The sequence below is a fragment of the Nyctibius grandis genome, chromosome 6, assembly GCF_013368605.1.
Source record: "Nyctibius grandis isolate bNycGra1 chromosome 6, bNycGra1.pri, whole genome shotgun sequence".
In the NCBI taxonomy this organism is placed as follows: Eukaryota; Metazoa; Chordata; class Aves; order Nyctibiiformes; family Nyctibiidae; genus Nyctibius; species Nyctibius grandis.
In genome coordinates, this window is record NC_090663.1 from 8,440,024 (window position 1) to 8,510,756 (window position 70,733).

The window sequence follows — 70,733 nt, forward strand, 5'->3', positions numbered from 1 at the left end:
TCTTTTTTTTGGAGAATTGAACACAATGGCCTACAGGAACATCCCAGCTGAAGTCTGATAAATAACCAGGCAGACCTTCTTACTCCTTTTTCAGTTTGCAGATATAAAAAGGGGCTCTCTTCAAGGCTGTGCAAAACCATACAGCTATCTACAGCTGCTTTTATCTCTGGGCACACGAGCACGGGTAAGACAGTAGATGTCAGATAAGGGTCCCAGATCAGCAGAGTAAAAACTGCTGAATTTTCTTCTCCCAGAGATCACTGCAGTATTACATATGTGGTCTTGAAGGCCAAGAGGAAGCACCTGCTCAGTGAAGCTCAGGATTGCTCAGATGTGTTGAAGATCCTCTTCATGGTGAGTTCACAGAGCTCATTGCACATTGTCTTGTTAAAAGTGGGAGAAATTCACACTGTTTTTCCCCAAAAGGCACAAATACTATTCAACCACTTGGCTGATTTTTTTTTGTTGTTGATTTTGCAGAGCTGTACCAGACAACGGATGGATGAACACACACAGACACTCACACTAACTTCCCAGCAAATCTAACAGCTTCAGAAGTAGAAAGAAGACTGCTCCCTGCCAGCCTGCTTTGGCAACCACACCAGGCCAGATCAAGAGTCTACAGCCAATAATTTGCAATGGCTTTTAGAAATCAAACAGTTTGAAATCTCAGCAGCTAGCTTGCTACTAATGTTTTGTGGTTTTTTTTTTCATTATTTTGCTCGACTTTTCAATGGTTCTACACTGTTTTTCAACTTGTGAATGCACCAAATTAAATTGTTTCACTTCTACAAATTGCATCTGCATTCTCATTCTATGTATGTATCTCAAAGACTCCTGCTAAATTATGTATTTGGAAATGGTGTTTTAGCTGTTTAATAATGCTTTTTGAGTGGAATGTCTACATACCTAGTGCTCCCGACTGAAATCAGTAGTATTTTGAGAAGTAGTAAGGGAACTGTGTTCACTTCCATCAACTCATGGGTTTTTCCTCAAAGGTTGTATGTAGTTCCCATAGTTTTCTCCTCTGTGAGATCCCTGTTGTAGGATGTCTCCAAAACGCCTGTCTTTGTGCCATAACAGTTGGGCTGGCTCTATGCTCAGTGAAACACAACCATCTGAAAATAGTACAGTGTAAGGGATTTACCTTGGAAGTTCCTTTCCCTTTGCCTGGCCTTACGGTAATTGTACAAGCTCACACATCTTCTGTGTGGCACCTGCATAAGCATCCATGCTCCTGCAGGGAAGTTTGCTGTGCTAGCACCTCTGCTTTCCCACACACTGCTACGGAAAACAGCTGTGCTCCTGAACCAAGGACATGCTTGAAGTACAGCATAGGTTCAAAACACGTACAAACTCCATTTCCTCGAGCCTTGCTCTGAGATAAGATGACTTGCAACAGCATGTTTACGTGAACGCATCCAAGCTAGCCAGAGGACAGCTCCAGCCTGGGAGCCTTGCGATACTTTTAGCATAACACTATGTACAAGTTAAATTCAGTTTATCAAGGAGAACTATCTGCTGTAACGCAGCTGCCTTGCATCTTTCTATCCTTGTCAGCAAGGAAAATCCTTCAGAAAAGCACTTTCATGCCACAGTGGGAATTTTAAGGGGAGGAGAAGATAGCCTAATCGCTGTGACCTAAAAGGAGCAGTTTTAAAAACAAACCACAGTACACATAACCAATGGCACTTCGGAACTGCTACTGAAGGACTGTTTCTACAAGCACAGATAATGTGTCATCTGTAAGGAGATTCTCCCAGTGGAAGCAGGCCAACAGAAGCAACTTCTTGGAAGAAATTTAAATCTGGCCAGTGAAGTTCAGAGCTTATTTAGCTTAATTACAACCTGAGCATACATTTATGCAAAGTGGTTTTAATTAAAATAGGTAAAATTAACGGAAAGCTGTATCAAATACAAGCTGGGGGTGGAGTGCCAGACTTCAGCTTTGCTTACCTCAGTTCTAAGCTCTTATGCCAAATAGCCTTGGATAGATAAACAAGAGAAAGGACAGACTGCATTCCAGTTTTAACTGCTCTCTTTAGACTGATGAGGGTGCTGTTACTAATTAGAAGACATTACAATGGTTCTACATCCAGTGGCAGCACCGCATGAAATTACTTTAGCAGACCTCAAACCTCATCTGCTTAGTTTCATTGCTTTCCTTGTGCTAGCAGCTTGTCCAAGCATTACAGAACCTGGATTAGGGAATAAATCTGCCCAAAATTTAACTGCTTCAGGCAGATTGGTTATTCTATTTCTAGTCTAAGTACCTTCAACAGAGAAATACAAGATCTTTTAAGGACTGCTGAATTACAAATATTATGGATTTGTGTTCGTAAATCCACTGCAGGCCCCGTCCACCATAGGCAAAAGCTTAAGGGCTCTGACAGCTGAGCTTAAGTATTTCACGACAGCCTCTCTCATCTAACAGTTCCATCCTCTCCAGGACACCTTCCTCATGGCAGAATAGGTGCTGGGGCTTCCGCTGCTCCCTTCCACTAGGTTACAATGTACTAAATACAAGTTCATGACAAGATGTCAAAATACAAACTGAGGGGTTGGACACAACCCAAGTTGTAAACTCCCTTCAAGAGTTTGATTTAATCTCTGAAGCGTCCCTCCTTCCCCCTTTTAGCACGGGCTAAAAAAAAACCCCAAAACAAAATACCCTAAAACAAACAAAAAAAAGGACTACTGAACCACGTATTCCTGTTATAATGGAAGTCTGACAACATAACAGCAAAAGTAGACTTAACAGGGATTTTTAAAGTCTTTAATTCTTCTGCATAAAGACAAAATGCCAAAAATGTAACACATTCCCTTATTTACAATCATCATCAGTCACATGAAAGCATGCACACTGAACAACAGGGTTCTAAATATTACTTCTTAAAAAAAAGCACTGTACAGATGTGCTCTTTATATACACACACACTCTGTGCTCTGTGGTGTGTGACTGAGCCACCCTTGTGCTGGGACACTACTGAACCCCGTGCCTGAGCACGCCTGGAAAAAACCTTTTGGAAGGGACTGGAAGCAGTTTCTGGGGAAGCAGCTTACTTCCACATCAGCAGCAAAATAGGCTTTTGGCCCTTGGGTACGCTGCCATCCCCGCAGCAAGGCTGCTGTGTGTCATCCCTAGCACTCACAGTTCTGCAGTGGCCTTGCAAAAAGCCAAACCAAACTCCTGCAAAGAGACAAGTCCCAGCTCTAACAGACATTTGTATCCCAGTACATGCTACCTAAAATGCCACAAGGACTGCAAAAAATTCTTGTAACTGCCACATGAATCTGGTCTAAACTCCACTGTAGCCACAGCCTTCACTTTGACCTTCTGAGCACAGTGCTAGAGAGTAAAATAAAGATCTTAACACTGTCACAACCCTCAGCCTGGACACCCCATGCTCAAGAGCAGCTCCAAACATGCAAATAACTGCTGCTCACCTCCAATTCCTGTAGGAACCGCAGGCACTGAACTAATCCTCTTATATTCTCAGCAGTAGATTGGCTCTTTCGGTCAGACCGCAACATACATAAAAGTAAAATCCAGGTATTTAGGCTGAGTTGCTGTTCAAACAGTCACTCATCCCCTTAAAGAGAGTGAGCCAATTTTGACAAATCATCTACCTTTCCTTTCTCTTCTCTCACTAGGCTTAGGCACATGCTAGCTTAATATATCTTATCTCTGAGAATGGTACAGAAGCCAAATGGATGATCACCCAATTCAAAAGCTAAGAACAGTTTGTCTTTAACAACTGGAGAAAGGTTGGAATTATCTACATTCTTTTGAAGCAGTTCTTCAGGCAGGATGTACAATTCTGGTCCAGTAGAGGAAACGGGGTTTAACTCCTTGGTTTTAGGGGTGGCATTCTTCAGTCTGACTCAATATTGGACCAATTCACCAGCGTAACATTAGCGTACTCTAAGCAGCACGATCCCCAAATGGCAACAGCAGGATCCATCAGCTGAAGTAGCCTTTACAATATGATGCACGTGTCATCAGCCAATGCAGGTAAAGCAGAAACATTTTCACAAAAGCTTTAAGGAAATCCATCATTGTAGCACAGGCTTAATGAAATCTGAAGTTTTACACTTGAGGCAGAGCTTGCAGAAAACAATCTATTCTTAAAGATCTGGAGAAACCTGAACAAAAAAGGTAGATAACAGCGTTTTATAAATATGATATATCTAGTCATTAACAGCAAAATCACAGAATCACAGAATGTTAGGGATTGGAAGGGACCTCGAAAGATCACCTAGTCCAATCCCCCTGCCAGAGCAGGATTGCCTAGACCATATCACACAGGAACGCGTCCAGGCGGGTTTTGAATGTCTCCAGAGAAGGAGACTCCACAACCTCTCTGGGCAGCCTGTTCCAGTGTTCTGTCACCCTCACTGTAAAGAAGCTTTTCCTCATATTTATGTGGAACCTCCTGTGTTCCAGCTTGCACCCGTTGCCCCTTGTCCTGTCAATGGATGTCACTGAGAAGAGCCTGGCTCCATCCTCATGACACTTGTCCTTTACATATTTATAAACATTAATGAGGTCACCCCTCTGCCTCCTCTTCTCCAAGCTAAACAGACCCAGCTCCCTCAGCCTCTCCTCATAAGGGAGATGTTCCACCCCCTTAATCATCTTCGTGGCTCTGCGCTGGACTCTCTCTAGCAGTTCCCTGTCCTTCTTGAACTGAGGGGCCCAGAACTGGACACAATATTCCAGGTGTGGCCTCACCAGGGCAGAGTAGAGGGGGAGGAGAACCTCTCTTGACCTACTAAGTACACCCCTTCTAATACACCCCAGGATGCCATTGGCCTTCTCGGCCACAAGGGCACATTGCTGGCTCATGGTCATCCTGCTGTCCGCTAGGGCTGTAGTGTTACAGTAGCAGTAAATGGAACAGAGCACGGCAAATGGTAAGCTTAAAGCAGTATAAAAGACAGCCATGTTGTCCATACTAAAGAAAGCAGAACAGGTAGTATGAACACTTCGAGAACATAAGTTGTTGGAAAAACCAAGAGAGTACTCCATACCCTATATTCCTAAAGTATTTGTCAAAAAGAAAATCAAGCAGTTGAGCCTATCTTTCCCAACACCTCACATAATTTTCACCTAAATGTCATTATTAATTATGAAATACATTTGTCTCTCAATTCTAATTACCACATTCCTGCCATATCTTAAGTGTCCTACTGACTAAGGTTTTTTCCTTTAAAAAGCAACCAGATACATTCAAACTTATGGATATTTAACTGTGCTCCGATTTTCTTTTAGCAAAAAAGGCAGGTGGTGTGGAGTTCTACCATGTAACCCACTATCTGGGTTTTCAAGCAACGTTCACCTTTCACAGATAAAGTTCCTGCCATTTGGGAGTTAGAGCTCATCACACCGAAAAACCATGGTTAAAGACAGTGTCTCTCTAAATATTGATCTTTGCATCCCAGGAAACCAATGTGTTGCTTCACAGAGAAGCTATTTAATTCACTTTCTCCATTTTACAAGTCAAAGATATTTTTTCAATTAGAATAAATGATGATGAACCCACTGAATATATACACTCCTTAACAGAGTCTTATTTACAATAAAGACAACTGCAAAGCAGCTAAATAACATCTATCTAGAAGATGAGAAAGGCTCTCTTAACTGTGATGTACAGAGGCATGCTTCTGTTACCTGCACATTTCACCTCATGTTGATTGCACACATACTGACTGTAAATCTCTTCCTTTTTCACTGAAGATCTTATGCAACTGCACCAGTTTTCCAACACTTGATCTGCTGGCTGATCTCAGACTACATCCCTATTCTTCAAGTCCTTTTCTGTAACAGGAGAAAGTCCTTCTTCGATACTTCTATATACAAAGAGAGACTAGATATTTTCAAATATTGAATTAGCACTTTAGAAAAGTGAATCCATATTAAATCTTATTCATGCTTAAAGAATTTAAATTAAGAATGAATGAAGTCAACAGAAAAATTCTACTAGCACAATTTTTTAAAAGCTCTACCTGCCTTTTCCTCATATTGCTAAATTCAAAATCTAAGTAACGTAAAACTAATTGTGTGCCATATTCTTAATGCGCTTTATTATGCAAAATATTCCAAGATCACTGTTAAACAGACATTTATATCCTAGTCCATAATATTTCAGAGACTGCATTAAATGTAGATCAAAGACAATCAAATTACACAAAAGACTATCTGCTAATAAAAGCTGTTTCACTCAAGATGACTACCCATCCTATTAATGCACCACAGGAATCTACAGTCCAAGAGAAAGCTTTCATTGAAATCTACAGCTGCAAATGCAAAGTTGTGACCTCACCACAAAAATATTAAGAGGCAGAAAAGCTGCTACTGAAATAATTAAAAAAACTGGCACTTTTCATTTGGGTGATGTGTTTTCTGGCTGAACAGGTAAACATTTCAATTTACTAAGTCTGAAGTATGAGATCTTTTAAGGTGCTGCATTAAATAAAAGAGGATGGGATAAAATACTACTACTAATAAAGGAATAAAAAGAGGAACTGATCTGCTTGAACTGAACAGTTGGATTCTGTAGAACGATACTGCATATGGGCTACTGAAACAATAGGTAAAATAAGTAGTCAGCATGAACTCACCTTGGTATTTAAATTTTTTTCCTCATTATTCTATCTTCTGCACTTGCACTTCCCCATCCCCTTTCAGGGTATTCCGACTGATGTCCTTCCAAGAAACTGCTACAAAGTTTAAGTCTACAAATAAAAAAACCCCAAAAGACCAAGTGGCTTTATTAAGGTAACCTTTTTATACTAAATACAGCTAGAACCTGCTATTTACTCTAATACGGACTACAACATGAGAACATAAGGACAGAATTTTACTACTCAACATATAAATATTGGCCAACACATTCCTACGAAAAATAGTCAAAAAAAAAATATCTACGTTTATATTAAAGGCTTGGATTGAAATACAGCAATAAGGCAACTATGCTTCTAACTTAATACACAAAAAATGCCCCTGACTGATAAGCTGCATTTTATACCTCTCCAGCGTGCAGTCTGTATCTCTGCAAGTTTTGCTGTCAGGCAGAAAGAAGTTGTTTTTTTTCTGTTTCTGATTGTTCCATCCTGAAGAACAACTGGCTGGAACTGGGTCACTGCATAAAAACAAAAAACTGTGGCTGTTGTCAGCTACAAAACAAACTAATCTCTGAGGAGACAGAGAAGCTTTCAGCTCCTCGGCTGAGAAAGTGAGAGGCTGGTAACAACCACAGGGACCAAATCTGTAAAATGCCATTGCTTTCCATAAGACAAAGAAGGTAAAAGGGGCTCAGCATCTTCGAGGATTACTTAATGGCAGAATCAGCAGAAAGCAACAGACGGACAGTCAGACTGGGAAAAGCCAAGTACACTCAAAGAACGAAAATGACAACCGAACATACCACATGTGGAAGAAGTGTTAAGGGTTAAAAAAAAGTAGTATTACACAGTGAAGGAAACGGAAGATTAAAAAAAAGCCAAGGACACCTTCACAGCACAAGCAATAAGCAGAACGAACATCACAATCGTTATGGCATTTACCTTGTTATTTCTATACCGTGTTGTACTGTCATCACTTCGTCATTTCCACCAAAGGCTTCCCACTCTGAACACTTTGAAAAAGCCTCCTGATGTCCTGACTCAGTAAGACTAGAAAGAAAGTGAAAAGGTCTGAAACCATGAACCTTTGTATCACAGTTACTCTTTGTATCACACAGTTACTTTGTATCACAGTTAAATATTATTAAAACCAATTGCTAGAGTAGTTTAATTCCTGAACAACTTCAAATAAAGAATGTGTTAGCCTGAAAAACTCCACCCTTCTGTTATCCATTTTTGAACACTGACCACAGTCTGTCCCAGTCCCAGACTGGGTGACTAATTCCTTGTTGTTCCAACAAGCATTTTCTTCCATACCATCTTTCATAAGGCAGAAAAAAGCTTAATCAAAACACACAAAGCTTCTTTCACATCCCTTCATGAATACATATTCTCTGTAATACCTGCAGCAAAGGTAACACAGTAACAATTAAACAGGCAGCAAGCTTCAGTATTCACTGCCAGACTTTTGAGTGCACATCGGGCTCCATTCCTTTACCGTAACATTCATCAACTTGTATGCACTCTGCATGCCAACAAGCAGAGTGCAATGCCTGTCAGAGGGACAGGAAATAACTATGGCAAACACCTAACAATTTCAGAATTACCACCTCCGAAGCAGAAACCAGGTTCCATGAGAAACCAAAACCAATGCATTAGTGTTGCCTAATTCTACACACAAAAAATAACCTATGTTGTGTCTTCTGACACTAAAGTTTCTTCACCTTCAAAATGTACCACTGTAAATATTTGCTATCATGCAACACAATTACTCTGGCATGATTTCCCTTCCTCATTAAATTGCACACACATTTAGACAAAATTAAGGCTATTAACAAATGGAGGGATAAATACCAGTCATATTTCAAAAATCAGTTTATAATATGAATGAATTTCGATATGAAGAATCATTTCATACCTTTCCAGTGTGTCATACATATGCACATAATGGTTTTTGCTCTTTGAAACCACAGAGGAGTCAGAATTGTTTCTTCTTCTGCGTTTCCATACTGGAGAAGAATCGGGAGAACAGGGACTACAAAAATGAGACACAGATTTTACACACACACACCATTTCTCGTATGTGTTTAAACGCTTATCAGAGTTCTGCAAAATAATGGCACATGCTACTTTTTGAGGTATGATTTTCCAGTCACAACAGAGGAACACAGAAAATGGCTCAAATTTTGATAATCACTCCATTGCATTCTGGAAAGCGAACCCAGTCACAATCACAGAAGAAATTTGGAAGCAGAACCACTTTCAGCTCCACAGGCATGCCCCCAGATCAAGATAACTCAGTAAACAGGGAAGTGCATGAGGTGATTCATTGTTAGCCCCCCTGCTGTTCTGCAGGCATAATACTGTTAATTTAGGATGGTCACTCTTGCTTCTGAAAAAGGTATCCTACTTTCAGCACTTGCCAACAGTGGTTAAAGAAACCTCAGTACTCCACTGTATAAACAGAGAAGCTGAAAAAACACTGCTGCCTTCTGCTGTTAACCACGCAATTCTGTAATGCTGGTAACTCTTCCACATTCAATGCTCTGCACCAGTAATGGATTACATTCAAGAGCAGAAGAGCCAAACTCTGAAGCTGAGCATTAACTGCCCTCCCTCGTTAAACATGTCCTATAATAAACTGACAGCATCAACATATATTGAATTATTTCAGTAAGTCAGCCACAGAAGTTTTATCTTATACCTCTCTGGTGTGTAGTCAGTCTGTCTGCATTCATCTTCACACTCATCTCTCTTCTGCTTTTCGTCAAATACAAAGGAGCCAGAAACATCCTGATCTTTGCAGAACCATTCCTGGGAACTGCCTGAGGGTTCTGTACCACTGAAAACAGGAGAATTAAAAAAAAAAAAAAAGAAGGATTTAAAATACTACCCGTCTGGCTTACCGCTTCAAGCGGAAGACAGTTGAGCTGCAGTAATAATTAACAGTTCATCTCATATGACATTAAAATGGTGCAAACAACTACAACTTCCACCATAGATCAATTACATCACAACTAAAACTATTTATACAGTGCAGTTACAGAGTCAACAGAATTCCATTCACTCTTTTCCTCCCAATATACTAGTCCAAATCTTGCAAAGTATTAGGTGGTGTCAATTAGCAGAGCTACCCTTGTTACGGAAATTCAAAGCTGGGATTTTTTATCTTTTCCATCTCAAACACAGTTGCCACTCTCTTGCACAGAACACAGAAGTCTCTCTCTAATCTTCTTACACTTTTCAAATCATCTGACTTAGTTATTGCAGGAGAAAGGTGGTTCCATGGGCATCAGAAAAAGGAAAGATAGAAAGGTTATCAAGGCCAAGGAACAGTAATCACCACATTTCTGCTTATGCCTATCCCTTTCTAGAAAAATAATTTTACCTTGTGCTCATCAGCATAAACACACAGGGGAAGGGAGTGTACTACTGTACACAGACCAAATACCTTCCTCCCCAGAGCGCCTTACTGGAGATGAATTTAGACTAAATAATGGGAATATCTTGAAGACTAACAGAATTCAAAAGGAAAACATGGCACTCAAGGAGACTCCCATTCCTGAGCGTGACCTCCTCTCTTGCTCCCAGTTAGGAATGCTCTAAAGGAAATAGAAAGTCCTCCTGTGAAGCAAGAGACATGTGCTGACTTAATTCACCCATACACACACTGGCTGCAGATCCCAGGTTTCTTCAGCAGGAGGATCCCAGGCATGCAGTGCTATCTTCCACAGCCTGATCTGCTGGTCCCAGGATCTACGGCTGTACTTCTTAAATTTGTTGGGAGTTCTAGGATGAACTCCTGGTATTCGCTGATTCCTGTAAATACAAAGTAACATTTATTATTTCAGAACATGATTTTCATTCTTAAAAAAATCCTCAGTCCATCAGGGGCCTAACAAATGAATTTTTCATCTTTTTAAACACTTAACTGCAATGCGTATATTCTAAAACATTGTCAAAAAGAGACCACACAAGCAACAACTAACAATAACATGCTGAGTCAGACCAGAGGTTCATCCAGTCCAGCACTCTGACAGCTGCCAAAAGCAGATCCCTACTGCCCATAGACAAGTATGAAACACAAGAAGCATAACTCATACCCCTTCAATAGCCTCTTAGCCTCCAGCTACTTCTATCTCAGTTCTCCTGAGTCAAATGCAGTTTCTTTGTATTTAATATTGTATTAGTCTGTCTGGGATGGAGTTAACTTCCTTCACAGCAGTCCCTGTAGTGCTGTGTTTTGGATTTACGGCTACAACAGTGCTGATAACACACTAATTTTTGGCTATTGCTGAACAGTGCTTGCACAGCTTCAAGGCCTCCTCTTTTTTCCTACTTTGCCGCACCCCCTCCTGCAGCCACTAAGTTGAGGGTGAACAAGAAGTTGAGAGGGGAAATCGCGGGGATAGCTGACTCAAATTACCCAAAGAGATATTCTGCACCATACAATGTCAGGCTCAGCAATAAAAACCGGGGCAGAGGAAGAAGGGGAAGTGTCTTCCAAAGTAGCCACTGCTCAGGGCACCAGTCTGCCTGTGGAGGTAGTGAGTGATTGCATTTGCATCACTTGCCTTTTCCCCCCTCTTTCTTTCCTTCACTTACTAAACTGCCCTTACCCCAAACCATCAGTTTCCTTGCTTTTGCTCTTCCTATTCTTTCTCCATCCCAGCAGGGAGAGGGAGGGTACAAGTAGCTGTGTGGGTACTTGGCTGCTGGCAGGGGTCAACCCACAAGCATCTTCAGTGAACTTCTCTTCCACCATTGTCCATGCATTATTACAATGGGGACTGCTATAATTCTAAACAGCATTTGTCTTTTGGGAGTATAGAAAACAAAGTAACCCCACTCTCTGTGTAAAATGTAAATGATACGCCTTTCCACTAAATCTACACCGGGCAGACACTGTAACAATGCTGCCTGAGGACACCCCATGGCTGGAAATGCTGCTTCTCAGATGGTACCCCAAACCCAGATCCTGCCCACCAAACATCACCGGAGGGCTCAAACTGTTGTCTTCAGTACAAAAGAATCCTGTTTATAGCTCTACCATGCTGGAGCTGGCTTTAAGCCTGGGGGTACAAGAATATTACAATAATGTTCTAAATCATACCAAGTACCTTGGCCTCAAGTGGTTCCCCCTACCAGCTTCACAGATCAATGTACTTCACCATTAACACTTTTTGCAAGATACAACAGATCCCCGCTAAGGAACAGTATTATAAACTACCCCGTTGAAATGCCACCCAGAACACCTTTTTTTTTAAAAAAAAAGTTTATCCCATGTTTTTTTTCTGAATGTTGTTTTCACCCTTTCCTATTCTTCACCTGTGATTTAAATGATCACAGCACAGCTATGCAAGTGCCATGCATCACTGTAAGACTGGCTGCAGTCCTACCACTGATGACAAAGCGACAAGGAAAGTTACAATTCATAAGGCAATCCAAGACTCTCTGATGAAAAAAAGTGTTATTGAAGACGTGACCATGACCTTGTGGGATATCTGTGATCATTTACAGTATCTGTTGCTGATTTTTAGTCATCTAGTCTAACCTTTCAAGTTTTGCTCAACAAGAAGCTTGTAGTGTTCACTGCACTTGGCTGGCAATTTTCACAAGACTCTTACAAGTAGAACCATAGAAGCTGGCAACTATAAGCAGCAAGCCATATTTTAAAACACACCTCTAAAAAAATAACCCTCAAAACCAACAAACAAGAACACAAATGCACATCCACACATTACTACAGACTAGCTTCTAAATCTCGATACTCTGCAGTAAGCAGAGGAGGCTGGCTAAGAAGTCTTGATTAAGTGCCACAACTCACAGACTCTGAAGCTCAAAGTGGAACGACAGAGAAAACAAGAAATCCAGGTTTTGATTTGTTAGTTACTGATGAATCATTGAAGACTAGTTTCCCTTACCAATACTCAAATGCAAGGCTCTATTCAGTCCTTGTTCAAAGCTGTGATTTCCTGGTATCAATTACCTTCACACTGGCCTAGCAACAGTCACCAGAAGCACCACAGGTAGCTGATTAACACAGGATTTATTTAAAGTATGTTTGCTACTAGCAACAGGAATGCACAAAGGGAACATTTAGCTTTAAATTTTCCCTAACTAAATTTGCTCGTATGCAGAAAATACCTGGCTTCTCTTTGATAAAAATCAATTGATTCAAGTTTCCTTCACTTACTCTTCGTACAATTTTAAGAGAACTAAATCTATGTGCTGATGAACACACACATCAGGAACAAATAACAGTGCAACTTACTTTGGAACTTCTTTAATGTATCTGTCATATGCAAGGGTATTCTTTCCAAAATTGATCTGTTTTTGTCTTCTCCTCAGAACCACTTCATCTGTTTCCCTTTCAGCTGGATTAGCAGAATCACTTGAAACAGAACTTAAAAACAAAAATTAGAATTCAGTTGAAAAGAACCTTAATGGCTTTACCACAAGTTATATAAACACATACCCTAGAACTGCATGTATTCTTACTCTGATAGACAGTAAGCACAACTCTTACTTCACCAGTTTACAGAAGTGAAAGTTGTGCTAACCAAATGAATCACTACAAGGGTAGCTTTTGCAAGTTCGTGCAATCGCTCAGGTTTGTAACAAGTAAACACACGCCTGAGGGTACTGGTGGTTGAGCTGCCTTACTAGAAGCTTACAGCTAGTCCTACAACAAGCAAATCACAGGATACATCATTATTGCATATATGCGTAACAACCTCCTAACATACATACGAAAAAGCTCAAACTAAATGAAACAAAGATGGATAATATAAAGGAGGCTAGCTTGAATGATCTAAAAGCCATTTCTCTCTCCAAGCCTCGAAGGCTGGTTTTCATTTTTCCTTTCACTATTCCAGAATTCTTTCTTATGGAAAGTTGTAATGAATATGCAATTTAAGCTGAAAAAGAAGAGAATCCAAAATGATCATACAAGTAGCTTTTGAGAAAAGACTTCTCAGTGCTACTCTCTCCTTAAGGCTTCCTTCAGGCTTGATATGAAACAGCCTGGCTGTGATTCAAATCTTCATTAATGCATGTAAAGTAATCGGAGATCATCAGATGGCTATTGCTAAAACCAACGCAACAATAGTTAATAATGGTTCAATACTTACTTTGTCATTTTTTTATTTGATGTCCTCATTGTTTTGCCTTCTTCAATTCTACCTTCCCAGTCAGGGCAACTTGAAAGAGGTCTAGAATGTTCTGGTGTTATAGAGCTGGAAAATAACGAGAACTCAATATGAACATTTGTTACTCATAACACTTTTAACGAACAGAAACTTCAATAGCGGACAAAACCAGCTCCACAACTGTAACATCACGCGCATGCCCCTACTCTATTTCAGTTCGAAGTCAAACAAGTTAAAACATTTCAGCTCAAGTCACCTTCAGCAGTGATGGAAGATTATCAGTTTCACTTTGCAAGGAAAGAAAATGGTCATGAAGTGAATTTCAGGTCAGAACACAGACCTGACGACCTCTTAAAACACTCCCAGCTCAGCCAATGCGAACCCTTCTCTCTACTACTTGAGGACCTTCTCAATACTGCAATTGCATCAAAGAGCACAATTCACTAAATTACTTGAACTCAGTCTAGTCACTGCTCTCTGTCATCAGCTAAGGACTTTGTAAAACATCAGGGAGATGCTTAAAAAATAGAAAAATGCCCATCACACGAGCAGAACCAACATTTTGTCAGACACCATCATATTCCAACATAATAATTTCAAGAATATAAACTCTGCTATGTAAAGCCAAAAATGGAATCAGGAAGCTCTTACTTAAATAATCAGTTGGATCACTGGTGTTCTCTGAGTGGAGATACACTTATCAGGTTCCTCATTAACTTAAAAAATGTAATAAATGAAAACTGTATAATGCTGTAATATTCTGAAGCACTGAAAACTTCTCCTTTCAGTCTGTCCCCTTCTTTCAATGTTAATGCCTCAATGTTTAACATAATACAGCAGTAGATTTAGCTTATAGTCTTACTTTCCCTAAATGGTTTCACTTCAACAGATGAAATTACCATCCATGCTGCCGATGTCATTTTAACACATGACAAAGATTCCACACTAAGAAGGAATCTACTCAGCAAAAGAGAAACAAAATGCTGCTAGCACATCCAGTTTGACTCACAATCATAACACACTGTTAATATTTTTATGATAGCATCAAAGCCATAAAAAACACTCCTGAATACAAGGGCTTTCCTAAGCTCTTCAAAAGATTCATTTATTAACTGAAGCAATATTAAACACGCCATCAGAAATTACAATTGCCTTCACACAATGTAATACTCAGAAATGTATAAATTACATTAAAAAAGTTTTTATGTGCCCTCAGTATAACATTTCGTCTCTTCTAACTTATGATCTACTCAGTTTTCTGCACATAGCCAAGCACTCTCACCACTTTTCATACTTCCTGTCAGACATTACGATACCAATCTCAACCACTTCCTCCACCTGCGGTCTTTAGTCTTGAATATCCAAAAACAAAGCAAAATACTCCTAGTACTACCCATCTATAAAATTTGATCTCATGTCAAATTGTCCTCGGTGCTGGACTACAAAAAAAAAAAAAAAAAGGTATTTACTAAAAACTGCAGTACAGCTGAATATACTGAGTGCACTGTCAAGTGAAGAGACAAACATCTTGGTTTGCCCACACTTACACATAAAGATGCAGAAGCAAAGCATAAAAAGTAAGAGCATATTGCTTCAATGGGAGTTTTATACTAATATTGAAGATTTCAGCAATAAAGGGTTTAAACTACTGCTTCAGTATATACAATTTCTCTCTTTTATATGGAATACTTGCTAATATTAGGGCATGTATTTCAATTAGCCAAACTGAACGGTCTACTCTTGCATAATGCAGAGATCATTTGCTAAGTCTGTGCTACTGTATTATAAAACATTTAATATAATCACATCCAAGGTTTTGTTGGATTCCCAAAGAAAAAGAGTGCAGCAAAGTGAAGATTTAAACAAACTTCACATTTATTCCTTACCTCTCCAGCCATTGGTCTAAATGTCTACATTGATATTCATCAAACACCAAAGAATCTGAATCATTCCACCTTCTACATTCCTGTTCTTGATGCCAGCAGTGTGGATGTTGCACAGAACTAGAAAACAAGAATTTTTGTCAGAAGACAAGTCACTGGTAGTCACTGAACACTGCCTATACAAAACAAATATGGACAGTCTGAGTATCATCGTTTATAGTTACAAAATGCTGATTTGGCATACAAATATGCAATTTGCATCAACTTATTCAGGCAACACTAACTTAACAAAGGCGTTTGACAATGCATTTGCTGGAAAAGGTCTTTGACAAATGCAATAAAGACATCAATTTTAAAATAAACCATTAATGTTTAGTTAACCAAAAGCATACCTTTTCTCTATTTGCAAACAAAGAGGGGGAAAAAAACCAACTGAGGACTGTCACCAGTGTGTATGGAACTGCTGACATGTGCCAGCATTCACAGGCTGTCCTCTTGTCAGCAATGCATTATTTGACATTTATGTACCATTCTATCCAGCGCTAAACTCACGGAAGAGGTGAATACAGAAACATCAATCCAACACAAGAAAACAGCACGTCTAAGGAGAAGTAGGTCAAAAATGTTTGTGGAAACACTTTTACACAGGAAATTCTTTACCAGACACTGCTGCAGAGTCCTCACAAATAAGCGTGGGACAAGAGCTAGAGCAGGCTGCTTGCAACACGCTAAAAGGACAGCCAGAGATTGCTTAAGGATTGTTATCTACATTTTCCTTCTCAGTTCTGGTAGCTCTGACACCTTAAATGGTAGGTTACTAAACAAAACATGGTCACAGCATCTACTAACACCAAACCTGGGTTCTGGGCTAAGGACCGCACCTGCAGATCCACCACCACCTGCCTGAGAGAATGATTCTATATTGTGGACTCCACATATTAAACATACTATTGTTCTGTACATGTAAGTAAACAATAAACATACTGTTCTGTACGTGCGAGGTCTCTGCACTTTTAAGTCATCAAGTGAGAGGGAAGGAAGGTTTTTATTTTAATCCTGCATTAACAACTTTTGTTTTCTTTCCCTTCCTCCTCCACCCTGACTGGCTTTGTGAGTTCCCTGCTCCCAGAGGGCTCAAAGTTACTAACACACAGCACTAACAGCTTACTCTGAATCACGGATCTAGGCAAGACGACACTTTCAACACATTCGATTTTTGCGAGGGCAGTGAATGGATACACCCTTTCTATAACCACCCTCAACAACAATTACTCAAGACCTGAAAGAAACAGGGCAGGGGGGGGTGGGACACGGACACAACACCTCGGATGCCTTAGGTACAACATTAATTAAAAATCTAGGGAAAAATGCCAGCCAAACATTATGGCTTTTAGAAATATTGCAGTATTTCTTTATCTGCAGCGCTCTGCACCCCCGGCTCACCTCAGGGCAAGCCCCAGTGACCCCAGCCGGGCTCACGGCCCTTCACCCCAGCTCACACGCTGCTGCCTCTTTCCCTGCGAGCCCGGCGCTCTCCCCAGCGCCAGAAGAGACCAAAGCAGCCTCTGCAAGGAGACGCCCTCAGCGGGGGCTGCCCGCGGGGCGCCGGAGGAGGCGGCGTTCGGTGGAGGGCGGCAAGCCGCCAGCAGCTGCCTCTCCCCGCTACCCCTCGCGGGTACCGAGGAGGACGAGGCTGAAGGCCGGTGATGCTGGGCGAAGCCCGCCCTGCGGCCTCCCCACCGCCTACCCCCACACCAGGCGTCCTGGCACCGGCAGCACCACACCCCCACCCGCGCGCCGGAGCCCCAGGAGCTCCACGGACGCCCCGAGGGAGCAACACCCCCCAAACCCCAGCCACCCCGGCCCTCCGCGGTAGCTCTCACCTGCGCAGCCCGTCCGGCTCCCCGCCGGCGTGGCGCAGCAAGCCTCGCTGCCCGCGGAACATGGCTGGGGCGAGCGGCCCTGCCGCCGCGGAACATGGCTGCGGCCCCGCCGCAGCGCCGGACAGCGCGCAGGCACCGCCCTTCCTCCCGGGGGAGGCCGCGGCGAGCAGCGCGCATGCGCGGCGTTCCAGCCGAGAGCTGGGGGGGGGGGGGAGGGGGCTACGCATGCGCACACGCGGCCTTTGGGGTGTGTCAGGGTGGTGAAGGCTGAGAGCTGGGAAAGGGCCATGGCATTAGGGCGTTAGTGAAGCGGGGGGGAAAGCACGGAGCTCTGCTAAAAAGCCGATCAGGGAGGGCGGGAGGAGGGCGTCGCGTCCTGCAGCCCACGCTGCTGTGAGGCGGCGGGGCGCAGCTTCCCTCACGCCAAGGGCACCGTTGTCTCACGGCCTCTCCCTCGCCTCCACCCAGCGCGGGGGGCGGCTGGAGCGCCGGGGCCCGCTCCGGTCGCTAATCCGGCAACAACCCAGCTCCGACACCACAGCGTTACCTCACTCGTTAGCCAAGGACTCGCTTTTGGCCAAGTCAGTCTTCTGCTAGATCACAGAATCATAGATGTGAGCTAAATCTGCTCAACAAAGGGGCCTGATGGGCACCACAATGTACAGATTATAGAGAAACATGTCCCACATTTCATACCCTTAATGGGATGCGCTACATTCTTCTGTTGCCTGCACTTGTGAACATAGCTAAGCGATGCCACAATAAAAAATTTCTTCTGTACAGAACACATCATTGCTATATGCCAGCACTCCCCTGGAAAGACAAATTTCTAGTCATCGCCCCTGCCCATTTCATGACATCCAGTGTCACTCCTTCCCCCTGCTAGTTATGGGAAGTGTTTGGTTTTTTTTTTTTCCTGAGATACACATAGATTTTACACACCTTCTTTCATTTATGCAACCCTCTGCATTCAGGTCATAGTAGGAAAATTCATCAAAGAAGGGATTACCAGGTGCACCAGGAGAATTTAAGCCCTCTTTGTACTTCCATGTTCTCAGCTAAAACATTGTATTCAGGTAAGTCAGACTGATTTCCACCCATATAAAGTTTTAACTGGTAAACATAACTTTAAAATGAAAAACAGAAGTCTTACATAAAATCAATTGTATTTTTATTCAGCTCTTCAGAGAGTTTTAACATTAACTGCATGTATTTGTTAAGCCTTTTCCTTAAAGGCTATCCAAGTAATACTGTTCATTTTAAAATAGGTAAGTTACCTAGGTAAAAAAAAAATCCCATCACAAATAACAAACCCTGTGGTATATCTTTGGAAGAAAATGTCTTGTAATGCATGTAAGAGCTTGAATAGTTATATCTCAACTCCTTAAATATCTCAAAGTCAACATTTCTTAAGAAATGGCACTCAGAACTTTAGTCAGTTATGTCTTACTGAGGTTTAGCCTGACTGGAATGGTACCTACCTGGAGTCTACCAAGCTTCAACACAATAACAATTCTCATACTGAAGAGATCACAAAATAACCTGGTATTTTGGTTTCAAGTTAGGCAAGCCTCATGGTAAACAACTGCATTCACAGCATGGATTCAAAGTATATCCTGCCTGGACAAAATGCCTTTTTTGGGTTAGCAAACTATGCTAACCTGAGAAATCAACGCCTAACATATCTTGGCAATATTTTCTGGAATGCTACAGTTACAGAAATAACACAACTGTGAAAATAAACAATACAGCCACAGCCCATGTTTTCAGAAACACCTGTCCAGCTGCAGCACATATGGAAATTTGGGCTACACACATATACATCCATATGGGGTATTTATACTGACACTGTGCACCCACATATAGATTGTCTTATTGTAATGACATTACAGTTCTATAACGTACTTCAGTTTACTAACATTGCCTACCCAGAAGTCAGTGATGTAGAAAAGCATACACACAGCTGAAAAAGCAACACTAAATCACTAATAATTCAAGAAAATTCTTTAAGTAAATATTTTAGCCCACCACATTACTTTGTTCGTTTTTTTTTCTTAGAAAAGTGCTGTAGAAAGACTGATTCTAAACCCCACCCTCGTGGGAGGCAATGTGTTTCCTTTTACTGCAAACAGAGAGAGATCTCTAGAAACAGCCCTATACATGCATGTGGTTCTTCGGATGATGATGACCTGAAGCTATCACGAAGACAAATGCCTATTTTTATACTCTATTATTTTAATGTTCAGTGATTTATTCAAGATGAATAAGACCTCACGTGACTGTGCAGGGAGAGGTCACAGTTTCTCCTTCTACCATCTCTAAGAAGAATACGTCATATGGATTTTTAACAAGCTGGTACTCTAACAGCCTTTAAGAAGCTTACAAACTCTGGAGGCATGCCAGATTACTTTGAGAATTTAAACTTGGACAAAAATGCTTGTTTTAAGGAATTTAAGCCAGGCACTGTCATTAATATAAATCATAATTTTATTTTGGTAATTATTACTTTAGTTTTCTAAGAGGCACTTCTGTGGATAGAGCACTACCGTTAAAAGATGCAAGAGTCTTATACATTTATGGCTGTTACTTTGTTGTACTGTTATATTGGCAAAAGAAGTAAGATAAATAAAAGCAAAGTTCCACTGAAGTTCCACTGAAATGAAAACTTCCGATCAATTCAGAGTACATTTCTGTAAAGAACTCCACTGCACAAGCAATTAAGAGACTAAAGCTCTTATTACATGAGATACTATTGGCAACTGACCTGTTTTTCTTGTATAAAACCATCTGCAACTACATCTATCTATTATCTAAGTTTTTCAAGGTCTTTACAATTTCAGCTTCACCCATCTTTGCAATAAATATTTTTATTCCAAATGGGAAAAGAGCTGTGGGAATGGAATGACCGTCAGTTGCAAAAGCACAACTCCAAAATCCTACCCTCTCTTCTGCAACTATTTCAAGGACCACATCCCTTATATCTGTGCCACATTATGTAAACTTTCCAGAAGTAAATGGTACAAAATGCTTACTTGTAAAGGCTGCTGTGTGGTGAGGAGGTGCACGTCGGATGACACCACCCGGCCCTGTAAGAATCTTCCAAAGTTTAAAAAACCCTGCAGAAACCATTTCAAACTTCCAAATAACTTTCTCACAGAATTACTGGAAAATATTTTAAATTCAATCACTGATCAGCTTCTTGATGTTTTGTTAATTTTCAGACTTGTCAACAAATCTGTCTGAAACTCAGGAACTCAATTTAATCCTATTCAGATGAAGAGGGATGTGCCACTGAAGATCTCTTTGGGAAAGAGAGACAAATCCATACTACCCATCTCAGTGTCAAATTTTCACTCTATACAATCCAAAACAACAGGTAGTGAAAAACAGAAAAATCACCCTTATTAATAGGTAGTATAGATAATTGCATAGTAGGTGTTGTATATGTAACAACTAAGATATGCTCAAGCAATTAGTGTCCTTTAACCCAAACAGTTTGGACTTTTATAAGTGCGTATTATTAAAAAAAACCAAACAAAACCCCAACACCAACAGCATAACATATGTGTTAGTTCTCAAATGATGCTGTCAAATCTGTTCTGAACTCCTTATCCCTCTCCAAAATATGTCTTGCAGCCACATTCATAACTGTTCCCTGGCTGGCTGGCTCCAAGCCAGGGCTCTAAGTTTGGTGCCTTCACCGCACAACCTGTAGCTAGGCTGAGACACTAATGAAAACTTTCATGGTTGTGCTTCCAGTACTTGTACCGTTTTTAACATCCTGCCACCTGTTCCTGCTTAAAGCAGTTGCCTGTCATGGTAATCAAGATGTTTTCATGTAATCACTGGTATGTCATCTGTGCTAGTTATTTACTGGTAAGATCCTTCTGATTATACAGAGTGATTTACTGATAAGATCCTTCTGATTATACAGGTGGGAGCTATTAGGGCTTTTATTCTCCTATTAAAATATTGCTTTCTCTCACTATTTGACCCACCTGTCTGCCTGAGGTTACCACCCCTCTAAGATGGACAACCCAAGCAAGCTAATACCAGAATCTCAGTCCCTGCAGTGCACAGGTCAGTGTAAGAACTCCCATGTTCTCTAGCAGCTTGAGGCTTTCCACCAAGCAGTATGCCAAGTAATTGTTCATTGAAGGGCATGATGGACAGTTAGAACACTAAGCACTGCATTTAGGTCTAGGAGTAGGGCTCTCTTAAATGTATGGAACATGCTTTGATTTTAATTTACAAATTATTCTGATGCAGATCAGATCAAAAAGTGTGTACCAGTACCCTATGAATATTAAAACTGCGACTGCTGCTTATGATCAGTCTTTGAATTGCAAGCCTGAAAAACCTTTGTTAATGATGATCATTCTTGGGGCATCTAGTCTGTCAACTTACACCTTTGTGATCCTGGCATCTGTTTCAGGGGAAGGTTTCCCCTCAGAAAAAGCTTACAGGCTTTGAAATAGCTGAGCATTCTTTCAGAGTATTCAGACAGTTCACGTTTGTTGCACTCCCTTAAAATGTATTAAAAAAAAAAAAAAGTCCATCACCTGAAGAGCATCGAAACCCTAAGCAACGTAGCTCCTTGAAACCAACAGATTTAACGATGCATAGCATTAGCAGTGTAGGTAAATGGGATATGTTTCTGAATGGTTCTGTTGTTTAAAATGAATACATCCATCAAAAAATAAGCTAGAGGCAGACTAATGGAATAAAAGGTCCTTATGGGAGTTGTACATCTTCAGCGATTAAATTCCTTAGACTACAGAAACCGATCCCCTCCACAAGTGGAAGGGACCAGCAGAAGGAACACAACTGGTATACTTGTTCAGTGAACACTTGCAAAGATTAATAACTTTACAAATGGATTAAAGAAGAACAAAAGTATCAATGAACTCTAACCAAAGTAATTTTATCAGTTAGCCTTTTACTACAGAATCAAACCCCAAGTTACATTTAAAAATTTAAAGAATTTAACCTACACTAAAACTTGAAAAGAGAATAGTACTGCAAATATAGAGGGATACCCTTATTCCATCCAAGACATAAGAAAAAAAAAATATGGGATAAAAAAAAAAATTCCAGAAACTGACATCTGGTGAATAAAAACCAAAGATACAGGTAAAAGTGGAGAGGAACTAAAGAGATTTACATCTGTTTGCAACACTGTAAAACCAAGCTTTGGAGTTTGCACCCCTGTAGAACATGAAGTCTCAGAAACAAATCTAAAAGGCCTTTTAACCAAACCCACTATGAAATATATTCAAATTTTAAAAGTTAAAACATACCCAAGTATTATTCATCGTATTATGCAAACATCTAAAATGCAAAATTTGGCTCGGCAAGTTGGACAAGGCACTTGGCTCGACAGCCAGGTCTCTGGGTGCTGCTGATCCTGTCGGCTGGCAAACCATTTGCCCATGCAGGTGAGGCACCACATGGGACGACAGTAGCATTGCTGGCATTCGCCTTCGTTTGGCTCCCGGCAGCTCTTGATGAGCTTTATGTTAGCGATAGTCTGCATACACCCTATGCATGGCTCCAGCTCCTAAGGGAGGAGAAAAATGCAAAAATTATGAACTGCACAGAATGGTTACTGTTGCAGCTCTTCAAAGGCTTTTAGAAAATTGTCTGTGCCCAAGCATAGCAGGAACCTGAGTTGGGCAGAGCCTCAAGGCAGAACTGCCCCATCAGAAGATACCAAATGGTTTCAATCTCCAGAGCCCTGTTTTATTAGAACACCCTCTAATGAATGAGAACAAAGTATCTCTTTAAACAGAAAACCCAGAACTGCTGCTTGAGACTGGTTAAACAATAATGACTGAAAATAAATGTTCTTTTTCTCTCTGAAGAGCTCCACCTATTTCCAGACCACAGCAGCCAGAGCAAGGTAAGCAAGCAGCCATCGTTCCCATTCAGACACACTGCTTTTCAAAAAACATACCAATATAAAGTACGGAAAATAAACAAAGCAAACAGTTCTTACCACTTATTACAGCAAATGGCTGTTCCTGTCTTCCATCTTTGTAAGTAAGAGACATAAATAACAGAGCAAAATGGGACTCTACTGAACACAATGGGCACTCATCTTGAAGGACCAGAAATTGACTTATTTTTTCTTGGATAATATTGGAATAATTGATGTTTCCCCACAATTAATTATGCTACATGAACGTGCAGTTGCATATAGGGAGATCATCTAGCTATGAAATATTTTACAATTAATAAACAATAATTAGCATTTCCCATGTGTCTTCAAGTCAAAGCTCTCCAAGAACCTGACAAAGTTCAAAAGACAGCACACTGAACAGGCATGGAGACCTGAATCCTATTCATACATCGGTGTAAAAAAAAGCAGCTCTGCTTTGTGGTGTCTTGTTCCCACCTCCAGTGTCTCTTCCCTGGTCAGCTCAAGTGTCTGTTGAACCATACCAACAGCGTGACTGTAAAGCAGATCATCTTTCTTTGCCTGTTTTCGCCTCGATTATTTCCCCCAACTAGGTTCACCACAGACAAAGTCTTGTGTCAACATGGGGATGAGGAGAGTGCAGGAAGCAGGACTGCTTCTTTCAGAAGCTATATCAGCTTTTAGCTTGTGAAATTAGGGCTTACCTTAGTTTTTAGGCAGGAAAAACTCTAGCATAGTGTGATGGATGCATTGGACCCCTTAACCAAACTAACAGTAGTTTGGTACAGGTTCCCAAGGAGGCAAAGGCCTGAGCCGTAGCCGAGCCACAAACTCCTCTAGTTTCAGTCTGTTCTCTGAAACCCACACAGGAGCAGTCACACAGTGAGCAATGATGCACATGAGCTTGGAACACTGATCATGCGATTAACATATGAATAGCGGGTGGCTGTTCCAAGACTCATTTATCAAAGAACAAAGCAAGCTGTGGGTACAAGGAGTCTCATGCATACCTTTCCCATCGCATGTAATTTGATTATGAGCCAACCACTTTATTCCATAAATATGACAGCCTGAATGAGCCTTCTTTGAGCTCTCCCTGCTAGACAGCATGGCTGCATGGCCCTGATCTCCCCTTGAGCTAGGACGCCTCTCAAGGTTGCTGCTCGAGGCACAGAGACTTTTTACCAACGGCAGATCTTTGGTAAGCGACTGATAGCATGCTGAATTAATCCTAATGAAACACTATTAGTCCATGGAGCTATTAAATATTAATTATTATAAACTTTGTATAGATAATTCCATTAGACATAAACCATTGACCAAGTCTGAGACTAAGATTGGATCTAGAAGCACCTAAGCTTCATCAGGAGTTAGAAAGCAAGGGGATCCATTCTGAACCTCGTGACTCAACGGGAGGGTCTCCCTTACCCTTCTGCGTCTCCAGTCTGTGTGAATCATTCTAACTCGAGTCTAACTCAATTTTCCTTTGTATGCTTCTTCCATGCAGTAATTAATCAAGTGTACCTTGCCATCGAATCTTGTTAAACCATTGTCGCATTTACAAGCTTGTCCAGGTACCCTTGGATGGCATCCCGTCCCTCAGGCGTGTCAACCACACCACTCAGCTTGGTGTCATCTACAAATTTGCTGAGGATGCACTCGACCCCACTGTCTATATCATTGATGAAAATATTAAACAGTACTGGGTCCCAATACAGACCCCTGAGGGACACCACTTGTCACCGATCTCCATCTGGACATTGAACTGTTGAGCACTACTCTCTGGATGTGACCATCCAGGAAATCCAATGCATTTTACATTACTGGGATTTGTCATCTCCTGGACTTGCGCCTTAAGACGTTGGTATTTCCTAACTTTCTCAGCCACTGCATCAGCAAGCAATGATGGTTTACTCTCATATTAACAGTTAAGTCTACCACAAAAGCCTGACCTCCCTTGAAAAATATCAGGTCAGGTTTATAGAATTCATTTTGATGATCTTTTAAAAGTGGCTCCTGAAATGTTACCCATTCTTTCCTTTTAGGTTCCTCTGCCAACAGTTCACACAGTTGCTTGTGTCTCTTTATTCTAGCATCTTGAACTGCAGAGCGATATCCAATATGTGAGCAAGTCTCACTCTCTGCTTGACAATGCTGACAGTTCTTAATTTGAGTGTCCTGCCTACCCCTTGCCAAAAACACTCTAGTGGGGTAGACGTTAGCTCTCAATTGTAATGCAGTGATGAGCTTTCTGTGAGGAATGCCCCTATAATATTCAATCCAGTTATTACTAATTTTATCCTTTTCAAAATTCGTAATCCCATGGCCCTGGGATGGCAACTTGGTCCAATTCAAAAATTCCTGCTTTCGCCAGTCACAGGGTCTTGGGAAGATGACATTCTGAGACTGGTTCCTCACCGCCCACAACTTCTGAGATTGCCATGACTGCTCTGGGGTCCCAAATAGATGGAATTTTCTCTTTATCACCACCTGCTGCAATCCATAGTTTTTCGAACTCTTTCTCTATACCTTCTTGCCAGATGACAGATCTTATAGCGTTGTTTGATGACTGAGCAATTCGATGCAGCCTATGGGCCTGCACGCTAGGAATCAGTCCAGAGATTCTGGTAATACCCAACCCTCCATCCCAAGTGCTGGAATATAGGATGGCATCTCAGGTACATGCAGGTAGACATAACCCATCCTTGATGGCTGCTCGAATTGCCAAATCAAGGCTCTGGCGGTAGGTGGCTTTCACATCAGCTCAGTCTGCTAAGTAAATCAATTGTGGGATATCCTTTCTAGATGTCCACTTTCTGAAACGGTTTCAATGGAGCCTGCCCAATCTGCCTTAACCATTTGTTCAGTTTTTCTAGCAGCTACTAGCTAAAAGGGGTAACCAGTCCAGAGTGACCCCACCAAGACTTGTGTTATGTTCTCTTTCCAGGAGCGGTACTGGGAATGATACTGGAATGCCTCCCTTGGAGATCGGATTGATCATCAGAGGAATATTCATCCTTCTCGCAGGAGTAATCATTGCCAACATGGACCACATCTGGTTTACACCTCGACAAGCCTAGTACACGGGGTGGAGGCCCTCACTTACTTATTTGTGCTAATCAATACGGTAACTGTAGTACATTCTGCATCATATGTGTTTAAAATTGATGGAAGTACAGAAATATTGGGAGAACCAAGAAAAAAACTAACAATGACAATCACTGGTAATCACAGAATTGTAAAAGCAAATAAGTCACCTTATTTCTATTACACCATGTTTGAGCTTGGTTTTTGGCCCGATCAGTATATCTCATTGTAAAACATACAGAATATCTTGCTAGTGATTGTATGGAACTCTTATAATTAACCTTAATTAATTTTGTATTTATCGCTTAATCCTCCAGTAGACAACATGATGCTATTACCGCCTCATATTTATAGCACAGAGGCAAAAGGTGACCATACCACCAGTCTGTGAAGTAAAGTAAATTGACTGTAGTCACAGGGTGGAGTGTGACGGATGCACCCACCCCGACTGAGCAAACAGCACGTTGGTTCAGGCATCACTGACAAGGAGGCTTGACTGGAGTCAGCCCTCCTGTGCAGACCTTGAGAATTGCGCTAGGCCATATCTTCTCAGGAAGTTAAGGAATCTAGGCCATGTCTTATCAGGAGCTAACAGTGCCAGCCTGAGCTGGAACTAAACGAAACTAAAACTGCTGCGGCGGCACAGCCTCGCCGAAGGGGAGTTTGACTATGAGTCAATCATTTTAGGCTATACCTATCTGCAGCCCCCCTGAGCCCATTTTGCTCTCCTGCATGGCAGTGGGCTGCACAGCAGTGATCTCCCCTTGGGTAGGACGCTTCTCAAGGTCACTCCTCGAGGTCAAGAGATCCCTTACCCGGCACCTGTTATCTACAGCGAGGTATGCGACACTTCATGTTAGATCTAAAGCATATTGTATACAAGCTAGCCTAATTGTTAGAAGTGTAGTAAGGAGTAGAGTGTTTGACTGCTGTTTAATTACCATTTAATTACAATTTGATTACTGTTTAATTACCATTAATAATCCTTTAATAATTATCATTTAATCGTCATTCAATCATTGTTTAATCAGTGTTTAATAAAATCTTTTGGTTAACCCCACAACAAGGACTTCTCTTAAAAATTCACCTGCAACAGCCCTCAGTAAACAGTTACCAATCACACAGTAATCACAGGCTCACCTATATTGAAAAATATAATTATTACAGTCTCGCATGGATAGAAAGTCTCACCTGAGTGCTTGGAACAGGATACGTCTGGTTAATTTCCACCAGAGATGTAAAGGTTTCTAGAAATAAATCACTAAGGCTTTGATGGATCACCACATTAGCTGCATTGCTGATGGGAGCACGGAGCTTTTCTCGGAGTTCCCCATACTCTGTGGAGTTCAACCTGAAGAAGAAAAGATGGAACAAAATGTTACCATGATTATCCATTCAAATACCTTGACAGTACATTGCAGAGGTTAACCTCAGAGAACTGAATCCACAGAAAAGCTATTTCAGTTGGTACATATTAGTCAGAATAAATACACAGGGAGCATTTTGTTTTCTTTTGCTGTTTTTGACACAACTTAGAAAACAGGACACTCTGTCCTCCTTCATATCTATGTCAGATAGCCAACAGGATACGCCAGAGATTAGCTAAAACATCATACAAAAATAAAGGAAGGCTTCTGAAGTAATCACCATGAACAAAAGCAATACAGGTACATCAGTCATGCATTAACTGTAAAGTACTGCATGCACAATTTCTGTCCACCTTTTTAATGCCTATTTACTTAGACCATATCTGAATTCTAGTTTATAAACTCCTGAGGACAGAAATGAGTTATATTACGTGTCATGTATCACAAGGTGATACAGTATATATAAGTATCAGAATAATGTCAATCAGTACCAGCTTCTCTGATTTTATGATACAGTTTTAGACAAAACCTGAGATTTCACAAAGGTTACAAACAGCTGCTGAATGCGACTTACACTTTGATTTAAGGCTGTAACGAGCTGCGTTTCACCCTAGGTCCCTTCTCCTAAAGAAAGTGAGGCCCACAGACCCCCGGTGGCACATGAGACCTTGTGCAGATCCTGCAGTGACACATTACTGTTGTTACCCCTTTTTAATGTAACAGTTCTGAACTGTAGATTCAGAACTCCCCAGCTCAATGTTTCCACTCATTAAACAGCTTTCATGAAGAAACCCTGGAAACATTACCCTGAAATTCCTCATTCTTCCTACCACTCGCGGAGCCCGGTACAATGCAACGCTGGCTTCACTTTAGCTCCCGGTGGTCTCCATTGTTTTAACTACTAGAGGATAATGTTGTTTGTTAACAGATGCTATCTGTGCAAATAACAGAGACCTTTCTATCCAGAGGAAAAATCCACATTGAACAGGCAGGGAAATGTGGCCTGCCTGTACAAAACCATTTTTCTTCCAGAAACATCCCACTATATCTAATACTGATTCTGGATATATACAATGATCCTATATCGTTAATAGGGGAATTTTGTCCTATGGCACTTTGCTTAAATCCTGTATGACTGCATTCTAGCAGAGATTTACTATTTCTCACACATATTATAAGAACTTTTAAACACTGTTCTCAGTGCTGTTCTGTTTAGCCACAAAATAAAGTTTTGGGGTTTTAATTTTTTTTTTTTCCCTAAAAGGAATTGTCAAAGAAGCCATGATTTTCTCAGCTGGGGCTGTAGTTTTATAACTCTGGCACAGAAACACTTACAGAAGAAAATCATTAGTTGTTTAATACTTATTTGGTCACCACTCTCACGGGTCTATAAAAGTCTCCTCTTCTCTTAGGATTGTCATGCTTACCTTAACTAACCTCTCGTTCTGAGCTCTGTTCACTTGGATATCTAACACAACCACCTCTATGCCTTCCTCATGCTTGCCAGGACACCTCTGCTCACCCACAAATCTGGTGATCTGAATACTTTTAATTACCTAGTAAATAAATGCTGCTGACATACAAATTTACAGCAAACAGACACCTAAATGCCTTTTCAAATACATAGTTTCAGGAGCACTGGCATGGCTTTGTGTACTCCTTTTAATGACACAACGAGAACAAAGACTTTAGCACCATTCTAATCTGTGTTACAGGTTTCTGCAGAACTTGTACTTTTGCCTAGCTACACAGAGAGACTGCTGAAAAAAATAGCGTGGGCCCCTGGAAAGCAAGCTCTAGCAGTTCACAGCACATTTGCTATGATTTACTGCTATGACAACACATAAATCAGAAATGAAACAAAATTACTTCCTTGCTTTAAGGGCAGTTGGCTTGCAGTACAGAACTCTTCTGAGCAGCAACAAAATTATGAACCTTGAGCAGAAGAGGGGGAAAAAAAAGCCATGAGTGAACAACAGCCAGTTTTAGAGAAGCAACTATTTCTCCTCACCCAAAATTTGGAAGACCAAAGATGCTCCCTTTCGTTCCTGTCCTCCATCTTTCACCTAAGTTTTTCCAGTTACTTCTTTCTGCATCCAGCACAATCCTCTTCCTAAGTATGGATCAAACAGGGCAGTCCCTCTGTTTAACCATTGTGCATTCAATACTGTAGGTGTATGAACCTTTATAATATAAACAACCTTTCTTCACTGCACTGCATGGCAGAACTGCACATACAGCATCTCTGAACACCAGGCTGGGAGCAAAAAGGAAGGGATGAGACTCAAGGAGTCTCCAGATCTTCCACAAAAGCACTCCATCAGCACTATCAAACAGCATATACATAACATAACAGGGTAGTTGTTTTACCGGATATCAAATGCCTTCACGTAGGGATTAATACTGGCAACACGGATGGTGAGGAACTGCACAGGCATATTTGAGTCTGGCGTGAGTTCATGCTGTCTGGAGTCTGTCACTGTCAAATGAATGTCCTGCTGCTGGGCAACGTGTAAACAGTAGGTGGTCACTTTAATCACCCATGTGTCCGTAACAATCACCCTCGCTCCTGGGGCTCCGGTAGCAAATTTGTCGATTCTCCTAAATTCTGTATTGATGGAAGAAGCTACTGCCCTCCAACCCGACTGCGGGAGAGCATGAACCGCGAGTGTTCGGGCTAACGGATGATTATTCCAACCTTTCCGTGACCAGTAATATGCCAGGGCACTGGTGACTGCTGGAAAGAGAACAGCAAAGAAGAAGAAAGTTTTCCATTCTTTTGAAGCCAGGTAGAAAAAACAAAGATGTTTTTCAGGTGCAGCAAAGCACATACCAAGGTAATAACCTGTAAGGAAAAAGACTTACTTTTAGAAAGCAGTTAAGTACCTGCATAAACAGATACCCCTGACTTGTATAGTTATCGAACCAGGGAGCTCACCTCCAGGAGAGCTATTGTACTTCTGAATGATAACTCAAATTCAAGCGTCTTGTCCTAAGCAATCTGAGGTAAATTCTTACCTATCACTGATTTTTACCAGAATTATGTAGCTAAATGAAGCTGATTTGAATTTGCAGGTTAAATAAAAGTACCTGTAAGATGACACTTCCTTTTAGTAGAATGATACAGCTAAAGGAAGCTGATTTGAATTCGCTGGTTAAATATAATGCTATTCCTTTGTAACTGCATGTACGCTGACGCAGCCAACTACTTATAAAGTTTACAGCGTACATTACAAAGCAGCTTGGGAGAATCACAGAATGGTTAAGGTTGGAAAGGACCTCTGGAGATCATCTCGTCCAACCCCCTGCCAAAGCAGGTTCACCTAGAGCAGGTTGCACAGGGTCGCATCCAGGCGGGTTTTGAATATCTCCAGAGAAGGAGACTCCACAACCTCCCTGGGCAGCCTGTTCCAGTGCTCTGTCACCCTCAAAGGAAAGAAGTTTTTCTTCACGTTTAGATGGAACTTCCTGTGTTTCACCCTTGTCCTGTCACTGGGCACCACTGAGAAGAGTCTGGCCCCATCCCCTCGACACCCACCCCCCTAAGGTATTTGTAAGTGTTGATAAGATAGCCCCTTAGTCTTCTTTTCTCCAGGCTAAACACACCCAGCTCCCTCAGCCTCTCCTGTTAAGAGAGATGCTCCAGACCTCTGATCATCTTTGTAGCCCTCCACTGGCTCTCTCCAGTAGTTCCTTGTCTTTCTTGAACTGGGAGGTCCAGAACTGGACACAGTGCTCCAGGTGTGGCCTCACTAGGGCAGTGTAGAGGGGGACACTAAAACATGTATTTCCAAGATGTATCGTGTAACCTGATTCACCCACACCTGCGTGCACCCGACATGCGGACACTGCTGAGGAGCCCCCTTGCTCCCTCCCGGCCGGGTGCCACGCCGGGCACAGCAGGATCCCGGGCACAGCAGGATCCCGGCAGCCGGTTTGCCTTCCACACCCGCGGGGCTGAGAGCTGCCATCTCCCCTCGTTGACCTCCCCATGGGGACCCCCCCACCCGGGCCCTCCCGCCCGCCGCCGCCGCCGGGTCTCACCCAGGGGCAGAAGGGAGTGGGCCAGCAGCGTGCCGGTGCTGCGCCGCAGGTGGTACTGCACGAAGGCCGCGTCCTCGCTGCCCAGCCAGGCGGCCAGCAGGCTCTGCACCGTCAGCCCCGCCGAGCGCACCTCGTCGGGCGGGAACACGAAGCAGACGGCAAACACCAGGTAGGCCAGCGTGAAGGTCACGGCCGGGCTCTCCATGCTGCGCCCCGCCGGGCACAGCCCGCTCCCGCCGCGGCCCAGCCCAGCCCGGCCCGTCCCGACCCGCCGCCGCCGCCGCCCCGCGGCTCCCTGGGAGCGGTAGTTCCCGCCGCAGCCCCGGATGGACGGCGCGGGCGCTGCCGGGCGGGCGGTTCCGCCGGGGCGGAGCCGGCGGCGGCTGAGCGCCGGGACAGCCACACCCGGCGGGGCCCGGCCGCGGGGGGCCCAGGCGCGGAGCCTCCGTCCCAGCCCGGCAGCGGCGAGCCCCGAGCCCCCGGCCCCGCTGCGGCTGGTACCGACCGTCCCACTCGCCCCGTCTCCCCAGAGCCGGCCGGGGCTCGAATCTCGCAGCAGCCCGCCCTCCCCGTGGCCTCACGCCTTACACACTGTAAGGTTGTGCCTCACCGGCCCGGCAAGAGAAACGGATTCCAGTTCCGTGGGAGGCGGGCAGCATCCTTCGGGAGCCGGCAAATGGCCTGTTCTACTGCAGGGTCTGAACAAACTTCAGGCTGAGAGAGTTGGGGCTGTTCAGTGTGGAGAAGAGAAGGCTCCGGGGAGACCTTAGAGCAGCCTTTCAGAACCTGAAGGGGCTGCAGGAAAGCTGGAGAGGGGCTTTTTACAAGGGCAAGTAAGGGGTAATGGTTTTAAACTGAAAGAGGGTAGATTTAGATTAGGTATTAGGAAGAAATTCTTTACTGTGAGGGTGGTGAGACACTGGAACACGTTGCTCAGAGAAGCTGTGGCTGCCCCCTCCCTGGTAGTGTTTGAGGCCAGGCTGGATGGGGCTTTGAGCAACCTGGTCTAGAGGAAAGGTGTCCCTGCCTGTGGCCGGGAGGTTGGAAATAGATGATCTTTAAGGTCCCTCCCAACCCAAACCGTTCTATTATTCTATGATTTTCTTTGTTTTTCCTGCAGTATTTGACATAATATTTTCTTCAGAGAATGATCAGGACAGGGACGTAAGATCTTAAAAGGCCTTAAAGGGAGACAGATTTAAGATATCTTTGTGCACTCCTGAACACAGTAAAGCGAGAGGCCTGACTGGGATCCCTGGTTACTACTGAAGTACAAATAATAACTAATAGCCCCAACACTCACTGTTTCTCTTAGAATGCAACAACACCCCTGCTTGCACCCTGTAATAACCATAAACTGCCGTATTTGTCTTTTAGAGAACGAGGAAATTGCATAATTGGAAAAGTACAGCAGAGAAAACAACAAGTGGTGTTACACGCTACTACTGATACTCCTAAGTCAATAGGAAATGCAGCCCCCGGAATGTGAAATCTTACACTGGCAGATGGCTGATGTGTTACTGTTGTCAGTGGAGATCGGGAATTCATGGTGATTTAGTGACTCTTGAATAAGACAGTCGCATCAGTAAAATTATGCTTGGATTACAGGCACCTTATTTCATTCTAAAAGACATAATTGTTGGCAAGTTTATTGTTTTAACAATCATTTCATTGTTGCTATCTAATGACTCAACAGTAAGGACTTTTAATTTGCGGAATGGACTATCAAGTTCAGAAATAAAAACAGGTTGTGAAGCAGCAAGTTTTCTTTCTGTGGTTTTATTCAAAAGATTGTGGAAGCAGAATAACTGAGAGGTTGTGGATGTACTCGGGGCTACAGGGGACTTAGCCCCAAGTTTATGTATGGGTTTGTGTTGTGAGGGGGGAAGAGAGGCAAAACGCTCTAACTGCTACATGGGACAGTTGTGCAAAAGTCCTGAAGATGACCAGAGTTCATGTGGATTTATTTATCAGCATGGATCTCTGAATGGAACTAAAAATTAAATGTGGACCATCTTCTTCTAAAAGCTTTCCAGCTTCTGAGCTGATCCTGCATTAATTTCTACATCAGCAAGTTTAATTTCCTTTAGAGAGTCCTAATGGTATCAACATGATGGTATTTCATGAACTCACCAGAGGACTTAAGTCTCAGGGGACACTCCAAATTTACTTACGTTGACTTCTTTTACAAGGCCTGGCCCAGTGTAGGCGCCAGACCCAAGTCCTCTGTAGCAGGCACCTACAACATTATTGGAGTCTACATCTGTCCTGGTTTCATGGGGATAAAATTTATAGAATCAAGTTTCTGTTAGATTTTGTTTCAGTTTGTGTCCAGCAATGGTGATCAAGGCCATTAGCAGTTAAACCAAGAGCAGCTGACCCAGGCTGGCCCACAGGCGTGTTCTATATCATTAACATCAGGTTCATTATAAAAGGGAGGGCTTGCTGAAGAGAGGTGGGGCTCTTTTTTTGCTATGTACTCTTTTCCTTTCCCTTCCTTTTTCTCAATGATTGGTATCCCTGGAGTAACTTGCCACAACTCTGTGGGCTAAGTATTATTTTGTGTGTTTTGTATTACCATTGATATTGGTTTCGTTATTTTATTAACTATGTTTAAATTTAACCCATGGATCTCCCTCCTTTTCCCAATTCCCTTCCTTGGTCGGGTAAGGGGCAGTGGGTGAGAGAACAACTGCTTATGGTTTAGCCCCGGGTGCGGGCTAAACACAGACAACATCTCAAATTCTGGCCCAGTTTTGCTTTGCATGTAAACCAGTGTGTGTGTAGCACAGAGCAGTGAGAATGGGCAAGTGCCTGCCTGGCCTTACCATGGGCATAAAGCAGGGTGAGGGAGAGGCCCTGGAGGTACACCTGGGTGTGTAAAAATCCATATGGGCTTTTAGCGCTTTGTCACAGCCCTCTTACTTCACTCCTTCTACTGCAAAGGGGTTTGGGCATTAAGAATTTGCTTTTCTAGAATTTCACGCCAACGGGTGGAATTATTTACCTCAGGATTTGCAGACACGAGTCCGCCCCCAGAGACAATCGAGTCCTGCGGGGCCTGACCTTGAACTAGCACTAATACCGCAGATACTTCACATGGTTCTTCCCGAAGAACACCAAACACGCTATTTTTTTCCCCCAGAGCCGGTACACGCTGCCCCGAGCGCAGCTCTAAAGCTGGACGTCGCTGCCGGCCGCCCCGGGGCTGAGGCGTTCGGCCGCTGCTCACGCCAGCGCGGCGCCATGGCGCACCCGCACGCACTACGCTTCCCATCATGCCTCGCGCGGGAGCGCATTCCCGCGGCGGGGGCTCATTGGCCGAGGGTCGCGACTGTCCCCGCCCCCGCCTGAAGAGCGCTTTTCTGATTGGCGGACGCGTTCCGAATGCCGCTTCCTCATTGGCGAGCCGGGGCGGCCGTTGAAATTTGAAATCCTGTGGAGGCAGTTGGAGGGGGCGCTGCCGGGCAGTGGCTGCAGCGGTGGGGAGATTGTGCCTGCCGGGCCCCGAGCATCGCCTCAGCGGAGCGCCCTGCGTGCTCCACCCGAGCCCCGCCGGCAGGTCGGGTCCTTTGGGTGTGCTGGGGACGGGGCAGCGCTGATTGTCTATGGAGCTGCGTTCTGGTCGCTCAGTTTGGGTGTGGGGCTGGGGGGGGCAGGCTCGGGGGGCCTCTCTGTGAGCCTGGGCGTGATGTGGGGCTGGGGGGGGGGGCGGGCGGGGTTGGGGACAACCTCTGTAAGCTTGGGGGTGATGTGGGGCTGGGGGAGGGGGGCAGGCTCGGGGGCCCTCTCTGATCTTGGGGGTGGTGTAGGGCTGGTGGGGGGGAGGACATGGTCAGGGACCCCCTCTGGGAGCTTGGAGTTGGTGTGGGGCTGGGGGGGGAACAGGGTCGGGGACCCCCTCTGCGAGCTTGGGAGTGGTGTGGGGCTAGGGGGGGCAGGCTCAGGGACACCCTCTGTGAATTTGGGGGGGTGATGTGGGCCTGGAGGGAGCTCCTGTCGAGGGGTCTGAGGGGTGCTTTTTGTGAGCTTGGGACTAAAAGACCTGGGGGGAACTTCTCTGAGTTTGGGGATAACGCTTGGGGATGATACGGGTAGTGGTCAGGGGCTCCCCCATGAATTCGGGGATAAGGTGGGGCTCAGGAGGATCTCGGGAGCACCTCTGTGCGTTTGAGGGTAATACGGGACTGATGGGGACTCGGGGTCGCCTCTGAGCGTGGGGGGATATACGTGGGTACTTCTGTGAGCCTTACGGGGCTGAGGGGGGCTCTGGCAGCCCAGGTGGCCGGGGGTTGTTGAGGATACCCCGCTGCGTTCCCAGGTGGGTGATGTGGGGCTCTTGTAGCCTAGAGTGACTCGGGAGCGGTGGGGCACCCCGGTGAATGGGGGGGGAGGGGCTGCGGGAGGGGAGGGTTACGTGTTTGTTTTTTTTTTTTTTTTGTCTGGGTTTCTTTTTTTACTTAAAGCATGGCTAGGCACAGTGATGGGCTGGGAGGGCGCTTTCCCAGAGAGCCTGCAAAGCCTTCCCCGGCCTCGCTGCTCCTCCTCTCCCCTGCCCGGGGGAGTCCCTTCACCGCCCGCTCCCGCCCCGAGCGGCTGCCTCTGGCTCAGCCGGTGAAGGCCAATGCCACCTTTGGTTTCCCTGCGAGGAGCTGCGGGCCACGAGTGCCTGCCCCGGGGACTGAGGAGGCCGGCGGGACTGGGGCTCCCCATCTGCTGCCTCCCAAGCCTCGTATTTTGGCTAAAACTGCTGCCAATTCCCCTTCCTCAAAGGGTCTGTTGAGAGTCGGGTCACTTCTGTAGTCAGGGGAATGTTAACCAGAAGAGTGTTTATTTGTTCTGAATTGAGATGCTTGCACTGAAAAATACGTAGCACTCAGCTGTGTGTCTGTATGGAAGTGCTCACAGCGCCTACTAAGTTACTCTGTGACCAAGAGCTCTGCATCTTAGATGCTGGAGTTGTTCAGAAGGATAATTAAGTAGAAAAATTCCTTCTTTGCCCTGCATGTTCAGTGGCTTTTTTAGGCATTTGAGATCACATTGGTGTTTTGGATGTTGTGCCCCAGTAATCATTAAACAACAGGTAGTTGCCATGAAGCCCTCAATTTACAAGTGATAGGTACCTGAGGTTTAATTATCTGATGTCATTGAATTTATGTTCATTCTCAAATACAGAATGGCAGACTGCTGCTTGTGCCTGGATAAATATTCTTCGGAAGTATAGAACAGTTTCATTTTTGTGAACTTTGATTGGCCATAGTGGGAAAACTTGATGCCTTTCACAATACTTGCTTGCCTGCATTGGACACTGACCACTTTAAACAAAAAGATGTCGTTAAGAAAGCCTCCCTTCCTCTTTCACTTTATCATAGCTACTAGCTAATGAACTTGTGAAATAGAATTTAGGTCAAATCTTAGTTGCAAATATTTTTAAATAAATGCTGAATTACTTTTGATTATTTAATCCTAGAAAGGAGTTTGATTTTTAGATTTAATATCTAAATGCTGGGCAAATGTGGTGTATGTATGTGGTGTCAATTTATTGGGTATTTTAATGATCTAAATCTGGTTAGCAATGGTTCAAAAGTAGCTCCATGACAAACCTGAGGAAGTCTCCAGACCAACCTCCCCTGCTTATGGAGCTTCTTTTAGAAGGTGTTGCCAACTTTTTCATGTCCTAGGCTTGGTTTCTAAATTAATTACAGTAAACAACTGCAGTCTGTAAAGATCCACTTGATCTCAATTTTAGTTTGGAATGAAGGAAAGCAATGATGTTCACTTCAAGTTCTACAAGTTGTTAATGTGAAAATACTTCATGTATAAAATAACTTGGGCTAAAGTATGAATATGATAAAGAATAAAGAAGGAATGAAGAAATAGCTAATACAGACATGCTTTGCTTGCTATTGCTTCTGTAGCCGTTGTTTGCATTCCATTGCTGATTAAAAGTGCTGCTGTTGGGCTTGTAGACAAAGCAGCTGAACTCAGTGGAGAGTATGAAATGTGTGCAGAGACTTAAATACAGAAATTTGAATACATAAGGGCAATGAGATTGAAAACATGACTTAAATTTTTCAGTGAGAGTGATCTTGTTACTTCTTTATGACAATGAAGACAATCATCTGGAGTCTTCCTCAGCTGATTATCTGGGTTAATCTTGACTGCATGATGGAGGATGGGAAAAACAAGCTAAGGGTTTGTTTGGTCAAATCAAGTATTTGAGATCACTTGGAATGGTTATCCATTGCAGAAAGCCAAGGTCTCCTCCACTTGATGATGCTGACTATCTTGCATAGGTGGTACAAGGTAACACATCAGTTCTTATGAAAGAAATTGCTTTGTTAGCTGTTTGTCAGATAACTAACTGCGCTTCTCAGGGGTCATCCTTTATGGACAGTAGTTATGTCTAGATCTTGCTTAACATGCCTTCTGTGCTCTGGCACTTTTTTGGGTTTTGTTTGTTTCTCTTTTAAAGAAACAGCAGTAGCATCACTGAGTTATTAATGTTAAACCTGTGAGAACAGCAGAGGCTCCAGTGGGAATATAAGGTAGACAGAGTTCAAGTACCTAAAACATGCTGACTTGCCTGGGATACTTGAAATGTGTTCTTTCTCCATTTCTAATTTATTTTCATCCTTAATCTTAGATGTGATGCAAGCTTTAGTTTTAAGTCCTTCACACTTGAAATACTAGTACGATTAAATCAGCCTATGTGGTCTACTAAAACTTGTGCGTGTCCAATGTAAGAACAATATTTAAGAAATACCTTTTTAATTACAATTTTTTTCAGATTTCCATACGAATAATATCTATGCTGCAAAGGATTCTTAAGTACTATGTAGCTTTCAAAAGCAGCACATCCTCAGACAGCACAGGAAAAAGCTAAATAATTTTATTGAGGACTCTGATCTTAAACACACCTTAGCTAACCAACGTTGCTTTTGCTGATGTACGATGTACTAATGAGACCATGTGAATAAAATAGAGACATGATTGTCATCAGCCCCCTGTGAAAGCTGTAATTTTGCTTAGCAAGATGCCCTATTACAAGAGACAAGTGACTGTACGTCACTGCTGGCTTTAAGGGGTTGGGAATGAAGGAACTTGCAAATGACAGAGCTCCCTTTAAAGGCTGGGCAGCTTAATTAGTAAGGTTATAGTGTTAACTGTGGAAACTGTGGCATCAACAATTAACTTCCTAGACCCCTAACAAAAGCAGAGGGGCTGTGCAGTGCTGCATTTAGGTGCTTTCAGAGTCTTCTGAGACCTAACTTTTCGTATGAAGATTTTCAATACTTCTAAAACTTCTTTTGAAGCTGTTAATCTTTGCTAGCCAGTACCAGGCTTCCAACTTCTTATCTGAAAGTGCATCTGGCTGACCACACCCTCTCATTCATGCTGCAATGTTGTATGTGTTGTTCTAGAATGAGTCTGCAGATTTTAAATGCAGAAAATAGAGAAAGCAGAGGAAACATCGATGATGATCTAACAGCGGAAGATACTGGCTTTTTCTTTGCTCCACCGGAACCTACAGGGAGACCTTCCATTCTACGCCTGTCCCAGAAAGAAAACTTGCCACCAAAAACTGTGGCAAAAGCTATGAAGGTAAACTTTTGCTTTTGTATTTATGTTCTTTCTCCTTGTATGATCTCTGCTACTGAATGCACGTGCTGTTTGGAGCTTGAAAATATTGTGGTGTTCATGTTCTTCCTTTTTCCTCTCCTCCGCCCCTTTCTTAAAGGTAACCTTTCAAACTCCTCTAAGAGATCCTCAGACTCGAAAAATCTTAAGTCCTACTATGACAGACAGACTTGAGACTACTTTCACACTTGATGATAGCAGTGAAGCCTTGGCAGATGATCTTTGGTCTGCACCCATCAATGTTGAGTAAGTAATGTATTCACCACTAGTAGTATTAGCAATGTTAATTTTTCTCCATTATAAACCTGTATAGTTAAAACGTAATTTTGTATTTTATAACGAGATGTAAACTGCACAAAAGTACTAAAATAAATGCTGGCTTTGATACACGAACTCTTTTGCAAAGATAAAATTTTCTTAAAAGTAATGACAATTATCTTGGTTGTAATATTGAATAATGAACTCTATTTCTAACTCCTCAGTAAGTGATTGCATAGAGATGACTTATGATATGGATAAATAGTTTAAGAGAAAAGAGGCACATCAGGCAGAGAATACAGAACTGTTTCCTACAGTAAGGTTTTCATGTGAGACTACAACTATTCTGAAGCTAATCCTTAAAGCTAAGCCTTAAAATTTCCTCTCTTGTATGTTAAGTACAGTTTTATCTCTTTAGATTATCTACTTAAGATACATCTTCTGAAGGGTTAGCTTGAATTGACACCTTGAGTCAGTGAGTATTAAGATTAAAGAAACTCTAGCAACACAGAGTGAATATAACATCAATCCCAAGTACGAACAGGTTTGTGCACCTTTGTAGTCTAGCAGCCTGGGTCTCAAAGTGGCTCATGGTAGCTGTCTAGTGAAGAGCACAAAGTCTGCGGTGTTCAGTGGGGGGGGTTTGCAACTCTTCTTTACTAGAAATATTGCTATAGTGGTATAATACAATGTTATAACAAAGGTGTTTAATAGGCCTCAATGCATATTTTTGTTACTGACTTTTTTAGCTCCTTTTTAAACTTGTATGAACACCTGACATCTATAATTCCCAGTGGCAGGAAGTCTCAGATCTTAGCTTTGCCTTCTATAAGGAAGTACATCCTTTTGCTTGTTTTTAACAAGCCAATATTTTCATTTGACCCCTATTCTTGTTTTTGGGAAGGGGAGAAGGGAGAAATATGGGAACACTTAAATGCTTTTTAAATGTATACATTTGCTTCAACGGTTAACTTGCACGTATACTCTAGCTTAGAAAAGTGCTTCTGAGCTAGCCACCACAATTAAATGATTAATTGCATTTATGCCCCAAAACTATTCCTCACATGAATAAATAGAGATTTAGTACATGTAAGGTTCAAGTGAGCTAAAAGGGCTAGCACTGAATTGGTTTTAGTTAGGGCATAATTATGTGTCAAGACATTGTTTTTACTATACGTGTCCTTTCTACTTTTAAAATGTAAGGATTTGTTTGTAGCACATAAGCTAAAGGATTGGGTGTTGCTAAAGGGTGTCAATTTCAACTAGTCTCAAGTAATTCCAGTTTCAAGCAGGTGTCTTGCTCTTGACTGGCATTTATTAGGTTAAACACTGAAGGAGAATGGGAGGGGCCAGAGTAGTTGAGCAAGCCTGGGGCTGAGCTATTGCGGGGAAGAGGCACTCAAACCGGGTGAGAAGAACTTCCTGAACTATTACCTCCTGCCTTTGCTTTCGGGTTTATCAAAGTAGTGTTTTTAGTGAGTGGCTTTTAATCGTGTTCTGTTCTACAGCAGATATGGATGGCACATAGAAATAATAACTTTACGAAGGGACAAAAACAATGGGAGGAAATCCTGTTTCGGGAAGTAATGGCTTAACTCTCTGTAGTCTGAGGCTAAGCCTCAAAAGTTGATGGGAGTTTGGGGAAATAAAGTGGAGAGCAATAACTTGTAGAATACCCAGCAGTAGTGAGTACACAAACTCTTTAACCTGTTTTTTCTGCTAGAGAATCCTCTCTGTCTTACTGAAGGAGTATTTTCTTGTATACTGCTTTGCTCTTCAGATCTGCTGTTGTACAGAGTTTAAAGTGCCTGAAGTCCAGGTTCTGTTTTGGTATGTAGGCCTTCATAGATGAAATGCTCGTGCATACTTTCAGGGGAAAAATATCTGCCAGAATGACCAAAATAAGTACTAGAATGGGAGAATCATGACTCAATTTGGTCCTAGACTTGTGAGTCTGTCATGACTCGTAGATGAATCTACATGAAGATGTACTACTAGTTGTGTGTGTGTTTGAGCTGCTTACTGTTAATAACTCATCCTAAGCAATGTATATTTCACTGTCTAGTGAAATGGAAATGTCCATATGCTATAGTGAGTAGAGGAGTCTCCAGTGATGACTGGCATAAGGTAACATAGCTGTGTAGAACAGATAGCTTAAGAATACTGACTAGGTTCAGGGATTGATCTCCCTATAGTTCCTGTGTACCAGAGCTCATAACTTCTGACTGTTTAGGTCGCAACTGAATTCCTGCTATTATAATATTCTTTTGCTGTCAGCTGCGTTGTGTCAAAAAAATCAGATTACTCTGAGCAGGCAAAGCTACTTGTGCAAATATCTTTCTAAAGATGATTTCAACTGATGTCAAAAAAATAGCTATAGCATGTGTGATTTTTTTTTTTTTTTTTTTAAAATGCAGCACATGTCAAGGAAAGACTGAAGCTGAAGCAAACAATACAGTGATAAATACACAAATGCCAGAGAAGGTCAGCACAGCTTCTTACCCAGATGATGAGATGCCGGTGAAGAGTCGAGGTTCCTACAATCTTGATTTTGATAACTTAAATGACATCAATCCTTTTCAAAGCTCAGTGCAGTTGCAGCATTCTCCTGGAAATCTGCAGAAGTCTCCTGTAAGAGCACCTGGCAATGCTGAGAAAACTTCTGAAAAACGTAATGGTTCTCTTCTGGATGATACAGCTTCTTTTGCTTCAACCACAGCAAGTAGAGAGCGCTCAAGTGAAGAGGAGAAGACTGTGTTAAAAAAGCTGGAGTCTAACAAATCCAAGCTGTCCCCTAAGCAAGCGAGCAGTGACTTTGTGCAAAATGTGAAGTCTGCTTCCACAGATGTGAGCAAAATTGGTAATTCAGTGAGATTATCAGAAGAACCTACACCTCCTGTACAGTTACCTGGCAACTTAGGTCCCAGTAGTTCTGATGTAACTAATTCTTCTAAAACTGGGGAATCAAAGCTTCAGAATGTTTCAGTAGCAGGAAAAGCCTCTGCAGAAGAGTCAAAGCCTGCAGAAGAGCTGGCTATCTCCAAAGGGGAACCTGCAGAAAAGCCTAGTGTTGCCAAGGCTGGACCAGTGAAACTTGAATTCGACTTTGATAATACCACTGCTAGAAAGCCCCCTCCTAAGAAACTAGGTAAAAGACCTGGAATTAAGCCACCTTCCAAAAAAATTCCTATTACCAAAACAAAACCAGAGAATACTGAAGTGCAAAATAAAAGTAATGTGGAAGATGAAATCCCTGTTCCCAAAGCATCTTATAAGTTTGACTGGGACAAACTTGATGATCCAAACTTTAATCCATTTGGAGGAGACTTTAAAATTTCCAGCTCACCCAAGTGTTCTAAACCTAGCCCTCAAGAAGTTCACCTGCAAGAGGAGCAGGATAGTACCGCATCAAGAAGGGAGCCACTTCCAGTGGAGCAGGATAACAGACCAAGTACCTGTGAAACTCTTGAAAAAAGAGAACCCAAAACTCCGTAAGTAAATCTAGCTGAATGTAAAAGCACCTTGAACTCGTGAGGAAAAGACAGTTAGATGGTATCTCTAACTAGTTGATTCCTACCTCCTTGACTTCCTCCGAGGTTGGCAGAGTCTCTTGCACATTGTAACCTTTAACACAGTATGTTGCAACAGCAAAGATGTCATTGGGGAAACTGTCCTGAGATTGCTAGCTCTGGGCAACAGGTGCTCTTAAATCTGGAGGAATGGGAAGGAACAGGCTTATATAGGAAGACTGTTAGTACTTTAGTCAAGTGGCTCTTTCCCTACTCCTCCAAGATTAGAGTAAAATGTAGAGAATCAGGTGGCTGCTGCTGCCTTTCAAAAAATAGGTAAGCAGGCAGCAGTGTTGCGTATCATGTAGCGTGTGAAGAGACTGAGCAATTCTGTTGTCTGCTTAGTATCCTGGCTGAACTCTGAGGTGCTGTTTCTTCCTTGCATGTTCTTGGTATCTCCAATAAAAGGCCCGTCACCAAAGTTGCATTTTTTTTGGCACCACGTAAAGCTTTTTATTTGAGAATGGGAGATGTTGTGTTGCCTATCCTAGAAAGTCTAACTATTAAAATGTCAGCATTAGTATAGAAAGCCAGGTGCTTACCAGAACTAGATTGGCACAAGATGTTCATTTGACAGAAATGTTTGCTCTCTTGGTCCCTGTGTAACATGATCAGCTGCTGTTTACCAAGGTGAAAAGTTAAGTTTGTGCTGTCAGCAGTAACTAAAGTATTGAACTTCTCTAATGAAGTTCTGTGCTTTACAACAATAATCACCGCATTACTTTGGAAAGAGTAGCAGGCTGCTTGTATTCTGTTCTTAATTAAACAAAAAGCCTATCTTTAATTAAAAAATTAATAATGAGCTTAACAAGTGGAAATAAGAGAACTGTGTTAAGTGAATAGGAATAAGTGATACTGCTGTGACTTTCTGCTTCCCAGATAACACTCCTTCTGATGGAGGAAGAGCTTTCTGTCATTTAAGTTGTCACTGGGCACAAGGCAGTGAATTTACATCCCCACCCTTTGTAAAGCTTCCTGTACTGTGGCAGTAGAAACTGACACACTTACTTTGTTCAATGCTTCAGTGTATCTGGTAATATAGAATTCAGAACTGTCTATGACTTGGATTTTGATTTTTTTTTTTTTCTTTTTTTCTTTAGGGAAATCGGCAAACAGAGTGTGGTAGAAGGCAAGCCAAGAACTGAAGAAGACAAGCCAGGAGTTCAAGCAGAAGCTGAACTTCCAGGAGAGAGAGCCATGGTAAGGTATAGGGAAGATAGACAGATCTTACCAAGTTGTTCCATGAAACAGTTCTTTGCCTTAACCTTGTCAAACCCATGTTTGATATTTTGTCTAAGAATTAGTGTTTTTATGCATCTTCAGCAGCTCTAGAATAAATATCAACTGTGCAGACTTGTCTTTTGAAGGTAACATCAGAGACAGACAAATTGGTACCTTGGTATTTAGTGTCTTTTTTTGATCAGCAGTCACATATAATGACAAACATAAGGGTGTGGACTCTAAAAAAGTGACCTCTCTATAATATGAGCTGTTCTTAAGTGTTGGTAGTTTAGTTTCTATGCCTGTGAACTCTTGGTTTATTATGCTGGCTGCCCAGCTAGTTTCTGACAAACCAACTTGATCATTATTGTGGTTTTCATTGCATTTGAATCCTTATTTTAACAGTAAAAAGGATTGTGTCATTTCTCATCAGGAGAAGCAAATGAGCCCATCTAAAGTGTCTCCAGCTAATGTCCTCTCTCAAGATAATTTGGTTTCCACTGACAGTGGAAAAAAGTCAGTGTCTGCAGAAGAAATTAAACCTAGTTCCCACAGAACTGAAATAACAGCAGATGAGCAGACAGCTAACACTGAACCTGAAGAGCTCTTTAGACCATCATCAGAAGGTAAGGGCTTTTCTTTAGAACAAACTGAAAAGATATTGTTACAATAACCTCTGTGTATGTATTTCTCTACTTCAGTTTTGGCATTGATTCTAGTTTTTGTCTCTTGCTTTGCTCTTCTGAAAGGACTGTAAAACCTACAATGACTAGTAGGGGTGGAAAATGTACCTAAGTGTATTTCTGACTTTCTCGGCATTAAGCTAAATTCAAAAAGCTGGCTATTAGCATACAGCTGCCTGGAAGGATGAAATTTAGGCTGGTACAGAAACAATCCTTTTAGAGTTTGTGACAGCTTTTTGTGCTGAAAAAATGCTCCCTTAAAATCACTTCTGGTATTAAGGACTTTCTAAACTGAGAGCACTAGAGCTATGCAACTGCCCGTATTTGTGAGTCTTGCAGATTACTGCAGGCCTTAGCACTCTGCAGTATGAAATCAGTATTCCAAGTGTTGGATGGTCTTCCTGCGCTTAACATGCCTCTCTTGAAAGCTTACTACATAGCTGTGACTTAACCACCTAGAAGGGTTATTCCTTGTAGGAGCATCCTTCTGTGGAAGGATGAGCAAATTATTTGATTGCAGTGCAGTCTGTCTCTTATCTTAATACTTGAGTGGAATCAGTATATTGAGAAATGGGTACAACTTCATTGTTTGCATCTGACCTGTGTGCTAATTTTAAGAGTGAGATTGCCAATCTTACTCTTTTATGGGGCATTGTATAAAAGAGTAGAATATCTGAGTGTGCTTGCTGCTTTAACCATAGAGCAACAGAAGTTCTTCAACTGTGTGTTAAATTCTACTTATTCTTGCAAGTATTGGGGGCAAATGGAAGCTCTGAGTTCTCTCAGCTTAGAAATCTTTGCCTGATTTTTAAATTTTTTTTCAAATCCAGATAGAAAGACATTATTTTTGGCAAATATAAAACTAGAGCTTGTGAGATGGCAACAGGGATTTATTTGGTTTATTCACATACCTATTTGTTTCTGTCTGTGGGTGCTACACTGTAAGACAATATTGTATCACTTCCTTCTCTTCCAGTTCTAGGAATGGGCATAGAAATAGACTATCTGGAACAGTTTGGGAGTTCATCAGTAAGTATGACATTGAAATGTTTTGTTTGCCTCCCTGGCAGAGGGGAGAGGAAAGGAAAATGAAACTGTCAAGCCTTAATTGTTTTCATGAAATAACTTCACTTTGAACTTCCCCACAGATATACAGATTTTGTTCCAAAGGCATGTATTGACAAGGGTGGAAAGGGGGTGGTGGTGGAAGGAAATGTAGTTATAAGCAGTTCTGCTAAGGATCAGAGGTCTTTTGCTTTCAGTTTGCAAAGGTGCTGTTTGTCTTTAATAGTGGTGCAACTGAGATGGATGTCATTTCACCTCTCTGGTTGCCAAAACTGAAAGAACATAATGATTTGAAAGTGCAGGACCATTGTTTTGAAAATACTTTTTCCTCAGCCCTTTTGTTTTATGGTCAATTTCAGGAAATCTGTCTCTAAATTGGGCATGTCAAATGTTAATCAGTTTAGCTTAGTTATTCTTTCTCCTACTGCTGTCCATAGTAGGAGTGGCTCTGAACATACAGTGACTACACTGGGTTGAAATTGTTTTTTGATCACGTTGTGTTTGGTCCTTATTGTTGTATGAGCGAAGACAGAGAATGACATACACTGCTCATTCAGCTTACAATACTATCTTTCCTTTCAGTGTCTTCTGCTGGTTTTGAATAGTTCATAAATGTTTGCCCTTTTGTTTCTGTCTGTGAGCAGATTGAGTTGATATTACATGAGGATGTAAGCGTGTGGGCAATGAGTTCTCTTACGTATTTTTTTCTCCTGAGAACAATACTCTGGCCACTGAAGAATAGGCTCACCCTCTCTCCAGAGGATTATTTGTGTGTGTGTGTGTGTGTGTGTGTGTGTGTAGAATGTGTGTGTTATGCTATGAAGCAGCATATCTGCCAGTTTATGCCTCTTTCCCCTCAGTTCAAAGAGTCTGCCTTGAGAAAACAGTCGCTGTATTTGAAGTTTGACCCTCTATTGAGAGACAGTCCGAGAAAACCCATTTCTGGTACTATTGAAACGAATGTGGATATCATGACAGCTCCACTTCGGCATGGGTAAGTGTTGACTTGGTCTAGGCTGTAGTACACAGCTTTACAAAGAAAGGCAGCGCTTGAATATAATGGTGCATGTTTGTTCATTTTCAGTCCTGTTGCTGATTTAAGTAAATTGCGTGAGGAAGCTGAAAAGTCTGCAGTGGGTCTTCAAAATGAAGAAAAACCAAAAGGACTAGATCTTCTGGTAACATTTATAACTTCTGTAAGGGAGTCCAGAATGGTATCAGGTTTCATATTGATACTTTGGGAAAGGGATGGACTAGGTTCTGGACTTCACACTTATGCACATATTCTAAGGATAGCAGAATACTTAATGCTTATTTAAACTGTTACCTTGAAAACCAGGTTGGATACTCGTATCGAAGTTAAACTTTTTGACGGACTTCATTTTCTTAAGTATTAAAGATCTTTTTTGTGGAAACTGGTGTCATTGCACATGGTCTAGGAGAATTTGAGCTGTTTTTAAGAATGCTTTAATCAAGCAATCTTTCATGCAGCTGAAGCCACAAAAATAAGGCAAGCTTGTATTTTAATTGCACTGCTGGGATAAAAAGCACTTTGATTAAACTTGATGCTGTACAGTCTAAGGTTTATAGTTTGAACAGCCTTTTATGAACAGATCTGCACACAACAGTTCATCCTGAAATGGTGCCTCTTTTACTGGTGGGGAGCAGTGTGGTGTCATCTGCTTTTGTTTCTGATAGCTATAATTGGTGGACAAGGGTTTCTGTTACACCTTAAAGATAACTACATAGTTCTAAAAGATATCTACAAAGAAAGTAAGTTATGGTAATGAAGTCATGGAGGTACTTTGGGTGTTTAAGTAAAATATGTTGACTTAGCATTGAATAATATGCATACAGCTAATCAATGGCATGAAAATATGAATCTGAAACTTATTTTTTTTTTTCTCCTCGCAGGACAGAGGTCCCCTAATTCCAGACTCCTTGACTAGTAATGTTCCTCCACTGCCTCTTGCTGCTTCCACAAACACTGCAGTGGATGCTATTATAGATGTACTAAAATATAGCCAAAAAGACATGGATGCAGCTGTTGAACTGGTTAAGAGAGAGGTATAGTGACCCTTCCAAAGCAAAACTTTGCATAGCCTTGAAAGTCCCTTTTGTTTAGATTATCTGGTATAAGTCTCTATACTTGGTTAATTCTTTCCATTTTACTTGACATAAGCATCTCATTCTGAAAGGCTTGCTGTGCACTTGATAGGAGCAGAAGGTATAGAACTCTTCAGAGCTGATATCTAAGGAAATACGGTAAACTTCACTATTAGTCACATTCTGCCTTAGAACTGGTCAGTATTAAAAAGCATCTGTTATCAGATGGAATGGTTAGGCTTAATATCTGTGATCTGAATACTCTTTATTAAACTAGGCAGGAAATACCTGTTCTTGCCAATGAGATGGAGTGGCTGCTTCTGATTATAATTATTTCCTTAAGGTAAAACTGTTAATGTCAATTCAGTACAGGGATCAATTTTTTTTTTTGTGGGATGGGGAGGTACAACAGTATGTTCAGCTAATAAAATAAAAGTGAGATCTGAAGCTCACTCTGGAGGAGAAAAACATTAGAGGGAAGACAGTCGGTGGGATTTCAAGCATATTCTGTATCACTACAGAAATTGCTTTTGAGCGCCCATGTTCTTACTGATGCAAGAAGAGTTACGTATCTACTCACTTCAGAAATCTGAGTACTTGATTCATTATGGCTTCTGGGTTATATAACCTGACAAATACTAAATAATGTAAGAGGAGTACTTAAGCATAAATGTCCTTAAAGCTAATAGTGTCACTTCAAAATGAACTTCAGAAGAAAATGGAGCATTCAGAATTCCTGACTAGCTATACTGCAGGCAGTAACACTAAGGACACCAAATGGAAATGACCTGTGATTATTTGCTACTTAAGTTATTCGTTCCCTTTATAGTACAAAGATACTAGCTTTTCTAGGAGTAACTTGCTTTCTGTCGTTTAGGAGGACACTTTTACCCAGTGTATTGTCTAGTGCAGGAAAACAAGTGCAGCTTTGACAGGGGCAGCTCCTAGTACATTGATCTAAAATGAAGAATTTATATAATAACAGGGGGTAGAGCTTGTACTATCTTAAAGTTGATGCTCTAATACCACATTTCAAAGAACTATGTCTTGCTACAACTATGTTCTCATGTTTAACATTTAAAGTGACTGAATGCCTCCAGCTGTGTTGTCACTTAAATAAAAATGCTTGGAATTACTATATTAACTTAAAAGGAAGACAGACTAAATTTTAAGATGACTTTTTTTGGTGAAACAACTCAAGAGTGGGAAGAGAGCTAAAAAATCTGCTTTCCTTCTGGGCAAATACAACACTTCATGAAAGCATGATTTTTTGGTTCTACTGAACCATTTCTGAGTTTGGAAATGAAAGTTTCTGTCTTCATGCATTTTTGCTTTTGTAACACTTGTTTCTAGCCTAACTATTGTGAAATCTTTCTCTTTATATTTTGGTACATTCTTTTTTTACTTGTGCCTTACTTCTTGTGATCTGAAATATTACAATACATTTAAAATGAGTTTACCCTAAAACAAATAGTGAATATCAGTGTACTGCAGTATATCATGCAACTTTGAGGGGAAATCAGCAGTAATCATGTGCTCTTATCTTCTCTTGTTTAAAATTCCAGGTGTTTTTTTGTATTTTGGGCCTCTGTTGTCGTTGAAGGCCTCCCACACTGCAGTCAGCTATCAGTGTTACAGTTCTTAATAGAAACCCAAGGACAAAATTCAGTTCATGGAGTTTGCACAAAGCATTTGGCAAAGTGTTTATACTGCTTAATATGGTTACTGTGAGTTCTGCTTTAATTCAGCTGATGTGAAGTAGGTATGGTTATTCTTAAATGAACTGAGGTGTCTTTAAATGTGGAAACATGGTAAGGGAAGGAGTGAGTGTTGAATACAGATAACTCCCAACAACAATTTGGTCTTGACTAGAATAGCCTCCTGGTGTTTGCTCTTTCCTGTGTTAAGATTAGCAGATTTGTGTGGCTTATTTTGTCTGCCTAGGACAAATAAAAGGGAAATAGGTGCCACTTGAGAGAATATTACTTTCTGAGAGAACATTATTGGCCAAGGAACAATGATCTACATAAAGGATGAATAAGAGTAGCCAAGAGGTTGGCTGAGTTGGCTTTGATCTTACCATTTGAGAGATATTGGTAACATTGAGTGGGAATCCTGTATGTGAAGTCTGCATATGAATCTACATCTTATTTGACTGAATTTTGTAATGAAACTGTTAATCTTGAATCTGTTAAGCAGTTAGAACTTATTTTTCTCCATATCAAGTTATAAGTATACCTAAGCTGCCCTTTAGACTGTTCTGAGTATCAAATCTTGTATCTCTTCCTGTGCAAGAAATAAAGGTTTACTTTTTCCTGCAAAGGTTCAAGAGAAACAGTTGGAGACACAGGAATGGAAAAAGAAGTATGATAAGTTTCATATAGAATACAAGGAAATGGGGTATGAATCTGTCTTGATTTTTATATCTACTTATTTACTCCAGCTGCTTTTTCTAACTTACGTTCAACATTGTTTTTCATGGTTTTTTTTAGAAAAATAGTTGCTGAGTTTGAAGGTACAATAACACAAATGATGGGTAAGTTCCATATTCATTCTTTGAATAGCTTGGGAGGGGTGGGGCATGCTTAGCCGAAGGTTACTAACTGAAGTTAGTTCTCTGTCACTTCTGATGGTGTTAACATTTCAAGTGCTTCCAGGGTGAGTGTATGGTTTCAGACAAGGTAGGTAGAGTAACGCTTTTATGCATATTCATACAGACATGATATCACTTGGTAGGTAATGATGACTTCCTGAATCAGATGTGAACACATCTAACTTTTTCGTCTTCTCCAGTAGAGTGAGAGATGTTGGTTTATTAAAACTGGAAGATCCAGTTATCTGCACCTTGTGTTTAACTGTTTATTATCTGACCTCATTTAAGTGATAAGATGTTAATAGGAGTTCTTGCTGGACAGACCTGGCCTTTGCTTCAGTCAAGTTTGTGGCTTCAAAGCTAGGAAGACATTAAATGAAACTCTTCTTGTATAGGTACATTCTGCTAGTTCAAAGCTGAATAGCCAAATCTGTGCCTTGCTTAAATTTAGGTCTTTAAGGACACTGAATATTATGTCAGCTTTTTTGTGCTTCTTTAAGCCTATAGGAAACATAGCTCAGGTGTGCTAACAAAAACTTGCCCTGAAAGAGTTTGCTCTGCTAGTTTGACTTGTTATCCCAGTCTCCTCCAGATCTTCCAGCTATTGTGTATATTTAATGAAAACAAATATTTTTGGATTCCTTGCTTCTATCACAACATTTGAGGCTCCTGTTATGGTAAAATTGGGTGTGGTATTTGACTACATTGCACGAGAAACAATGCTTTGGGCAAGCACCTTATAATCGGTCGTTAATGGCCTTAGGGTTGGTGTGAGGTAGTATGTACCAAATAAAGATAATATGACTGCTTCCTTAAAAGCAAAGATATGGTGTCCTCTCGGAGGAGAGGCCACATTGTGAAACCCTTTTTTACTTAAGAGGAAGAATTGAAAGCGTGGGGATTATCTGTCCATACTATGGAGCTGGTTTTATGCTAATGCAGTAACTATCATGAGAGTAACCCTGTTAACTCCACTTTCTTTAGAGGATGCTCAGAAGCAGAAAGAATTTTCAAAGAAAGAAATGCAGAGGATGGTGGAAGAGAAGCAACAAGTTATTTCAGATCTGAACTCTATGGAGAAATCTTTCTCTGAACTCTTCAAACGATTTGAAAAACAGAAAGAAGTGCTAGAGGGTTACCGCAAAGTAAGATGCTATAATGCAAATAATATCCTTCCAAGATAAATGAGACTTAGTGGAGAGGAAATGGTGAATTTCTAGAGCAGCCATTAATTAGCTGGTGTAGACACTACCTGTAAAACCAGGTGCTAAGTTGTTTATTTAAAGAGTTAAAAAATTACTGGTTTGTTGTATTTAGTGGCTGGCTTGAAGTATTATAATCATCTCTGTTAGAAGCCAAAGTTTCTTCAGATAGAAGAATGAACTATTTCTTGCTGCATGCATATCATTTTTCTGTTAATCATAGAGACAGACTGTCATGTAGCAACTGCTGCATAAGGGCAACTTGTTTCCCCTACATTGTGTTGAATGGATGTTGAAGAGGATTTGCTATTGCAAGTCAAAATAATACATTATTGTGTGTTCTTTAGCTTAAAACACCAACTTGGTAAAGTCAGGCCTTCATTCTGTAGCATCTTCAGAGCGTGGAGGAATGAAGCTAATGAGGAGCATAAGCTATGGTTTCTTATTGCATGAAATGCATAAAAATTGATTGAGTTGGTGTTTAAAAAAGTGCCTTCAGATTTTTTCCTTGAGTTATCCTTTAATGTCCCCTATTTACTCAAGCTTAGGACTAGCCTATTATAAGGTTCATGGTAGTCTAGATTTGAGGTAACTTTCTGGTTGTTAATGTTGGATTCATTTACATCAGAGTCCAGCATGAATGCTTCCATGGATTCTCTGAAGTAATTGAATTTCTAAATATTCTTAGGACAATTGCAAGCTAAGACAAAGCTGATTTAAAAACAAAACAAAACAAAAAAACAAACAAACCAAAAAAAAACCATACAAAACTGATGAGTGACTTTAGTTTGACCTTTCCCCTTTAGTAAAATTTGCTACTAAATAAACAAGAGTATTTTAGGAGGGAAATGGGGTGAATGAGTGTTAGTTTGCAAATTTGAGAGTTGAAAGTCCCACAGACCTAGAGAGGGACTACAGTTGTTCCTGTTATTGTGATGAGCAAATACTGCCACTTGGGTGTAGTCAAATAGCCCCTTTGTGAAGTGGAGAGACTCTTCCATCTACTAGCACATAAGCTAACTATGCTTCTTGTTCTTGGAATAGAATGAAGAAGCTCTGAAAAAATGTGCTGAAGAATACCTGGCTAGAATTAAAAAAGAGGAGCAGAGATATCAGGCACTAAAGGCACACGCTGAAGAAAAGCTGCATCAGTAAGTACCATGTCAAGAAGCCAAGTACTGAGTGAAATACATATTTTTCACAGTTGCTGCAAAATGTGGTTCATTAATGCCAAAACTTGGCTTAAAACATTTTTAGTTTGGAGATGAATCCAAAATACAAGAATCTAGTGTGATTCTATGAACAGTTTGGCTGTGCTGTCTGAAGGAGATGTAAACACCATCTTGCTTCCATTTCAGAGCAAATGAGGAAATTGCCCAGGTACGAAGCAAAGCTAAATCAGAGACTGCAGCACTACAAGCCAATCTCCGCAAAGAACAAATGAGGATCCAGTCTTTAGAGAGGACCCTTGAACAAAAGGTTAGTCAAAATGCCATGAGTGAGTCTCTTCAAGCTATTGCCTTAGACTAGGTCAAGAACTGCCTTGTACCAGTGCTAGAAATAGCCAGGCTAACTGCACTGGTTTTGGTGACTGTTATACTGGCAGACTTTGTGAAATAGGCATTGAAACTTAAGGCACAACTCTTACTATGTTAAGACTCATCTGTATGTTTAGATTTTCTGGAGCAAAAGGTTTTTACCCGTAGGTGGGTCGCAGAAGGGATCAATCCAGGCTACTGTGTCAGGAGGTTATCTGAACTACTGAAGGAGATGGTGATCTAAAACTTAAATGTGTCCCAGAGCAGAATCTGTGAATGAATCCTTGAATAACTGGTTCAGCTTGTTCATAAACATATGATTTGAAAGCTATTGGCACCAATACACAGACTCTCTTGTATTGACTGAACTCTTTCAATATTGTTCAGGCCATTAATCCTTGTATTTGATTGCAGTGTTTCATGCTGCACAGATAAAGTCTTAGAATGTTTTGTAAAGGCACATCAGTTTTCTTTGTTAGAACCCTTCAAAGGAAAAACCTTTTTTGAGTTAAAAGTCATATTGCTGGAAATGCGTGCTATTAGTTTTACTGCATCATGGTTGTATCTGCCAGCATTGAAGACTCAAAAATACATGATGCTGACACATTCCTGTTAGGGAAAAGTTCCATATTTGTGTTAGTCTTCAGGCTTATGGCTAAGGTTTGCATAGCTGGGGAAGAAACAGGCCTGTAAGTAGAGAGATAAGACAAGCCATTTAACATAGAGCTAGTTTTGTTCTTGTTATAAATACAGTAACATTTTATGTTTAGAACTTACTAAAATATATGGTTTGACCATATAAGGAATTATACAAACTGGAAATTATTGTGCCATGTCAATAAAAGTATTAAAGCATCATCCTACAGAGTTGTCTGTCTTGTGAAGATTAAAATCTAGACTGTAACTGTCTGAATTTCAGTGCATCTAACAAAAAGACTTTGAGTCTGAAAAGTCTTGTTTCCCTAGATCAGTTGGTCTTCAAGTATCATGGGAAAGTCTGTAGAAGAAGTAGAGACAGTATAGTGGGTTCTGGCTTGCTGCCTGAGGCTCTTCAGGTTGCCATGTGACCGTCCGCAAAGTAGACTGTCCTTTGGAATAAATTTGCATGAGTCATTAGCACGTAAATGGACTTTCTATTCCATGTGTTTGCAAGCATGACTTGTTGCAACTCAGCTCACATGGATGTAACATAGTTTAGGCATACCTGAAACTCACTACTTTTTTTTTTTTCTTCAACAGACTAAAGAAAATGAGGAGCTAACGAAAATCTGTGATGACTTGATCTCGAAGATGGAAAAAATTTGATAGCTTAACTGTCTTGTAAATACGTCTAGTCTCTCTGACTTCCAGTCTTGTGTGTTCACTTGCTTTTTAATTATATATGTGGGAAAAAATAAAACTCTTCATTTACACTTGTCTTGCATGTTCTTGTCTGTATCTTTTGTAGGAAATGTCAATAAACTGACAAGTTCATGAATACTTAAGTTCAGTTGCTGCTTCCAGTAGGTAACAATGTCTTGCATAACGCTTTCACGTGTCACTGAAAGGAAAAGCTTTTAATTGCCTCACGCTCAGTCTTTTCCCTGTGTAAGAACAGCAAGGTTCTGTGCTCGTGACCTGGCTTTGCTGGTGAGGGTCAGCATTGGCTGTGTCTCTATTTTGCACTTCCTGCTGTCTCACTTAAATAAAAACATTCCAGAGTTACAAGATGTAATAAAACTTGGCCTGTCACAAATGCTAGAAAGTGAAAACTGAAAGTTTAAGCGGACTAGATGTCATATCCTGTCAACAGCCACCTGTGGTCCCTCTTTGTAAGAGCTGTTCATGTTGGTGTGAACCTTTAGAGGACTTACTGTTTGCAGTAAACTGAGTCAATTACTGATCTTGAAAGTGAATAATAAGCAAAATATCTTATGGTTGTTTTGTACTCTATTTGCAAACAGAACATGACGGGGAGGGGTGGAATGATTTTTTTTAATTTAGTGGTATAAAAAAAATCTGGAACTTAAGGTTTCTTTAAAGAGGAGCTGGAGCGCTTCTGTTTTTGCAGACCAGCTAAGCAGAGTACTGAATAGCAGAACAGATTGCTTTCTACTTCTTATCCCCATGATTTTTTTCATGTCCTTATTCTATCTAATTCTATTGACTTTCCAGTCACCAGTCAAGAGCTCCATGCCACTTGCCTATAATGGAAAGCCGTGAGAGATGTAGGCTGCAGGTCACAGGTTATGATGAAGTCAGCTTTAATTAAGGCAATAGCAGATATCTCAGATAAGCTGTTACTACCTAACAGACATTAACAGGACCGTCTCATTGCAACCTCATTGCTTTTTATTTCTAATATTGCTGGGAGTTCATTCCCCGACTTGCCTGACTAGTAGCTGCATTTTCTTCTCAGAAGGGCTGTTGCTGCTGAGTGTGCTCTTTGCTGTGCTTGGAGCCCTTTCCTTGTATGTAAGGGTGGTCTGCCAGGGCACGTGGGGAAAAAGTAGCAGCGCTTAGGAGATCTGGGGTCTGTGGTTTGGTTAGGTAGCTACTGATCAGCATTATGTTTTTTTGCCAACTGTATGTGGCAGGAACACCCCATAGAGCAGATCTACAGTTAATTAACACACTTCAAGTTCAGGGCATGTGATGTTTTCTTTGTGATTTCTGCAGTAACCTGAGAATGTCAGTAGCAACACTTACTGGATGCCAAGCTCCTGCAGAAGTTGCTCTGCTGTTGTTTTCCTTAACTTATTGCTTAGGAAAGTGCCAGATGGTAGCAGAGAAAAAATTAGTCATAAAACAGAGTGTACAAAAACAAAGTTCACTCCCTGCCTCAACTTCAGATAGCAAGGTTTACTCAAGGCTGTGTCTGGGAATGTTCCTTTATAATAGACTTAACCACACAGATGAGCAATCTTGCACTTGGTCTAATTTGTGCACTGTCTTGCCTGTGTGTGTTTAATTATGGGAACTGATTTCTATTGAAGTCCTCAGTGAATACTGAGGTTATAGGCTGATGTAGCCTACGGTTAGATAAGGTTAAGCATGCAGCCACAAAGGGCAGGCCTGGCCTTTCCCGTGGTACTGGGTCATTTCAGTGGTGCGATTAGCCGGATAAACTGGTCTATGGGGAAGGGTGTTGACTGTGTGAAACTGCTGTTTTGCAGTGGATCAGCGTGCTGTGCAGGTTCCCTTTGTGCATCTTACACAAAAAGGGGGGTGGAGGAGGGCAGAACATTTCAGCAGAATCCCTGGCTAGGTTAATATAAAGCTGAACTTGCATTATTAACCTGATAAAGTCACATGAGGAGGAATAAGCCTGCAATGCTAAATCTTTCCACGAGATGTAGCTGCTGCTCTTTGAAACACTGGCTGCAGTAGACCGGGCTGTGCTTCCAACACATTGCAGAGGTCGAGGTTGTCCTCCTCTTCTCTAGTTGTACTTAATGCTACGAAGACAATTGTTCTGATAAATTCCTGTTGGAAAGGGTAAAGAGCTGCTGAGTGATTGTATGCCAATGGACTGCATGTGACAATGCTATCTGGAGTTTTCGTGCTGCAGCTACAGTAGTAGTATGCTGTGTGTGTCTTTAGGCAAGTGCTGCATAAGGGAGCGCTTACCTTCCTTTATTCCTTCAGGGTAAAATGGCTTTCTACTATTCCCTCTGGCTTTCTACTATATATGCAGAATACCTCTGGTCCAGTAGCTTGCTGGATGAAGGGAAGAGAGTTGCTGGGAGAGAAGGGAGGGGAGACTTTCAAGCTCTTTGTTCTGTTGCTTGAATATAGTGGCCTTACAGACATCGCTGTCCCCAGTCTGCTGATAGAGGTGGATACCGAGGAAGAAGCGCAGTAGAGACCAGCGTACCAGATGCAGGACAATTCTTTGGTCTGTTATCGCCTGTGTTATCAAGAATCACACCTTGTGTGGCCAGTTGTTGCCTGTTGATAGTAGATAATGGAAATTGCACTTCAGTGCGATGTGGGAAGACAGCACACCGTGCTCCTACTGTAATCTGTGACCACCGCCTGTGAAATCTGCCCAGGGCGCTCCTGTTTCCTGACTGTGTCAGTACTTACACGAAAACTGACAGTATGTGAGAACCAATGCTTGATGGAGATTGCTGGAAAATGCCTGGGCACTGATGAGGATGAGTGAGCAGTTTTTGAATGTGGGAGTGCCCAAGGCTAACTTCAAGGCATTGCCTGGCTTTCAGCTTGGATAACGATATTTTGCTTGCCAAAGGTTGGCGGGCCGGGGGCCCTCTGCATTTTTAAACTGCTCAGGAGGGATGGCTTATTTTTCTCTGCAGGTGCAATATGTACCTCCAACTTAACACTCACACTATCTGTAAGAATTTAGTATTTTGTAATTCCTAGCTGAAAAGCATTGTTTAACTGTTACCTTCTTTATTTTAAAGAATCATTCTTGTTACTATCCTTCTGATGCTGGACAGTCCCCTTCAGAAGAATTCACCTTTACAGCATAGAGTACAGGTGGCCAGATGCACACTAATGAACTTGTGTGAGCAGTTGCGTGCAAAATATGTGTGTATTTCGGTGGGATTAGTTAGTGCATGGTTACTGAGATAAGAATCAAGCTGGCTGCTTTCTTACCTTATTGCCATTTACTTACTGAGCCTCTTCTGATGTGAATTGGCCTCTCTGCAAGCAGATAATAGGAGGGAAAACTGATACTGCTTGGTGCCTCTGCTCGCTTGGTTTTATTTCTTATTTATATGAACAGTTGCTGGGTGCTGTACAAACAGAGGATGACAGTTCTTGCTCCAGACAGCCTGTTCCTCGTTCAAGTGTATGGGAGGATGTATTTTATTTCAGAGCTGATCAGGGTAGATCAAAGGTACTGAACCTGCATTGCGTGACCTAACAGCACTGGTGTGTTTATATCAAGGGCTTCCACAGGTCTGTGCTTTTAACACCTTTTCATGGCATTTCTTGGGTTCTCCAGGAAGTCTTGAGGATACACATCTGCCCTTGGACTCTTCTTGACCGTACTACCACGCAGGCAATCTGTGCCATATACCTGCACTGATGTTGGTCAATCTCTCTTGTAATGGGACTTTTTCTTCTCTTAGGCTTCCAAAGCAAACATAACTGTGTAGCCTTGCCTACATGGTCCAAACTCACCTTCTTTCCAGCTGTTTCCACTCCTGTTCCACCAAAACCAATTTTGAGCAGAACACTTGACATGGACCAGAAGCCATGGCTTAAACCCTTGTGGATTCAGGGAGTGTCTCCAGGTTGATCCTAGAGTCAGTGGGTTGGATTCTTACCAACTTCCTAGTCCTTTTGCACTGCTCTGACAGCACAAAGTAATTAAAGAAATGCCATAGTTTGACATGAGGGAATTTCAACAGAGTCATCTTGGTGTGAAACTGGAACCAGGCAAGGGCTGAATCAATCTCTGTGACTTCAGCTGGATATCTAAACATACAGCTTCACTTCTAAGGTTGCAACTTATACCTCCAAAGCAGGTATAATTCATCTTTCCCTCCCCTCCCTCTTGTAAAACATTAAATTGCACAGAAGAAAACCAGAGAAATAATGGACCATCTCCTGTTTTTCCTCAGTTTGGAGGATGGATTTGTTACCCGAATCAGAAAACAACAGAAAAAACCTTCAGCATGCTGTCTTTGGCTGTATGAGGAGCTCTCCATCTTTTCAGAAGTCATTAGATCATGACATGACTAATCTTTTTACAGTTTTGAAAGACCTGTGTGGTTTTGACTTTGTCAAATGGATCAGTCACAGCACCTACTTTCTTACAGATTTCTTTTCCTCTCCAGTACACCTAGTGCAGACAAACTAAATCCTCCACAGCAGCGATGGGGAAGGAAGTTCCTTGCGAGTTTCATCCCATTTTTGATGATAGCGCCAGTGAGATTAACTGCCGTTTACATCAGATATTTGCTTTTCAGTGCTTGCTGCCAGGGTTTTGCCAATGATGTCTTTCTGTTTTAAAGCGTCTCTAGCAGTTTGCAGACTCAGACCCTGTGTCAGACCCTGATTTTTCTCTCTGTTGAGAGAGAGTTTCCCAGTGGTGAAGTTCTGCTGTCTTTAAAAGGGTTATGGTGTAACTTTATCCATCTCCACAGAGTCTCTCCTGGCTCTTGGTGTGTGAGAGGACAGTCCCTTGGCTAGTGTCACCTGTCAGAGCACTACAGGAGTTGATGGAGCTGAGGACCAGCTTGTCTGACTATGGTTGTATGATAGGTCTCAGTGGCCCAGAAGCAGCTGTGACTGTTTAATGGGGCTAACACATGTTATGGGTTGCAGCAGAGCACCAAGTGTGCTCACATGTGCTGTATGGCTTGTTAGCTTGAGGAAAGAGCCACTGGGGACACAAATGTGGTGAATCTTCCTCCCTGCATCTCTTTAAATCCACTTAGACTTGCTGTGCAAGACTTGGGGGAAAAGATCTTCAGACCCTTCCAATATTCACTTCTACATTGCCTTAGTCCCAGACCTGGTGTCTGGCCCTTTTGTACGATGCCAGGGTCGACTTCGGACACTTGTGGAGGAAATGTGGCAGGGTGGCATGGAGCTATATAATGAATCATTTAAACTTCTTATTCTTTTTCTGATTTCTAAGCTTGCTGAGCCATATTGCATCCTGGAGCCCAGTTAACTGCTTTACTTTTTACTTTTTCATTTCTTTTAATGTCTTAAAAATAAGATTGATTTCTAGTGTCTGATTTAACTTGATCCTCAAAGAATTAGTTTCCTTGCAGGGCCACATTATTTTTTTTAATTTTTATTTTTTCCATATCAAGAGCCTACATCATTGTCTCCCAATGCGAGTAAATGTTGTGTTTCTCAAAGTCAATCAACCCATTTCCTTCTATACAAGTTCTTCAAGCCAGTTCTTTATTATTCACCCCAGGCAATGCACCAGCCAAAAAAGAGAACAAAGCTAACAGAAAGGTGATGCTGGCTTTGGGGGCCAAGCAGCACGTATTAATCGGTGTGAATGGGCTGTGTGTCCCAGAGGGCAGGAGGGTGCCAGTCAGGCCCTGGTCGTGAGAGAATACAAATGTTTTACATTAATTTCTTGCCTGGAATTTGTCCCCAGTTTAAGTGAACAGGTACCATTAAGGAAAAATCCCCATAGCTGGATGGTAGACCCAGGATCTGAACATTTTTTGGGAAGTTAGTTATGCAACGTTTCTTCATGCAGAAAGTTCCACCACTTGTCTGTCTTTTGGCATTTAAAACAGCATCCTCTGCCTTTCTTTCCCTTAGGCGACCCAACAGGACTGAGTTTGGGAGGCAAGAGACAAGTGTTACCCCCGCTTGCACCGAGGAGTTGTGTGGGAGCCTGTGCCTGACAGCTGATAATTTCATTTATAATCTGGCGCCACGATTCGCCGTTCTGTTTGAAAGCATCGTTGGTATGACAAGGGAGAGCTATGTTTGGGTTGGAAAAGAGGTAAATTCTGGTCTAAAAATAGATCCTCAGCCTGACTCCTAAACTGTGCTCAGCAAAGCCAGGGAGACAGAGGTGCGACGGCTGCTTTGTTTTCCCGGTCACAGTATCATCTGCTGCCACCCTGATGTTATTCATAGAATCACAGAATGGTTTGGGTTGGAAGGGACCTTAAAGATCATCTAGTTCCAACCCCTGCCGTGGGCAGGGACACCTTCCACAAGACCAGGCTGCTCAAAGCCTCATCCAGCCTGGCCTTGAACACTGCCAGGGAGGGGACAGCCACAGCTTCTCTGGGCAACCTGTTCCAGTGTCTCACCACCCTCACAGGAAAGAATTTCTTCCTAATATCTAATCTAAATCTCCCCTCTTTCAGTATAAGACCGTTCCCCCTCGTCCTCTCACTCCATGCCCTTGTAAAAAGCCCCTCTCCCGCTTTCCTGTAGACCCTTCAGGTACTGGAAGGCTGCTCTAAGGTCTCCCTGGAGCCTTCTCTTCTCCAGGCTGAAGAGCCCCAACTCTCCCAGCCTGTCTTCATAGGAGAGGTGCTCCTGTGTTCACCATGGCCCCCAGAGCCCAGATGCAGAATGTCATTGGATATAATCACAGAATCACAGAATCACAGAATGTTAGGGATTGGAAGGGACCTCGAAAGATCATGTAGTCCAATCCCCCTGCCAGAGCAGGATTGCCTAGACCATATCACACAGGAATGCGTCCAGGCGGGTTTTGAATGTCTCCAGAGAAGGAGACTCCACAACCTCTCTGGGCAGCCTGTTCCAGTGTTCGGTCACCCTCACCGTAAAGAAGTTTTTCCTCATATTTATGTGGAACCTCCTGTGTTCCAGCTTGCACCCATTGCCCCTTGTCCTGTCAAGGGATGTCACTGAGAAGAGCCTGGCTCCATCCTCATGACACTTGCCCTTTACATATTTATAAACATTAATGAGGTCACCCCTCAGTCTCCTCTTCTCTAAGCTAAAGAGACCCAGCTCCCTCAGCCTCTCCTCATAAGGGAGATGTTCCACTCCCTTAATCATCTTCGTGGCTCTGCGCTGGACTCTCTCTAGCAGTTCCCTGTCCTTCTTGAACTGAGGGGCCCAGAACTGGACACAATATTCCAGATGCGGCCTCACCAGGGCAGAGTAGAGGGGGAGGAGAACCTCTCTTGACCTGCTAACCACACTCCTTCTAATACACCCCAGGATGCCATTGGCCTTCTTGGCCACAAGGGCACACTGCTGGCTCATGGTCATCCTGTTGTCCACTAGGACCCCCAGGTCCCTTTCCCCTACGCTGGTCTCCAACAGGTCTGCCCCCAACTTGTACTGGTACATGGGGTTGTTCTTGCCCAGATGCAGGATTCTACACTTGCCCTTGTTATATTTCATTAAATTTCTCCCCGCCCAACTCTCCAGCCTGTCCAGGTCTCTCTGAATGGCTGCGCAGCCTTCCGGCACGTCAGCCACTCCTCCCAGTTTTGTGTCATCAGCGAACTTGCTGACAGTGCACTCTATTCCCTCATCCAAGTCATTAATGAATATATTGAATAGTACTGGTCCCAGTACCGACCCTTGCAGGACTCCGCTAGACACAGGCCTCCAACTGGACTCAGTCCCATTGACCACCACTCTCTGGCTTCTTTCCTTCAGCCAGTTCACAATCCACCTCACTACCCGATCATCCAGACCACACTTCCTCAGTTTAGCTGCGATATAATCCAAAATATTAATCAATAGCGTTTTCATTTGATCTTGCTGTAAACACGGGGTTTAGTCTGTTGCAGAGTATAATGGTCGAGGCGGCAGGAGCTGAATTTGAGTGCTCGGATCTGAGTGCTGAGTGGTAACATGCTCTTGGGGAAACCACTTTGGTACTCTGTGCCTCTGTTTCCACGGTGGTGGCTAGAGATTAACAATGTTTGTTGCTTTTACACAACACACTTGGAGGTTTTCAGTTCCAAAAGCTGAGTGTTACTAATATTTTCCATCTGATGGGCAGCCTGGGGCTAACGCTTCGAATTTTAGCTGCCTAGATCTCGTGATAGGAAAGCCGTTGTTCCGATAAATGAACTAATTAACAATGAAGCATCACATCTGGTCGAAAAATCTCTGCTGTAGTTTCTATGGAGATTTCTGTAAATAAATAAAATCCTTTCCAAAACAGTGTTTTGATCAGCAGTTGTTTCCAAACGATGGAACTTGTATCTGGGTCCCAAATCTGAAGTCTCCAGACGAGATCTAGTCCCACTGGAATCTGGGATATCGGCGCTGGAGGATTTGCTGTGGATTTAACACTTTAATGTGGGTGATGTACAAGAGCTCCCCCTTCCAACTAGAAACCTGATTTAAGCTGGTCTGGTGCTTTTTGCATCACCTGTGACAAGTGATGTCTCTGTTCATAGTGCAATGGTACCCCTAAACTGGAAAGCACAGTAAACGTCACCTGTTTATAATGAGAAAAATGTGATCCTTCTAAGTAAAAATGGAAACAGCCCCATGTTTTCTGTAAAAGGAGGGCTTTTAAGGAGTCTGTAGGTGGTGGCCGCTGTTAGGAGCCCATGCAGTCAGTGCTGGGAGCGAGTCAGAAGCATCTCGTGGGCATCCCGGAGGACTGGCCGTTGCGGAGCCCACAGCAGCTGGTGTGTTACCACACGCCGTTTATTTAGCTGGCACTGACAAATCCGTTGCTCAAACTTGTGACATTTCAATACTTGGAGTGCCTCAACACAAGCACTGAGTGTTATTAACCTCTTTCTGGTGCCTGAGGTCCTTCCAGTGACAATTATGCAAGGCAGAGCCTGGAGTCATTTAGTCTGCAGGGGATCTGTAAGTCATTCCTCCGAGCGCTGCTCTCATCTTTTACCATAAAGCCCGTCTGAGGAGCCCTGGGAAAGCGCCTGTGCTTTTGGCTTAGATGATAACAACAGAGCACAGAGGCTGCAGGAAGATACTTGTGTGACACCAGCTGGTGATGTGAGATGAGGTGACTGAGAAATGTGTGTGACTGATCAATAGCTGGAGCAGGTGTGAATGTACCATGAAATGTCCTTGGCTGCTTCTGTAGGGACTGAGAATATTACGTCCATCCAAACTGCACATAAAAGGTTAGGAAGTATCTGCGTATGCTTGAGAGTAAACATTGTTTGTGTTTGGCTGGCTTCTGAAAGGGCAAGAGTCCCAGCTAGAAGCAAAGGAGCTCTCCAAGTGCCCTTGGGAGTTAGGGGTACCTAATCCTAATTTCCAGGATTAGGTCTGATCTGAGCATCCATACTAACCTGAGCAGGAAAAGAACTGCAATTGGAAATAGCAGCATATTTGTCTTTTCTGTTTACATGTATACCTATATTTATATACATATATGTATACATATGTCTGTATGTATATGCACATCTCTGTAAGTGTCACTTCTTGCTTTCTGATCAAAGCTTCCTAGGACATCAGCAGCAGTACAGATGATGTCTGCGTATGTCTGTTGGGAAGCACAGCTAAGGATTATTTTAAATATCCACCTATTCATTTTTATCCCAGCGTTCACTGGGCAAGCTTCTGCCTGTTTCAGCAAGTGTGATGTGGAGCTGGGGCTGGTGGTGGTCCCTGGTGTCCTTGGTCTGTAGGGTATCTATGAGGATGAGGCTGGCTGCAGAGAATTGACTATTTGCCCTTGTACAAGAAGCATAGCTCACTCAAAAGAGAGCTCTTTGAAGCCATATGTGAGAAATAGGCATGCAACATTGATTGCTTTGCAATTAGACTAAGGGTCCAACTGTCTTCTGAGTACAGGTGACCAAGCTCTTGACCCTAAAAGCGATATCCCACAATCTGCATCTGCTGAAAGCCACCAGCCTTGAGCTGCGTGCCGTGGAGAAGAGAGTAGTTCAGAGGGAGGCGACGATAAGTTTATCTCAGAGGTCCCATTGCAAAACAGGAGAGGTCCTGTCCCGCAGCCTGCTCTCAGCTACCGATGCACTGCTGGGGATGTGGAGTGCCCCTGGCAGCCTCCCTGGGGCTTTCCAGCTCAGAGAAGTCCTGCCGTAGCTAAACAAGAGTCCCGATCCACTGACAGGAAAGCACTTTGCATGGCTGCCAGGTGTTTTGCAGCTGATCTGTGCAGATATACAGGGAGCAAAGCAGCTTGATTGCTGTAGACAAGGAATTAGGCTGCCTGTACTGCCTGTCCAGGTGTGAAACTGCTGTGCACTTCGTTACTTGCTTTGCTCACAGTGATATTCAGTTTCTCAGCATTGTAAGGAATATTATTTACGGGAACTTTTTCCTCCTGGCAACCAACAAAGTAATTACTTCAGAGTGTGTCTTTCAGTTGGATTTTGCTATGATTTGTGGCTGTGAAATCCAGAGGATGTTAAATAAATGGATAAAAGGGATTTACATTGTGGATTCTTGCAAGTAAAATGAACTGCATCTTGGGTTTTAGTTTGATTAATAATGAGTAAAACATAAAGGAAAGGGCTGTAACCCAGAGATTGCAGGAGAAATTAACTGGATGGGCCAATTTGAGTTCCAGGTCTTCTGGTATGGCTCAAGTAGGGTTGTGGGTCCCTGTGTTAGCAGCGAGCCTGTCTCCAGGTCTGTATGGGTGTGCCGAGAGGGGTCTGAGCCATGGATTCATGGCAGATGATGGTGATAGACCCCAGAGCTCAGGGAAGGCCGTTGGTAGCATGCTGTCTGATGGACACAGGGCAGAATGAGCCAGCATGATTTTCAGCCTGTGGTTTGCAAAAGGCTGGGGCTCCGTGAGAGGTAAGTACATGCTGCAGGTGGGTTTGGATTCTCCAGTTACTAGTTCATGCCTGCTTTGGTGTGCTGGTGGAGGTCTGCAAATAAGAAAAGGTGAAACCAAGATTGCTTCTTCCTCCTCCTTCGGAACAATCAAGACAAGACAGACCAAACTGCAAGGCAGCATATCCACACCATCTGCAGCAAGGTGCAGGAAGGAGTTAGGTTTTCACCTTGACTGTAAAACTGTCTGCTCTCAACTTGCTTTATTTCCACTGCAAAACTTATAGGACTGGGTTAGCACCAACAGAAACCAACATTATCTTAATAATAGTGGTAAATAGATCCAAGGCACATTTCAGCACGACTCTCATGCATGGGAAGCTAGAAATATCCTGGTACTATAAGGCCAGATCCTCAAAGGGGTTTAGACATGTCATTCTCATGGATTTCAATGGTAATGAGGCACCTGCTCATGACAAAGACCTGAGCACTATTCCTCCTCTACACGCTGTGCTTTGCCCAAGGGGAGATGGCAAACGTGATGTGATGAACCCCTGCCGCTAAGATGCACTCTGCTGTGATTTCCTTCTGCTGCAATATCTTTTAATAGAACTTATGATTCCAAAGGTATCTTTAAAAAATACATGGCTGGAGCAAGCTGGTGTCACTCCAGTGGAATCAAGTGTTTCCTCTGGCTGAGAGCTAACCTGCCTCCCAGCTGTTCCCCCACTAAAAATGCCCTTCGCCAGGGCCGGAGGCTGGTATCACAGCAAATTGCCTTTCCTTTCCTTTTCATTTCCCTCTTCACAGCTCTGCAGATGGATCAATAGACAACTTCCAACTCTCAGCTTTCTTTTTAGGCCAGTGGAGAGATGATTTCTCTTTTACAAAGAGAACAAGAGAGACAACACAAGAAATCCTCCTGGATTAGAGCTGCTGATGGGTCACAGCAGGAGTGGAGAATGAATTACAGGAAGGAATTGGTAGGTTTTAAGGACTATGACTTTCAAAAACTGGCACTTTGGGTCTTTGTTAAAGGTCTGCAGAACACATCCAGGACTTTTCACTCCAAATGATCTACCTGACTGAGGCTCTGACACATGAGCCATGAGCTCCATGGGGTGAAGTCCCAACTCTTTCCCTCCATCCTATTCCAAGTCACATCCATCCTGACAAGAGCAGCGAAGAGCCAACACCTCCCTGCACAGAAATAAATGGAAAGAAGAAACCCGCCTTGTTTGAATAAGATAACTGCATCTTCATGAGATACAGGACTGATCCATAAAATCATGTGTGTCCTAGGGCATGTCACTTGCAGACACACCACAGGTGCTGGGGTATCTATTTCTCCAAGAGTGGAAGAAGCTAAATTGCAGCAGTAAGGGTCCGAGGCACCGTGATCTAGAGCACAAGTCTTATGAGGAGCGGCTCAGTGAACTGGGGTTGTTTAGTCTGGAGAAAAGGAGGCTCAGGGGAGACCTTATCGCTCTCTAAAACTACCTGAAAGAAGGTTGTAGAGAGGTGGGTTTCAGTCTCTTCTCCCAAGTAACAAGTGATAGGACGAGAGGAAATGGCTCAAGTTGTGCCTGGGAAGGTTTAGATTGGATATCAGGAAAAATGTCTTCACGGAAAGGGTCAAGCATTGGAACAGGCTGCCCAGGGAAGTGGTGGAGTTACCATCCCTGGAGGTATTTGAAAGATATGTATATGTGGTGCTTAGGGACGTGGTTTAGTGGTGGACTTGGCAGTGCTGGGTTAATGGTTGGACTTGATGATCTTAAAGGTCCTTTCCAACCAAAATGATTCTATGATTCTATGATTCTATAATCTGCAGCCCATGGCCCTATATCCCTGTGGCTGCCCAAAGCTCAAGGTCTATCCATGGGCAGAGGAAGTTTCTGGCAGGTGGCTTCCAGCCCAGGCAGGCTGGCCATGTCTGCTGTCCACAGGTAACAGACACAAGTCTTGATGCAGCTGAACTTGCTGAGCCAGGGGGGCATAAATGTGGGAAGGGGGTCTAGCAAGGAAGACAGACATCTCAGCCCCTGCTTTCTGTTACAGGTGAGAATTCAGACATTTCTCGAGCCCAAGAAATTCTTGCAAATGACCTGAATTTTACTTAGTCTTGGAATTTTCAAGCTGCTTAAATGAGTTCTGAGGCTGTCTCAGACCAAAACTTGCTAAGTGAGAGGGAGAAGCAATACAGGGATTTTATTTCCTCCCTTAATCTCATTTTTGCAGCCACTGGTGAGGAAACAAGAAGCTTTGTTTTTAGCCCTTTTCTGCTGTCAGACTTTTCTGTTGGGAGAGAGGGTGGGTTTTTTTTTCTCATGCTTATTGTGAGTCAGGACTGTGCACACCAGCAAGCGACTGACTCTGCATAATAAATTGCAGGCGACCTGAAAAAAAAAAATGGATAAGCTGCAGTTTCTTGGGAGTTCAAAAACCACACGCTCCAAAACCCATTTGTCTGTATATTGACTGTTATTTCCAATTGCCAAGGAACTGCATGTACGCTTCTGCTTTTTCAAAAGCACATTGTGTGTGTTGTTGACAGGAGGCACTTTGGCTCCAAAATGCTGCCAAAATAGCCTCGTCCAAAAGGGAGAGATTTTTCCTCTCCCTTTCCCTTCTCCTTCTCTCCTTTCTCTCTGTCCCTCTCCCTCACTTCTCCCTCTCCTTCTCCCTCTCTCCTGTCCTCTCTGCACCTCTCTCCCCCTGATATAGGATATGGGGTGAGAGGCTGCTCTGTGCAAAGGGATGAAGTCCAGCCTGTGCGTTCAGCAGTGCCGTTTGTGACTTTTTAACTGCTGAAGGACCCAGTGCAATGGCAGTGACCTTAACAAGGTGACAAGGCCCTCGGTGTCACGCATGAGCAATGGTTGTCTGCAAAATGGCATGAGATGGCAGCAGCCCTGACGCAGAAACACCAGAAGTCAGGAGATCAACACGTGCACCTAAAGGCAGGCATTGTTGACTGGGGCCTTAATCTTTAATTAATATAAAATGCTTAATTAATATAATATTCTTAATGGATATTATTGTGCTTAAATAATTTAAACGCAAAATTGTTTTAAGTCATGATTTGAAGCAACAAACGCCACTGAGAAAGGCAAGGAGCTAAAGTTGTTATTTTGTCTCAGGAAGTGTGATGTGAAAGGCAAAGGTAGATAGCTTTCTTCCCCTGGATTTTGTGCTTCTGGTTGTAACATTCTGGTCCAGGAATGTCTATTAATATTAAATAATATGCTTGGATGACTTTCGTAGGTGGAAAGAAGAACTGATTTCAAAGGAATCCAAAGGAGGCCCTTCATAAAGGAAACAAATAATTACATATTGTTTTTTGTTTTGTTATGTTTTTACCTTATTTGCTTCCAAGGAACTTTAAATAGGCTTTCTTTGTTTGTCCACACTGGAGCAATATAACCAGGGAACTTGGCAGAGTCCCAGATCCTGGCAGCAGCTGCCAATAAAAGCTCACTGAGCAAGTACAAAAAATAAAATCACACAGTATCATTTTTAAATTTGATTAAGTTGTGCTGAATTGCTCCAAGGGAGGTAATGGCGAGCTCCGAGGGGTTAGGACCAGCATGGGATGTGAAGGATGTTTATCTTGCAAGTGTTTACTTTGTGCTGTATATGTAGTTCCCACTGCTGGGGAAACACTTCGTCAAAAGCCCACTATTAAAAGAGTTTGGGGAATAAACATTGCAACAACAGGAACAAATAAAAACCTTTATACCGTAATGTGCATAGCAAGCTACTGTCAAATAACAAAACTGAATATGCTTTAAAATGCTCCCTGCCATCCAATGATGGGGCTGCCTTAGATTGGCCAGCAAGTGGCTGAGCAATGCTGGGGACAGTTGTCCTCGATCTGACGTGCCACAGCTGATATGCCATGAGAAGCAAATCGGCAAAGGGCACAGTCACACACTTGTTTTAGGATGACCACAGTAATGCTACTACCCCTCCATGGTGTGACGCTATTTAGCATGAGAAGCGAGGGCAATTGGCACCTGCTGTTTTGGCCTTGTGTGCTGTGAAATGTGGGGGCTTGGGAGGTCTCCTGGAGCAGGCACGTCTGAGGAGGGAAGGAGGCAGCCAGCTGAGTGATGGAAACCACCAGCAGCTCCTTAGGTGGTTGTCTGTGGGTAACTGAGGACCAGCACCTGGGACATTTGGCTATTCATCTCCACCAGGCTCATGTCTCATGTTTGGTGTGGTGGGGAGTTCACATGGGTCCACATTCATGAAGCCAATGGATGGGACCCATTCATGGGTATGTCCCTCGTCCTTGCCTGAGACCCTGGGGGCTGCTGGCTGTGCACTGAGCTATCCTTATGGCTCTTCTGCCACTCTGGTCCTTGGTTGCCCTGCACTGTTGCAGTAGTTTAGGGCTGGGCTCTAGCTTAGGTCATTGTTTGCTGGTTCCTGACTGTTTCCATGTTCCACTTTGGGAATTACCTCTGAGTACATGTTCAGAAACCAGCAGAAGAGCTGTCAGGCGCTGGGTCTTCCCTTAGTGCACAAGGGATATTGGGGACATCAGGGCACCAGGATCCTGCTCCCTCCCATGGGGGAGGCAGCACAGCTTCGGGACCACAGTTCAGGATTGCCTCTCCCTTGACTTATCCTTGACCTGGAGTAAAAACACCTTTACATGGAGAGGAGAGGACTGGAGGGGAAAATCCTCTAATCCTGTCTAATTCCACCCAGCC

The 70,733-nt window shown here is 42.5% G+C and overlaps 3 protein-coding genes across 5 annotated transcripts; 1 reads left to right on the top strand and 2 right to left on the bottom strand.

Annotated features, from left to right (window-relative positions):
- Window positions 1–2,754: 2,754 nt before the first annotated feature.
- Window positions 2,755–17,688, bottom strand: LOC137664887 (uncharacterized). 3 transcript variants are annotated; one of them, XM_068403503.1, is made up of 12 exons: window positions 17,545–17,688; window positions 15,665–15,781; window positions 13,761–13,865; window positions 12,902–13,033; window positions 10,297–10,446; window positions 9,332–9,469; window positions 8,546–8,662; window positions 7,570–7,677; window positions 7,032–7,145; window positions 6,625–6,738; window positions 5,675–5,821; window positions 2,755–4,146 (listed from the first exon to the last, which is right to left on the bottom strand). In XM_068403503.1, the coding sequence occupies exons 1-10, from the start codon at window positions 17,604–17,606 to the stop codon at window positions 6,633–6,635; spliced, it is 1,149 nt and encodes a 382-aa protein (XP_068259604.1). In that variant the 5' UTR covers window positions 17,607–17,688; the 3' UTR covers window positions 2,755–4,146; window positions 5,675–5,821; window positions 6,625–6,632. The 3 variants fall into 3 exon arrangements, with proteins under 3 accessions (XP_068259604.1, XP_068259603.1, XP_068259602.1); XM_068403502.1 differs by having other exon boundaries at window positions 5,675–5,853; XM_068403501.1 differs by having other exon boundaries at window positions 5,675–5,870.
- Window positions 17,689–20,013: 2,325 nt separating this feature from the next.
- Window positions 20,014–32,217, bottom strand: TMEM129 (transmembrane protein 129, E3 ubiquitin ligase). The gene is made up of 4 exons (XM_068403157.1): window positions 31,963–32,217; window positions 30,289–30,763; window positions 27,743–27,902; window positions 20,014–23,104 (listed from the first exon to the last, which is right to left on the bottom strand). The coding sequence occupies exons 1-4, from the start codon at window positions 32,165–32,167 to the stop codon at window positions 22,856–22,858; spliced, it is 1,089 nt and encodes a 362-aa protein (XP_068259258.1). The 5' UTR covers window positions 32,168–32,217; the 3' UTR covers window positions 20,014–22,855.
- Window positions 32,218–39,387: 7,170 nt separating this feature from the next.
- On the top strand, window positions 39,388–55,250 carry TACC3 (transforming acidic coiled-coil containing protein 3). Its single transcript, XM_068403072.1, has 15 exons — window positions 39,388–39,567; window positions 39,704–39,849; window positions 42,279–43,352; window positions 44,531–44,630; window positions 45,085–45,277; window positions 46,311–46,363; window positions 47,260–47,393; window positions 47,484–47,577; window positions 48,314–48,466; window positions 50,829–50,905; window positions 50,998–51,041; window positions 52,083–52,243; window positions 53,345–53,451; window positions 53,659–53,779; window positions 55,078–55,250. The coding sequence occupies exons 1-15, from the start codon at window positions 39,388–39,390 to the stop codon at window positions 55,141–55,143; spliced, it is 2,703 nt and encodes a 900-aa protein (XP_068259173.1). The 3' UTR covers window positions 55,144–55,250.
- Window positions 55,251–70,733: the final 15,483 nt, after the last annotated feature.

What these genes read in the sequence shown, in the direction of transcription:
- LOC137664887 (XM_068403503.1), bottom strand. Translation starts at nt 17,606, where the DNA reads ATGTTCCGCGGGCAGCGAGGCTTGCTGCGCCACGCCGGCGGGGAGCCG. An exon ending in TCAAATAAAAAAATGACAAA is followed by an intron (nt 13,034 to 13,760) that starts GTAAGTATTGAA and finishes TTTGTTTTTAAG; the next exon opens with TTCTGTTTCAAGTGATTCTG. An exon ending in ATGTATGACACACTGGAAAG is followed by an intron (nt 7,678 to 8,545) that starts GTATGAAATGAT and finishes CTTTCTTTCTAG; the next exon opens with TCTTACTGAGTCAGGACATC.
- TMEM129 (XM_068403157.1), bottom strand. Translation starts at nt 32,167, where the DNA reads ATGGAGAGCCCGGCCGTGACCTTCACGCTGGCCTACCTGGTGTTTGCC. An exon ending in CCACTCCCTTCTGCCCCTGG is followed by an intron (nt 30,764 to 31,962) that starts GTGAGACCCGGC and finishes TTTTCCTTACAG; the next exon opens with GTTATTACCTTGGTATGTGC. An exon ending in ATCCTGTTCCAAGCACTCAG is followed by an intron (nt 23,105 to 27,742) that starts GTGAGACTTTCT and finishes CTCCTCCCTTAG; the next exon opens with GAGCTGGAGCCATGCATAGG.
- TACC3 (XM_068403072.1), top strand. Translation starts at nt 39,388, where the DNA reads ATGAGTCTGCAGATTTTAAATGCAGAAAATAGAGAAAGCAGAGGAAAC. An exon ending in CAAAAGGACTAGATCTTCTG is followed by an intron (nt 47,578 to 48,313) that starts GTAACATTTATA and finishes TTCTCCTCGCAG; the next exon opens with GACAGAGGTCCCCTAATTCC. An exon ending in TGCTAGAGGGTTACCGCAAA is followed by an intron (nt 52,244 to 53,344) that starts GTAAGATGCTAT and finishes TTCTTGGAATAG; the next exon opens with AATGAAGAAGCTCTGAAAAA.